Source organism: Carassius gibelio, chromosome A7 (assembly GCF_023724105.1).
Source record: "Carassius gibelio isolate Cgi1373 ecotype wild population from Czech Republic chromosome A7, carGib1.2-hapl.c, whole genome shotgun sequence".
Taxonomy (NCBI): domain Eukaryota; kingdom Metazoa; phylum Chordata; class Actinopteri; order Cypriniformes; family Cyprinidae; genus Carassius; species Carassius gibelio.
In genome coordinates this window covers 718,569-790,657 of record NC_068377.1, presented here as the reverse complement: position 1 = coordinate 790,657, position 72,089 = coordinate 718,569, and the positions used below count along the sequence as shown (strand labels likewise).

The 72,089-nt window shown below is 39.5% G+C and overlaps 3 long non-coding RNA genes across 5 annotated transcripts; 1 reads left to right on the top strand and 2 right to left on the bottom strand.

Annotated features, from left to right (window-relative positions):
* Nucleotides 1–13,267: 13,267 nt before the first annotated feature.
* On the bottom strand, nt 13,268–14,332 carry LOC128017670 (uncharacterized). The gene is made up of 2 exons (XR_008184485.1): nt 14,068–14,332; nt 13,268–13,591 (listed from the first exon to the last, which is right to left on the bottom strand). It is a non-coding gene; the product is annotated as an uncharacterized LOC128017670 (long non-coding RNA).
* A 29,608-nt stretch (nt 14,333–43,940) lies between these two features.
* Nucleotides 43,941–45,468, top strand: LOC128017671 (uncharacterized). The gene is made up of 2 exons (XR_008184486.1): nt 43,941–44,061; nt 44,180–45,468. It is a non-coding gene; the product is annotated as an uncharacterized LOC128017671 (long non-coding RNA).
* LOC128017677 (uncharacterized) lies at nt 44,391–45,094 on the bottom strand. 3 transcript variants are annotated; one of them, XR_008184496.1, is made up of 3 exons: nt 45,056–45,094; nt 44,603–44,754; nt 44,391–44,527 (listed from the first exon to the last, which is right to left on the bottom strand). It is a non-coding gene; the product is annotated as an uncharacterized LOC128017677 (long non-coding RNA). The 3 variants fall into 3 exon arrangements; XR_008184495.1 differs by lacking the exon at nt 45,056–45,094 and adding an exon at nt 44,854–44,966 and having other exon boundaries at nt 44,603–44,778; XR_008184494.1 differs by lacking the exon at nt 45,056–45,094 and adding an exon at nt 44,905–44,962.
* Nucleotides 45,469–72,089: the final 26,621 nt, after the last annotated feature.

Genomic DNA, 72,089 nt, shown 5'->3' with positions numbered 1-72,089 from the left:
GTAATTTATTTCTGTGATGCTCCGCTGTATTTTCAGCATCATTCCTCCAGTCTTCAGTGTCACATGATCTTCAGAAATCAGAATAATATGATGATTTACTGCTCAAGAAACATTTCTGATTATTATCAGTGTTGAACACCGTTGTGCTGCCTTGGTGAACAGAAGAGTCTTCTTTCAATAACATAAAAATAAAAAAAATAAACTAATTATTACAAACTTTTGACCAGAAGTCTATATCATTTTAATGTGTTTTTTGAATGTGGGCACAAAAAAGCATTTTAAAAGTACATTTGGGAGAATTAATTTTGCATTAGTAGCATGAAACGTTCATGTGGTGACGGTCACATATTTGTTGTTCATCAGTTGAACTGTGAACGTCTGACCACAATGATCCTGAACTGAACTGACTCACGCAGGGATCTGAAGGGTTTGAGACGGTGTCCAGTCACCCGTCCACTCGCTCGCCCTCTCATCTCTCTCCAGCGTCTCCAGCGCTCGGGGTCTACGGCCCTCAGACGCTCAGAGCCATTACGCCCCGCACAAGCTTTTAGCGCTTGACAACTGACATTAATTACAGCACTTAGTGCAGTTTTTAATTACACTCAAATATAGCTCAGGCGTAATAACTGATCGGTAGATTGATATTCTGATAGATCGGCCAGAACATCCTTCTGTGCACATTCCAAAGTTAACACCGTAATTACTGTGTTTCTGTAGATGAAGAAGGAAGAAGGAACGGGCCGAGGGAAGCAGGCCTGGTCAAGATCAGGTCAGACTCTTCAACTCGATCATTAACGAACATATGAACGGACGTCTATGTGCACAGCCTGCCTTGTTGGAAAAAACTATTCACATTAAACCCACCCATCAGTGTCTGAATTACAAAAGAAACCCATTTACTGAAGTAGATGCCTGTAACCTCTGACCCAAGGTCAAATCTGCCTTTTTCTGAACTTTTTTAAGTTTTTTGTCATTTTCCATTGCCTAAGTATAGAAGCTTGTTTCCACCACTGAATAAAAAAATAATAATAATAATAATAAAATAAATAAATAAATAAATAAAAAGTAATTTGCAACTTTTTCATCTCACAATTTACTTTTTTTCCTCTCAGAACTGCATGATAGAAAGTCATCATGAAGTCATAATTATGAGATATAAACTCGCAATCTTAAGAAAACATCAGAAATGTGAGCTCAAAGATTTTTGAGGTTGTAAAAATGTATATATTTTTTAATTCACTGTGGCATTAAGTGCACTTAAGTGGCCTTTTCATTAATGCTATAGTATCTGTTTTATAGTACAGTATTAGCACAAATAAAATACAGTTAAGCACACTTTTTTTCCCACAAGGACATTTACTACCATTTTTGGTATTACCATGGTTTCTTTGGACCTACATACCCTGGTATTGTTTGGAGTACTATAAAAATACCATGGTATGTTGAGATTTCTTACTTTACGGTAAAAAAAAAAAAAGGAAAATGAAAAACAGCTTTAATAAAACATAGAAACATAACATGCCGGTGACGTTCAGTTCAGATGTTCAGTATTTGGCTCTGTTGTTTCATATTAGCGCTGGACTGTTGTTTATGGATGTTGGTTCTGTGGTTTTAGGAGATGAATGTATTTTAAGCAGGTTCTCTTGAAGTGATCTCATTCTGAGCTGAGTTTATGTCGTGGCCAAGGAAGGTTTGTTTGCAAAGGAAACACAGCATGTCAAATAATGGTGAGAAATTGGATGCAATTTAGACATGGAATAACATAATTCAGGAGAACATGACTTCATATTTTCCCCGTGTGGAAACTCTGGCTGGGAGCGATCAGACCAGCAAGTTTGTGTGTGTTTCTGTTATTTCAGCACACACACGAGGTCTGGGACACCAGAGCTGGGTATTACACGGATAATCGACTTTCCTTCCTCTGCTTTCCTGCTTTAGAGTCCACAAATGCACAGATCTGTGTTAAAACACAATTAAGTGAATTCATTAAGTGACATCATTTCACTAGAAGATCCAGTCCTGACATTAAACACTTTAAGAGTACTTATTATAGAAATCATGATATAGTTTTAAAGAACATACCTAAGTGTGAACTGAATTTTATAGTTTCAGATACTTGTGTATAATAGTTAAAACTGATATGAAATGCAATCTGCAGTACTTTAGAGGTTTTGATAGGACTTAAGTATATCTTTATATTTAATTTCATCATTACTTCTACTGTCTTTGAGTTAAAGGGATGGTCATATGGCATTTGAATTGAATATTCATTTAATATTAGAGTCATTTGCCAATGATTTCGAAACGATTCGTTCAAAGCCAGTTTGGAGCAAACCCCTCCCTTCCGTAAGCCTACTCTGCTCTGATTGGTCAGCTGGCCAGGCCTGCTCTGATTGGTACAGAGAGAAGTCTATGAGCCAGTTAGCCAGAGCTACCATTGACAAAGCACCTTTACATAAAACAATAATATAGTGTTCCAGTCTGCTCTTATAATGACATAAAATACATAAACACTTATATAATAATAAAAAGATAAAGTTCAGCTTCTAAACTATGATCACATAAAACAATAATGGTGGGTACATTAGGCGAGTGCTAAGATGACTAACTGATGAACAATACAGTTTGTACACCAAAATATGTCTGTAATGTTTGTATAACGACAGACAAAAGATGCTCTGTCTTAACTTATAATCAGAACGCAGAACAGCTGTATCACACCTGATAACTCGCTCGTTAGGAAAGGGGAAATCAGATTAAATGGTAACTCTTTAGCTTTTTTTTGCATTTAGTTAGGTTTCTGGTGTTCTGTCAGCTCAGAAGAACTGAAAACACGTTTGTCATGGGTTTCAGCATAGACAACTTGCTATTTAACTAAGACCAGAGTTGACATCACACAGAAGAGAGGGGCGGGGTCAGCAGCAGCTCATTATCATTTTAACGGCTCACTGTGAATAGAGCTGAAACTGGGTATTGTTTTACATGACCACTGAGGAACTTCAACCAAAGTATGTTTCAAAGCATTTCATGAAGACCCTAAAGAATCATTCCAACTTGTGAAAAAATGGCCATCCAACATCCCTATTAATGACATTTGATTAAGTACTTAAGTACTTAAGTGTGTTTGGAAACATAGTGATGAAAGTGTTTCTAAATGCACTTTGACCAAGTGACCTTTGTAATAACATCAAAATAAAAGTTTTACTATAAAGTTCATACTTTAAAACATTATCTTTTAATCTGTTGTGGTGTAACTATATGGTTCACACTTAAGTATATTCTTTTGAAGTATATTATTTATGTAATAAGTACTCTTTTTAAAAGTATGCTGAAGTGAATTTATTTCGTAGCTATTGACACAATTTACTAATCTGTTAGTGAAGTTCCCTGTAGACCTAGGGTTACTGTAGTTGGTGGTTTAAGTGATTTCCAGCTATTGTCCTAACCGTGTGAATCCTGCAGATGAAGTATTGTGTTGGTGGAAATGATGCAGGATAACAGAAAGTTAAGATGATGCTACAGTGGTTTGTGTTTGACAGACACATGTCTCTGATCATCACTAATGTGCTGCATCATATTTCACAGAATCATATTCTGGACGGATCAACAGAAAACTGGCATTTTAGACGTAAGCATTTGCTACAGATGGTAACTATAGTAGAATATGATACACTCAAGGTCATTATGTGAAATCAAAGCCTTTAGCTTAAACTCTACCTGACTGCCATGGCTTCCAGGAAAACGCAGCGTTTGAGTGATGGGTTTGTTAGCAGATTATAAAGAGAGATTTAGATTGTCTGAGACTGTAGATGCTTGTGAATTTTTATGGATTTGCTATAAGAGCTGTTGGCAGTGCCACAAGGATCCGTCCTAGGTCCTCTGCTATTTTCAATATACATGTTGCCCCTTGGTAATATTATTAGAAAATACGGGATTAGTTTTCACTGTTATGCTGATGATACTCAACGAGACCAGATGAAACTTCCCAATTATCTAAGCTAACAGAGTGTGTTAAAAATGTAAAAGAATGGATGACAAATAATTTTCTCCAATTAAATTCGGATAAGAAAGAGATATTAATAATTGGACCAAAAAACACTACACAGAATCTTGTAGATTACAATCTGCAACTAGACGGATGTACTGTTACTTCCTCTACAGTCAGAAAACTGGGTGTTATATTAGACAGCAATTTGTCTTTTGAAAATCATATTTCCAATGTTACAAAAACTGCATTCTTCCATCTTAGAAACATTGCCAAGCTACGAAACATGTTATCTGTTTCTGATGCAGAAAAGCTAGTTCATGCATTCATGACCTCTAGACTGGACTATTGTAATGCACTTCTAGGTGGTTGTCCTGCTTCGTCAATAAACAAGCTACAGGTCGTCCAAAATGCAGCAGCTAGAGTCCTTACCAGGTCAAGAAAATATGATCATATTACCCCAATTTTACAGTCTCTGCACTGGCTACCTATTAAGTTCACTATCAGTTACAAAATAAGGCTTTAATGGTTTAGCTTCTGTGTAACTAACTAGTCTTATACCACACCACAATCCATCATGCTCCTTAAGGTCACAAAACACTGGACTTTTGGTAGATCCTAGGATACCTGTTCTGCACTTATCCCTCCCCTAGCGATAGCAAGCTATTCCGTGTTTGTTTTCAGTCTCATTTCAGATTATAGTTTTCATAGTTTAGTCTTTTTCCTGCCTTGCCCTGTTTCTTGTGTTCTGACCCTTTGCTCTGGATACTGGATTACCCCTCTTGCTTAGCCGTCTGGATATTGTTCATTCATTGAAGACCCACGCAACCCACAACCGTCTTTGTCTTGCGCTCTATATACCTGTTAGCCAGTGTTTGACCCATGCCTGTTACGACCACGTCTCAAGCTCGCACATGGATCCGCACGTCTCACGACTCCTCAGTCAATTTTTCAATGCATTTCTGCCATATGTACATAAACTAACAGTCACCATTGACAAAATGCTACTAAACATATTGTAGAAACTTAATTTTCTGTAAAGCTGCTTTGCAACGATTTTTATTGTGAATAGTGCTATACAAATAAACTTTTTTGTTGCTTTATAATGCAGATTTTCCAGCTCCCGTCTCTCATTCATACAATCACCAATCAGATGTCGGGACGCTGGTTTCAACGCCAAAGAGTCTTAATATATTCATGCATTATTTATTGTATGATTATTATTACAATTTATAATTATTCAAGTCAAAACTTTCATATATTTAGCATGGATGTTATTAAATGGGTTCACTACACGGTCATATGACTGAAAAACAGAGCTGTACCAGAACTGGATCTCATAGAAATGTCCATTTGATTGAATTTTGATGGACCTGATATGGTGTTCACACATCTCCTGTGAATCTTAGCCGCCTGTCAAAGGACAAATCGCTGTTTAAAACAATGATTCTCAGTGTTTTTTGGGGGTCAGTGCCCCTCACCCCCCATCCACAACCCAAGTCCTACACTATATGGATAAATTGAAAAGACAGGTATAATATCTATTGTATAAATAAATGGCCGCAGTTGACTTTCACAGTGTGGATTCAACAAGTTGATATATTCCCGTATATTTTAATTTTGTGAGTAGATCTGAATCTGAAGGCCACAGTGGCTCAAACCTGAGACCACCAACGCTGAGCTATCAACCAGACCAGGACTCTCCAGTGAGGCAGAAAGAGCTGTTCAAGCTAATAATTGTAGGCTTGCAGTGTAGATTGTATTGTATTGATGCTGCACTCACATACTCAGTTCCAGACCGGATTTTGTGTTTGTGTGTTTTATTTCTCGTGTGTGCTCTGGAAAATAAATCATTGTTTTCAGTGTGTTCTTGTGAAAAGGTAAGTGTGATTTCACACACACAGAGTTAATGGCTAGTTCCTGTCCTTCACTCTCGTCAGCTCTCATAATTATGTGTAATTGTCAGGTTGGTGTGAGCGAAAGAGCCGCATCTGGAATGACAGCTTGTCAGATGCGTATATCACATCACATCAATTCCTCACACTTTTGCTCATAATACACATATACCATGCAGTAGAATTAGAATTAAGGAAAAGGTGAAAAGGACATGAGTTTCTCATCTTTTCTCTGTTGTGATCTTTTCTCCTGGCAGAACTGTTTCTTCACATAAGACAGATGAGAGATTGGCTCTAGTTTTAGTCCGCTGAAATGATGCTTTATGATGGTTAGACTTGGGATTGGAGTCACGCCTAAAATCTCCAAAATGTTCCATGAAGAAGTTTTACTGAAACCGCCGACATTCACAAACACGTGTGAAGCTTATATTATTATATTATTATATTATTATATGGCTGAACATCTCAAAGCTTGGCTGTTGAAATACTATCAAACACACTGTGGTTTAATGATTTATTTTTATTCTTATTGTGAAAACTTTAATCTATAGTATATAAATAATTAACTAAGATAAAGTTTCTGTTTTAAACCCATCAAATGTCTGTTAAATTGATAAATCTCTGGTAAAAAATTAAAAAATAAAAATAAAAATCTTTGGATCTTTGGACACCACCATCTCTTTTAAGGTGTCCTTTTTACACATGACATGTACTTACTATTATAATAACAATTAATAAAGCATAATTGCAAGCAAGTAACCCTAACCATATAGTAAATACATGTAGTTAAATAATACTAATCTACACTGTAACAAAGACACCTTAAAATAAAGGCTAAACAATTGTTTTATTTGTTTTGTTGTTGGGGGGGGGGGGGGGCGCATAATAATAATAATTATATGTAATACTGTTAATTTACTGTTAGTTAATAAATGGTGTTGATATACAATGTATGCATTTAATATAATATGTATAATTTGGTGCACTTCTGAAGTTGAATGTTTATTGTTGGAAACTTGTGAATTTCAGACTCCTCTAATAAAATGCAGCACATACAGTATAATATCAGTATGATATCAGTATGATATTTAGTTTGTGTTGAGCACAAAGAGCAGAAAACAAAAGAGCAGAACGTCAGTGTCACGTCTGGTTTGGTGTGTTATATTGAGTCACAGCGCAGAAGCCCATTACATGCACGGTAATAAAGCAAGCAAATGATGAAGAGCGTAAACCAGAGAAACCCTGAGAACAGACGGCCAGCTCATCCTGTTAACAAACATCAATAATACAATGGAGGTGTAGTGGTTTCAGTCTGACGCATGTGGAGACGAGCGACCCCCCGCCGGCAGAAGACCATCATCTCATCGTTACCACCAGGTCTTAATAAAACTGACTTTATACAACAAAGTTGCAGATCGCAGGGGCATAAACATCTGTTCAGGCTCACGCCGCACATTACACGCCACGACAGCTCGATGGATATCAGGACTCTAACCAACCGTCTGAGGGTCAATCATTCATACACTTCTGTTTTAGGAAAGTGACATCATAAACCAGAGGATATGGATCATTTTCAAAGATGATCACTTCTTGCTTTCTCTGGGAATAGAACCCATGACCTTAGCGTTGCAAGGACAGCTCTCTACTGTTATACAGAGTAACACGGTTTGTGTGATGTGATCCTAACTCATTATCAGCTTGTGAAGTTCAGCTGAGCCTCCAATCTCAAATCTTTTGCCAAACATAACTAATGATAAAAAACAGGTTTCCTTATTATATTATATTATTACATTGTAATTTTCTTTTATTAAGAATTTATATTCCAACAATAAACATTGAAATTGAATATTAAATATTTGCATTAATGCTATTTTCTAACAATAAATGTTGAAGAAACATCACAATTAAATATTAGAGCATTAATTATACAATATATAATTAGCAGTTACTGATAAATACATTTCTCAAAAAGGAAGTTTTTTTATTCATTATTATTATTTTATTCATTTTGTGTTTGTTTTTACAATAACTGATAACAGGGTTGAATTATTGAGTTTGATGAATCGTCAACAGTTTATGAAAAAAATAAACAACTAACTAAATAAATAAATGCAATGATATCGTTTACTTTTTACCTAGTCATTATATTACTTTTTTATATTACTGTATTATTTATTTTTGTAAATCATGCAGGTACGAAAGTTGCCTGTTAAATGTAGGACGCAACAGAAAAAAACTGGGAAATGTAAAACAGTTATTTTTAATACAATGATTCCCCAAACTGTCAAACAATGTGTGAAGTGTCAAACCCTCCAGCTTTAATCTAGCGTTATAGAAATGAGAAAGAGATTGACTGTGTTGAATTCAGCTGATGTTCAAATCAATGCATCTTGATGTTAAATTCATGATTGTGGAGAAAGAGAAGGTGAATGCAGACTAACATCTGTCTCTGCTCTGATTCTGTTGTAATGTGAAGGAGAGCAGCGTTTGGCTTCACAGATAAATAATAATCAGCGCAGCTACTGAACACTAGATCAATCTGCAATTACCCAGCATTCAGTGCAGGTGTTCCTCTCGCTGCTCAGGTGTGTTTGAGCTTCTGAACTCTTGACTGGTCAGTCGGTCAGTCCGGGTTAACCCTAACACTGCTGGTCCTGGATCACGTGATGCTAGTCGCACTTGTTTACACAGCGAGGAACGACTTATGAAATCGGTTTTATTTTTTCACATAATCCATTTGATTTATTTTATTTTATTATTATTATTTTAAATTAAAATTTTATTTTAATGGTTAAATTAATTTTCAATGAAAAAGCCTGCATGATCAATTAACATCTGTAAATTTACACAATTAAAAGTTTATCCAATATTACATTTGAAATGTGTTTTATTTTATTTATTTATGTATTGCATATTACATTTTATTTATTGACTTTCTCCACATTCTGTTTTTTTTTTTTCATTGAAAATTTTCAGGATTTTGTTTTAATGCTTAAATTGAATGTTAGTAATTATAAATCATCTAATTATTTGAAATTATTAAACATATACAATTGAACAACTTATTCAACATTTACCAAACAACATATTATATTTTTACATTATTATTTTACAAAATTACATTCTGAAACAATAAAATTTTGATTAAATTAATTAAATGAAATCATGAAACATAAATTTATCAAGAATTTAACAACCATTTATATATATATATATATATATATATATATATATATATATATATATATATATATATATATATATATATATATATATATATATATTAATAATGAAATGAAATCACAATCCTGTGATCATCAGACGAGCGTCAGGCTTCCTGCAGTTCTCCTGAGTGAACGAGTGAACAGACAGACCACAGTCACTGCTCATCTGTTCCTGTAATCAGAGACAATATAAAATCCCAAACGGTGTGACTGGAAACACACACGACTGACTGCACTGGAGCGCCGTGACTCACGGACTGATGAAGAGCCAGCGGGAAAACTTTGGTTTCTAAACTCACTCTTAAAAAATCAATGGAATAATTCCAAAATCTCATAAACTTATATTTTATTCACAAACGAAAATAGAGACAGAAAGTGAGACATTTTAAAATGTCATGCTAAATATTGGTTAATTTTGGAATTCATGAGAGCTACACATTCCAAAAAAGTTGGGACAGGTAGCAATAAGAGGCCGGAAAGGTTAAATGTACTTATAAGGAACATCTGGAGGACCAATTTGCAACTTATTAGGTTAATTGGGAACATGATTGGGTATAAAAAGAGTCTCTCAGAGTGGCAGTGTCTCTCAGAAGTCAAGATGGGCAGAGGATCACCAATTCCCCCAATGCTGTGGCGAAACATAGTGGAGCAATATCAGAAAAGAGTTTCATCATAATATCATCAAAAGATTCAGAGAATCTGGAACAATCTCTGTGTGTATGGGTCAAGACCTGAAAACCTTACTGGATGCCCGTGATCTTCAGCCCTTAGACAGCACTGCATCACATACAGGAATGATACTGCAATGGAGATCACAACATGGGTCAGAAATACTTCCTAAAGAAGCCATATCTAAACCTGATCCAGAAGCGCAGGTGTTTTCTCTGGGCCAAGGCTCATTTAAAATGGACTGTGGCAAAGTGGAAAACTGTTCTGTGGTCAGACGAATCAAGATTTGAAGTTCTTTTTTGAAAACTGGGATGCCATGTCATCCGGACTAAAGAGGACAAGAACAACCCAAGTTGTTATCAGCGCTCAGTTCAGTAGTCTGCATCTCTGATGGTGTGGGGTTGCAGGAGTGTGTGTGGCATGAGCAGCTTACACATCTGGAAAGATGAGCTCCATCAATGCTGAAAGGTATATCCAAGTTCTAGAACAACATATGCTCACATCCAGACCTAGTCTCTTTCAGGGAAGACCTTGCATTTTCCATCATGACAATGCCAGACCACATACTGCATCAATTACAACATCATGGCTGTGTAGAAGAAGGATCCAGGTACTGAAATGACCAGCCTGCAGTCTAGATCTTTCAATCATAGAAAACATTTGGAGCATCATAAAGAGGAAGATGTGACAAAGAAGACCTAAGACTAGGAGCCTGTATTAGACAAGAATGGGACAACATCCATATTCCTGACCTTGAGACACTTGTCTCCTCAGTCTCCAGACGTTTGCAGACTGTTATAAAAAGAAGAGGGGATGCCACACAGTGGTAAACATGGCCTTGTCCCAACTTTTTTTAGATGTGTTGATGCCATGAAATTTAAAATCAACTTACTTTTTTTTCACTGTATAGTCTGTACAGTGTCCAACTTTTTTGGAATCGGGTTTGTCATTTTAAAAAGGAAATACATGTAGTAAGAAAAATACAGAAAAATGTCGATGAAATAATCTACTAGTGATCAAAAATACATTTATTGTCAGTTGATAATGTTAAATATATTTATAAATATATTTATATTTTGTATATATATATATATATATATATATATATATATATATATATATATATATATATATATATATATATATATATATATAATTTAAAAATACATTTTTCAGTATGGGTTAAGTTGCTACTAGTGTCCTGTATTTGCCAAAGCTGAATGTGTAAGGAAGGCATTGGTTCTTGTGTGTGCAGTAACTGAATGTGATCTACTGTTCTTGTGTTCTGATTGATATGAGGGTGAGTAAATGATGACCCAGTGTTAAACGCTGCTTTCATCACTGAGGAGAAGCGTCCTGCATGTCTGTGTGATTGTACACACCTCTGAAGGACAGAAACGCTGTCTAGGATTTCAGCGCACGACATGATGATTACTGAGGATAACTCTGATCCAAAATAATCAAATGACCCACATAAAAGAGACCAGCAGCAGCCGATAAGACCATCAAAACCTCATCATCTCCAGCCTCATGGTATAAAATACAGACTAAATAAGATCACAGATGACAAACATTATCTCACGTTTTGTTCTCCTTCTCATTTCTCATCAAAAAAGTAATCTCTGAAATTAAACGCCTTATCTCCGGAACAAAAAAAGAAAAAAATAGAGAGAAGTTCTTGCAAGCAGACGTCAGATAAAGAACAGGCCGATGCTATCTGTCTGAGCTCGGTAACGGGGAAATGGACTAATTAACACATTTTTGTATTTCCATATAAGTTGTCATGCTTTAGCTGGAAGCCATTAAAAACGCAAGAAATGATCATTTTTGTCAAACTCATCAGTGAAAGAGAGAGAGAGGCTTTCTGGGTCAGGCAGGATTTTCCCGGTTCATCCCATAAACACACGCTGGATTTCGGCTCGGACACAAAACTGCAATCATACACACATTTCAGGATTTGAAGCAGCTGTGAATCTGACGCACAAACCCACACAGGACCACGGGTCACCCTCACCAGTGCAAAGCAATGAAAACTGAAAACAGTGTGGTTTTACATTTACATGCAATCATTTAGCAGACACTTTTATCCAAAGCAACTTACAAATGAGAAAGTAATGTTAGTAATGTTTTTTTTTTTTTTTATATAAGAAAATAATAGATTAGAATAGAGAAGATACGTGCTAGTGTTAATTGGTGAATTGCTTTAGATGTTTTTTTGAAAATGAGTAAAGACTCAAAGAAATAAATGAACTTTCCAAGACATTCTAATTTAAGATGCACTTAGATATTAGTGCTATATAGCTATTATAGTGACATTTGTATCCAATCTCCATAAAATGTTGCATGCTTGTTAAGAATCATATGATGCATGAGTTGACTTGATGTTGTGAAGTTTTGAGTTTTCGTTTAGATGCAACAGTGAGAGAAAAGTTCAACCTTTTTTTTTATAATTATTGATATTAACTCTTCAGAGAATCGTTCTCCGCTGGTTTGGTTCTGATCGGGTGAAAAAAGAATGCTATTTATTTGTTCGTACATGACAAGTCCATGTAGAAACGATCCACTAAAAGCTCAGTAAAAGTTGGCAGAACAAACAGCGCTGATCTCAGACCAGCCGAGAGCCCTTTATGTCTTCTGTGCGTGTGTCTCTCGATTTATTTCTGGAGATGGACCCCAGTGAGACAGAAACACAAAGCACATGATGGAGCGCTTCACGGCCCCTTCATTCATGTCCTGCCCTCGCTCTGCTTCAGGCCTGCTCTCGTTCTTCCAGCCAATAGAACCGGCGAGGAATAATTGATGCCCCGAGACCCCAGACAGCACAATAGGTCACAACAGCAGTTATATCGAGCGGCTCGGGTGTAATTCAGCCTCAGGACGTGTTTGAGTCCAGAGTCGCGCTCGCTGCTGCTGGACAGACGACGAAACACGGCCTGCTTTCATCTGACACTCAAGCTGTTTTATTCAACATCTGTTGCATAATGGTTTTCCTGACCACTAAAAACAGTCCTCCCTCAAATGTTTAATGTTCACTTATTTAAAGCACACGGACGTTTGCTTTTTAAATTCCCATAATTCTCAGTAAAGGGTCTGCACTGTGCTACAGCAGTACATCTTATATTTAGATTTTCTTAGGTTTAGAAATACAAGTTTACTTCTTAATTTAACATTACAAAGAAACAAATTTCATCCAATTAGTTTTCATTTATTTACTGTAAAGCTTCCCAATGGTTATTGTGTTTCCTAATTCTCATTCACTGCTTTTTTCTTCATTCAAATGAACAAATTACAGTTTAACAATTACAACCAAGAATTTAAATGTGAAATAAAGTAAATAAACAAATTAATACTTTTTTTTTTTTTTTTTTTTGGTGACATTAATATAAAATATTATAATCAAATAAATAAATATCAAGTAAATGATCCTAAAAACAGGTGACTCTTCCTCACTGTGTGACTGACTTCATTAAAATAAGCACAACTGCATTCATTGGTCATTTTGTGGAAGGTTTATTCAGTAAGTTTAATCATTTCTTATATTGTTGTTCTGGTGTGTTTTAATCTATTCTGTTTCACACGAGAAATACAACAACAACAGTTAAAAGTCACACTGATTTAATTATTCAGGTTTTGATACATGCATCCAACACAGACTTCAATGGCAATGTATTGTTGGTCATATGTGGATGATATAAAGCCTGCAGACTGATGAAGATGCATCTTCTTGTGATGTGAGTGATTCGGGAACATCAAGGCACGGCTCCAGACTTCAGATTATTAAAAGCATTTCAGGCTGTGAGTAGAGCAGTGTTCAGGACCTGAGAAACCAACACACGAACAACATCAACAACAACATCCAGAAATAAATAAATGACACAAGCACACAAGATGCCCATAAAACAACAGCCAATTCAAAATACTAATAGATCTGCTGTTCATAAACAAGACTAAAATAGCACGGATCAAAAGTACATGTTATAGCACTAGACTGGAGAAGAAGAAAAACACAAAACAAAGAAAGAAGCAGTTTTGTTTCTATTTCTCTCATAAGTGTAACTTGTTATATACATCTGTTGCGCAAAATACTTTTAGATGTAATGCTATGTGTGCCTGTGATTATACAGACTGCGGGGAAATACAGCAGCATATGTTCGTCTTTTAAATACATCAGTGAAGCTCTGTTCATTCATTTATTTACATATTTACTATACGTGTTGTGTTGTCAAGAAAAGCTGTGCGTGTCCATGAGCCCGTGTGTCGTGGTCACGTGATGTCCGCGTGTGTCGTCACTCACCGCTCAGGGAATGACGAAGTAAATGATGAGGAAAAGAATGACATCGAACAGCAGAAACGTCCAGAAATCAAACCAGTACGAATGTTTGGGCAAAACTGGCACGACGCTCCGTGAGTCCGCCATGATCGCACACCCTTCCGGCTTCCGGGGTCAAGGGCGTCACGCGCGTTTCGTGCTTCCGGTGCATTACACAATAAAAGTCCCCTCAAACACCTTATTCAAGCGATATGATCATTCACAGAAATCCATTTGATTTTTTACAGCACTTTTCACAATAAACATTAGTCTCTTTCAAAGTAGCTTTACAGAGAATAGTGATGTGAATGTTTAGTGTCTTTATATCTTCATAGCTGTATTTGGCGGATAGAGCGGGGCAATACTACATGGTTCACTTAAAAACAGCAGGGTTAACATTTATACAAGAGCCAATAAACTTAATTTAAATCCCATCAGTAAGTGCAGTTATAGCTCTTGTACGAAGCATCTAAATGAATGTTTTAAGCTCCTAAGAATGCTATTAAATCAGTGTTAACAGCACTTACAAGTAACCATCACAACTGTGCATGTTTATAGCGTTTATATAAATGTTTGTATTTGTAATGTGAACTGCACTTATATGAACAGTGGTTGAATGAATTATCATCTTTAATGAACAATAATGGCATTTCAGCACATGCTTTTAGTGTTGAAATAACTTTATTAGCTCTTGAATGAACATTAATAAAATGAATCGTCACTAATGTAAGGTTTATTAACACTCACACACTCATAACAGAAGCTAGTATATATTTCCCTCAGTCCACAGTCAGTATAGAGACACACGGAGGGCTGCGGATGTGTCTACAGATGGCTAAGCACCTCTTAAACTGTGAACGGTTGGAGCTCAGATGTGTTTTAAAGGCCGTTTGTTTTAAACAGCAGCTCAGATCCGCGCCGGCTTCACCCTGAGGGATGGATCCCAACACCACACTAAACCAACGCTTCCTCACGGAGAGAACAGCAGCACAAAACAAGCTATGAATGTTTAACAGACTGAGCTAATATGTGCTGTAGACTTGAGTGTTTGAGAGCATAAACAGGGACTTTTCATTATTCCTCAGAAAACATTACAGAGCTTTAATTGATGGCTCCGTCCCGCTCCGTCTTTCATTTGAGCATCTGAATCATGTTTCTGATAGTTCATTATATTCCCTGATCTTAATCTCATTTCTCATGCGACAGAAATGTAACGAGGATTTCTGAGGGATAACGTTCAGTATCCGTCTGATCCTGACTGATTACCAAATTAACCACAAACAGACACGGGATGTTGATCTAGGTCTAAATGATTGGATTATGTGAGATGCAGCACAGCTAGATGGGAATGACATGCCTGCTGCTACATACACACAGCTTTGTGTGTGAGAATCACGAGGAAAACACACACTTCTGTTACTACAGAATAAGAAAAGGATACTTATGCATTTTTAATATTGATTAAAATAAACTGTAAATAGTTTTATGTAAAACTGAGTCCTGTGTAACACTTTCAAGGCAAATTCCTGTGAGTCCAGACCATTGAATTATTGAAAATGATGTTGTGGTTTCATTACATCCTCGGTGCATTAATTTTCAATAATCTGTCAATGCATTCTCCGTCTCTCTCTGTCCAGTGAAACCCATTTAAAGCTTAACATAAAGATGCAATCGTTCATGTGGATGGTCTTTAACATTGCTCTCATATTCCCATTGATCAGCCGGGGGTCTTTATGGATGACGCTAAACGCTGGCGTATCAATGTGTCATTGTTAAGGTTCATCTGATTTCTCTGGACCTCTGTACGGTTCGTCCAGCATCATGGCGTCTAGACAGACTCAGACTGCACTATAATTGAGCGTTTGATTGTGTGTGCATCCAGCGCCATGTTTCTGAGTTATGAGCATGATCTGTCAGAGCTCTGTGAGACATTAGATCTCTAGACTAATTGTTTTGTCAATGATTGCCTCGTCTCAATGTGTCTTGTGCTTTTAAAACAGAAGGGAACTGTCAAGCAATGAAATGAAGTGGAAAACATGTTGCATCTGAAACACCGAGCCAATGTTTTGAGTAAATCCTCCTCTGCATTTATTTAAATAAATGAGAAGCTATGGAACCATTTGCAGAAAGTCTAAACTATGAGACTTACAGTAAAAGGATCCGTTATGCTCTGATGGACATCTTTAGTCTTACTTCCTCCATCTGCTGAAAACCAAATCATTGGTGGACCTTTCAGATTTGACATTATGTGCTGCGGAGATGTGATTGACTGCTGTCATCCATGTTTGTTTATTTATCCATGCATTCGCCCCAAAGAAGATACACACCAATTATCAACTTTATTGATCATTCGGCTGCATAATGACATGTGTTTTTCTGTTGTATTGCCATCTACAGTATGAGCAGAATTGGGCACAAATTGGTGTGTGTCCTCAGAATGTCCCGTAGTCTTTCTGTTTTAAGTTTTGTTGAATTTAAGCTTTGCATTTGGCAGATAGAGGACAATTTATTAAAGAGAGCAATTTTATATATTAATATTACATTAACAATTGCAATCTTTATAAAGCCAAATTATAGTTGTAATGTTCTCATGACATCTTCAAATGAAATGTTCTGTTAATGTTCACACAACCTTTTAAAAATCTGGACTTTTTTAACGATCAGAAAATATTACGTTATCGGATCTGACACTTATCAAGAAGACAATCATTGACATCCTTCACAAGGAGGGTAACCCAGATAGCAAACTGACTCCGCAACGGATCCGCCCCAGAGGTATCACAAGCTCCAGAACGGATCCGCAAAACGGGTCCGGAACAGAGTCTACTTGCACAGCGCTGCGGATCCGGAACAGATAAGGATTGTGGATTCAGATCAGATAAGCTGATAAGGAAGTTCATCCGCGGCGGATCTGATCAGGAGCCTTTTATGAAGCACCCGCTTCATAATATGGACCCGCTTATTAAGTGGGTCATTTGGTCTGGATACCTTTCAGATCTCTCTCGAACTAGTATTCTGGCCACAACTCGCTACACAGAAATATTTAAAATCTAAATGGACCAACATCAGATAGACTGGATTGCTCTATAAAAGCTTTAATATTTTATGTCTCCCTTTATTAATAAAACATGAAATCATTCAGAACTTTAGCCAGTTACAATAAAACTATAAAATAGTCTGTAAATGTATTTACAATCTGTAATTACTTTTATTATTTTTAGTTTAATTATTTATGTACATTAATAGGTATTGAATAGAATTATTACAGAAAATCAAATTCAACCATAAATTGTACCATTTTTTTTTTATTTAATGAAAAATAAGACTTTACAACATTAAGAAGAGTAAATATTTGAGCAACATTTTTTTGTTAACAGTTGCACTGCTTATTTTCCTCTTTTTTTTAGAAACTGGATTTCATTTAATTTTCTTTTAATAGAAAAATAAAAACAAGTAGATTATTTGAATAAAAACAAAAACAATTAAAAAACATTTATCTAAAATAGTAACCTTGTACCTTTATTTTATTGTAACTGTTCAAAACACTGAAGGTAACAATGAAGCTCTGAAGAACTCTACTGCTGGGTGCTCACAGTGGGACGTTCCTTGAGCTTCCCCTATCCTGTAAAATCCCCCTGTAAAAAGTAGGTTTTTAAACAAAAACATCTCTGAAAATTCTTTGTATACTATGTACACTCCATCACTGCTTTCCACAGTGTTATATATAATGCAAATCTCATTTCCAATAACAAACACAACCTAAGAAACAGCCTAAACTTTTAACCTTGTATGAATCTTTTGAAATCAAATGGCACGTGTATTACATGTTAAAAGTTGTAGTGTGGACCATTATAAGTAGGGCTGGACAATTATGACCTAAAATCAAAACCTCAATTAATTAAACATTTTACCTCAATTATTGAGCATGAGCACCGAGCTCGATATAATACACATCGGATCATATAATCGTTTGAATGTCTAAACTGGCAAACCATAGGCTAATACACATAAACCATAAAACACATACAACTGACAGAGTTTAGTGAAGACGCGAGGCTCACTGCTCGTGCGCCGTCTCTGTGTTTTACATCAATTGCGTCGGTTAGAGGTTCTGAATTTCGGGTTTCAAGTACTTTGATTAATCGTCCAGCCCTTATTATCAGTATTTGACAAAATAGCTGGCTAAAGAAGTTTAAAACAGTTTTTAATCTTACTTTACTCAGATGTTCGTTTAAGAGGAAATCGAAAGATGCAATACTCCAAAAACACACTGGTGGCACTTGAATGAGCTGTAAGCTGCAACAGAACACAAACACAAACAGTAACTTATTAATTATGAACTAATATGGTAAGAAATGATGGTATGAATCTTTTGAAATGGCACATTTATTACACGTTAAAAGCTGTAGTTGAGGACCATTATCAGTATTTGACAAAATCAAGTTTAAAACAGTTTTTAATCTTACTTTCCTCAAATGAAAGATGAAATAGAAAGAAGAAATACTCCAAAAACACACTGGTGGCACTTGAATGAGTTGTAAGCTACAACAGAACACACACACACACACACACACTTACTCATTTTTACACACATGGTAACTTATTAATTATGAATTAATATGATATGAAATAATGATCTGAAACAACATTACATTAAGTGGAGTATAGTCATATCATATGTAAACAAAAAAATAGACTAAAACAACTAACGTTAGAAGTCCAGTGAAAAAAACAGATAACTTTAGGCCTAACATTAGCTTGCCTGCTATTTTACTTGAAAGGAGTGAAAATGTGCGTTTAGGTCACACTGGACTAAAACCTTATTTAAAAAGCTTATTAAATCGCCCCCTCCCAAAAAGATAAAAAAATTATGTCCAAATAGCATTTTACTCAAAAGGTTATTTGCCAAATTACTTTTTAATCAAATCTAAGTTAGCGCTAATGACTCTGAAGAGCTAACTTGGCCACAGTCATTTTTTAAAATTACAAACATTCAAAAAAATCAATTAACGGTAAAGTTACTGGATAAAACTGTTCAAATAAAGTATATTTTAACTATTCTTACCGTGTTCAGTCTTCACCGACCTGTCGGCTCCAGCTTTTCCACGGTGAGGAGAAGGATTCAGTCAGTGACGACGATAATTGAAAAAGGCGCGTCCGGTTAGTGAATCTGCCCAGCGTCTGTGATGAGTCCGCAAACTGACAGTGCGCTGAGCGGAGGCGGGGCATATTCTGTGCGCGTTGTCGAATTGAATCCGAGCGTAGAGCGGACCAGGCGACTTGAAAGCGGATTCGCCCCGGAGTCTGTTGCTATCTGGGAAGCCACAAACATTAATTGCCAAAAGAAGCTGTTCACAGAGTGCTGTATCCAAGCATGTTAACAGAAAGTTGAGTGGAAGGAAAAAGCACAACCAACCGAGAGAACCAAAGCCTTATGAGGATTGTCAAGCAAAATTCATTCAAAACTCACAGAAATCCAGTGTTAAGTTTCCACAGTCTGTGACGATTTGGGGTGCAAAGTGGGAACCAAAATTTCATTCACAAAGGCTGTAATTTACTTATTTTTCCTCTTGATGAATGCGTATGGTGTAAAGCCAGTTCCTCTAATTGAAGTAATCAGCTCTCTTACTTTAAAAATCCAGTCGACTACACAGTTCTTATGAGATAATGAACGCAGCCGGCGGCGGTCAGAGAGAGTCTCAGAGCATTAGCAGCAGCTGCAGGGGTCAAACCAACACCTGCAGAGAGTAAAACTCTTCATTTAGATCAATATTCACATCATTAACCTCTGCTGGCCCTACACTAATGGATCAATACAGCTATAGCAGAGAGAGAAAAGAGCAGCAGGAAGGGAGATGAGCGCGGGGTAAAGTTAACGTCATGAAGAGGCAGCTGTCTGCTGGAAGCACTCTGCCCTTTTCTGCAAAAACATTGACGATCTTTGACCTGTGACTCACTCTCAGACCGTTTGAGAAAAGGGAAAGTCCGGAGAGACTCACGTCTGACACCCTGTTGTGTATTTTGGGTCACAGTCTGTTCTGATGCGGTTCTCATACTCACACAAGCTGTTTAGATGATTATTTTAATACATTATTTACTGAATAACCTACATGACGAGGAATTTAGAAAAGAGAGATGAGTTACTGAAAATAATTCAGCAATTACATTAAACAGCATTTGTTTTCAAACAAAATAATAGTAGATCAACAAATAAAAGTTTAAAGATAACCTCACAATACATCAAACAGCTAAAAATAAAGACAAATCACAGACAACAATAAATAAATAGCAAACAGCAAAACAATAAGTAGTAAATATACATGTGTACATTTATACACAAAGACAGACTCGCATACATACACACATACAAACAAATATACACGCAGACGAGATGAAGGTGGACGCACAGCTTTCTCAGACGCGGTGGGCATGTGATCTGATTCTGAGAACAGAAGTGATTGTTTGGTCTCTCAGCTCTGATTCTCCTGGGAAACACAGTTTTAATGGCCTGTTTTATTGTTAATGATACAGGGGCTTCATCAGGCTCAGAATGAAATCATTCGTTCCAGGAATCAAAGACGGATGAATGCAGCACAACCCTCCTCCGCTGACGGTCGAGTCGAGCTGTTATAGCACACGCTTGGCAGCTGTTTTATATTTCACCCGTAATTCTGTGTAACACTTGACTGAGGAGGATGAAGTTTATTAAAACTGTGTTATAGCTTCATTCTGTTTCCCACACCTGAGTGAGTCACGTCTGATACGGGAGGCTTTATTTTGTCTTATTAGCTCTTTTGAAGAATGTTTGTGCAGTGATGGATGATGGATTTGATCAAGGTAGATAAATGTCTATTCTCTGATTATAATTTCAAATGTTCTCCTCATTGATATGCCTATTAATTTGCCCATTAATTTGAACTATGCAAAGATTATATCATTTGCATTTAGTAGTGTTTGTTCATTGCTGTCTGCGTGAAGATTCAGAAGTGTTAAAGAGTGTGAAATGTTTTCGTGCATGCCAGGAAATCTAGAAAAGTCCAGGACCATTTTTTAGTCCTAGTCCATCCCTGTATTTGCGTGTCAATGAGAAAAGACAATGGACCATAAACAGTGCCAGTGCATGAGTTCCCAAAACTGCTTTACATTTGTGTTTAATGAAGTGAAAGTAAATAAATCAAATAAATGTGAATGTTGCACCACAAGCAAGTGGAATACAGTTTCTCTTGCATGTCAGGCAACTAGAACATCAAATTGCAGAACACATTAGCATCAAAAGACCCTTCCTGTACCTCTCCGCTCGGCGCTGGCACCAGGGAGGGGTGTCAAAAACACAAAACACCTGTTGTGCAAAGCAGTGAAGCGTGCACTTTAATTTTATCAGGCTGCGAACAATCGCTCATTAGAGTCAAGAGGGGAGAAAGAGGAGGAGGAAAAGGAGATGAAATCATCGAAGCGAGCCGCATGACGGCAGATAGAGCCGTACAAAACACCCTCCGAGAACACAGCCGAGAGAAACCGGTTCAGCGACTGTGTCGACTCTAATGAAGAAGAAGTTGTGCGTGATTCCACGATCTTACATGTGGCCTTTTGAAAGACATCAGAAGTTTCTGGAACTCGAGAGTTTGGATTGAGAAGAGGATTGACGTTGACTCAAATACATGTTTACGGGCATAGATTATTTCAGAATGCTACAGCTTAAGCTGAACCAGCATCATTACAGTAAAAACATATAGAGGTCGAGTCAAAACTGTTTGCTGAGATGCTCACCATTACGCCTCGAATGCTATTGATTGAGCTTGACTTGTGTTGAACCCAGAGCATTTATTTAAATCAATCTGATTGCAGATGCTAAACACTCCTGGGAAAACATCAGTTTACATGGCATGTTTTGAACAGAATTTCACAATGCAAAAAACATTACGAAATCAGCAAGAAGCTGTTTGAGACCTGTGAGAGGCAGCCCAGCATGAGAGCAGTGTGTAATTGCCGTGTATAACGCATAGCAACATGCCATTGGAGGTTTTCTTCTCAACGTTAACATAAAGCTGAGAATTAGCTTCCTGAAATCTTGAGTAAAAATAACAGCCTCCAACATATATCTCACCAACTGCACTCTGAAAAATAAAAGTTCTTTACTAGAACTTTTAACATCTTTACAGTGGAAAATCTTACATTTGCTAAAATGTTCTTCACACTAAGAAAAAAAAAATACTTTTAAGAACTGATCACTGAAAGGTTCTTTAGGGAACCCAAAATGGCAGTGAAAACACACAGTGAAAACAGTTTTGGATCCTTTATTTTAAGAATGTACACATTTATATTGCACTGTACATGGTTTACATGTAAGTTCCCACATGGAAAAAAACCTATATAAACATATATGTTTCAATATAGGTTTTGATATAGATTTTTAACATACAAGCTATAGAAATTTATTATGTACATTATGTATTTACAAGAACAATCAAATAGTACAAGAACAAAAATAAGACAAAAAACTGAACAGAAAAAAAAAATTATCTTTATTATTCTTTGAAGGTCTGTCATGACGCGCCGCCTCCTCCTCCTCCTCCTCTTCCTTCCTGCACTATCCAATGACGTTTGATAGGGTGTCTGAGATTTTTATTTTTGTTCTTTTTATTTTCTCGGCGTACAATTTTTTTAGCGGATAGGCCTTTTCGTCCACACGGATCTGGCATTTTGGAAGAGTGAAACCGATGTTTTGAAACCGGGTCCCAGAGTGGATATATTTGAAAACGCCGCCTTTGCAGTTCATCTGGACGTGAATCCGTACATTTTCTGAAAATATGGCGTCATCAGCCCATGTCTCACCCCTAGTCACATAGTTACATGGCCTCCCGATGGACGTGGTCTCTGACAGGGGATCCCAATTTGTCTCCAAATTTTGGCAAGAATTTTGTAAATTACTTGGGGCCACTGTCAGTCTATCTTCCAGAGCAACGGGCAGACCGAGAGAGCCAGCCAAGATTTGGAGAGAATGTTGCAATGTATTGCCATCATGAATCCTTCCTCTTGGTGTCAACAACTCTCAATGGTGGAGTACGCCCACGACTCGCTACCTGTGTCATCCACGGGCCTATTTCCGTTTGAGAGTAGCTTACGGTACCAGCCACCTATTTTTCCTAGTCTGGAATCCGAATTCGCGGTCCCCTCCGCCCACGCTTTTGTTCAGAGGTGTCACCGTACATGGACCAGAGCCCGTGAGACTTTGCTCCAAATAAGGGCGCGCACCAAGGTTAAGGCCAATCGCCACCGGTCAAGACCTCCCGTGTATGTCGTCGCTTCCAAAGTGTGGCTTTCTACTAAGAACATTCCACTCCGTTCCGTTTCTAATAAGCTAGCTCCCAAATTCATTGGCCCATTTCCTGTTAGCAAAATCATAAGTCCGGTGACAGTTCACCTTAAACTTCCTGCGTACAGAAGAATTCATCCCGTGTTCCATGTTTCCAAATTGAAACCCGTATTTTATTCACCCATTTATCCGCCAGCCCCGGTTCCCCCACCGCAGCGACTCATAAATGGGGAACCCACTTATTCAGTAAATCAAATTCTGGACTCAAGACGGAGGGGACACGGATTTCAGTATCTGGTGGACTGGGGGGTTACGGTCCAGAGGAGAGAAGTTGGGTTCCTGCTAGGGACATTCTGGATTAGTCCCTTATTGATGATTACTATCAACAGGTAGGTTCCTCTGGGAGCTCCAGGAGGTGCTCCTAGAGGGAGAGGTACTGTCACGGTTGAGGAATTCATTGACGATCCCTTGCACTGTGTATGTGTTTTTTTTTTATGAATGAATGTGTGTGTGTGTTTGTGTGTGTGTGTGTGTGTGTGTGTGTGTGTGTGTGTGTGTGTGTGTGTGGGCATGGTCGCTTATGATCCTCCAGGAAATCAGCGACAGGTGTTGGTCATTACCACTGTCTACTTTTAGTCAACGCACTCAATTGTCAACAGTTACCCACTGTATCTCACACTACCAGTCTGCACAACTCCTTATTAAAGCTCTTATTGCAATGGCCTCTTGGCAGGTCTTCCAGCCAATTCTATCAAACTTTTACAATTAATTCAGAACGCGGCAGCAAGATAAATTTTTAATGAGCCAAAAAGAATACATGTCACACCTCTGTTTATCAATATGCACTGGCTTCCAATAGCTGCTCGCATAAAATTCAAGGCATTGATGTTTGCCTACAAAACTACCACTGGCTCTGCACCCATTTACCTACATTTGTTACTTCAGACTTATGTGTCTCTAGAAGCTTGCGTTCTGCAAGTGAACGTTGCTTGACTGTGCCATCCCAAAGAAGCACAAAGTCACTTTTACGGACTTTTAAATTAAATGTTCCTCCTGGTGGAATGACCTCCCCAACTCAATCCCAGCAGCTGAGTCCTTAGCCATCTTCAAGAATCGAATAAAATTCCGCTGGTATCACCAATTTTATGATGCCTTCAACTTTTGCTCTTTCTGTCATATGATGCATTTCTTGGAAGGCATGGTGGGTAACACTGTCACGTCCCAGCAAAAAGAGCCCTGGTTCGAGTCCTGGCTGAACCATGTGGAGTTTGCATATTCTCTCCATCATGACTTGGGTCAGTCCAAAGATAATCAGCTTAATTTAAATTCAACCATAAGTCTGTACTCTTTAAAAAAATGAAGCATTACAGTAGGTTTGCACCAACAATCAGTAGATTATTGAAAAGTAGACTTTGCTGCATGTCTTGAGACTCGAACTGTGCGTGATGTGTGGATATGAGCTGATTTCAAAGTAACCTCCATTTGGTGATGATGGGAGTTTTACAGTTAATTTGTCAGTGTCATGGGTTTGACGGAGTGCATGAGCACTGGCTGAAGATGAGGAAGAAGCCACTGTAATGACTCTGAGGAATTAATGGCCAGAGATAAAAGCTAGCAGAGATCTCATGAGTTCAACACGAGTCCATTTCCATATCTCAGGCTTTACAGGGGACACAAAGAGGCAGTTCCAGCACAGTGGAATAAATTCCTTCCATGAACGATTCATCTCCATAATTAACCAGATTGAGGTGGAACTACATTTACTATCCAGACAGATTCTCTCCGACCGAAGCGACTTTGGAGAAAGTGCATGTGTTCCTGCCCCGCTCAACACGATTGGAATGGAATCACATGGAAAAGATCAGCAGGGAGCCGGCAGATGAACGTCAAGGTCGTTTGTAACGGTTACAGTCTGGGTTTGGCCTTTCTACACCATCAAGAAATAAACAGAGAGAAATCTGTGCATCAAATCTGATGACACCAATCCCTCAGCCTTCCCCCAGAATCCATTGTGTTTTCAATTGTCTCGTCTAGCAGCCATAAAGAGAGATGGGGTGCCTGCTGGGCGGGAGCAGTGCGGCAAATTGAAAGTGTAATTTCTAACAATATGAGACCCAGCAGTTGGGAAAGCGATTGCCTCAACAATTCACCATGTGTGTGTGTGTGTGTGTGTGTGTGCATGTCTCTTGACAATGAATGCAAAGCAAAGAGGGAAATGGAAGTTTGGTTCCAAATAAATAAGATGGCTCTAATGGACGGGTAAATGACTTTGGCCCGGGGTTACTGTGGCTTCGCTGCATAAAGCCCATTTGGACCCGTGGCACTGAGCGTCCGTTTGCTCATCTGCAAGCTCCCGCTGCGCTGCATCACCCTCCAGAAATTAATTGGAAAATAAAGTGGCAAAAAGAAATTTTCGCTTTACTGACGGCACTGATTGACATTCTGTGTATCTCTTCCAGATCTCTGTGATTTTTTACAGCATTTGACGTGACAGTAACCAGACTTCTATGTTCAGTAAACTTGTTTTTCCATTCAATATGAGATGTGTGGCCTAAGTGAGCTTTATGGTGTTTCCATTCACCATCCCACTTTATGCACAAACATTCTCCCAACAACCCCAAAATATGTTCCCAGCACTGATCATTCCCACAAACAACATGTCTCAGCCTTCAAGCACCCTTATTATGACTTTCCATCTCATTCTAAGACAGCTTCCACCATTCAGATTCGAAACACACCAGCGTTAAACCACTCTGCACTGCAGTCTCACAATACTAACCTCTGACTCACTAGTCCAAACACTGTCGGTACAAATCCTGAGGCAACGACTTCAACATGGCAAACACACACCCCAGCGCGACATAAGACTATTTCTCTGTCTTTCTCACTCTCTCTCTTGGCATACATGTAAACGGATGATAGCACATTGATTTGATCCTTTCTGACAGTGGGCCAAAAGCCTATGGGTTCCCCGCTGCTCTGCCAGCCTCGGATTCCTCTGCCTCCTTTTTCATATGGACGATTGCACATCTCCGTTCTTTCCAGTGCACTGTCAGAACCCACAACCAGAGCAGGCCTAATATGTCTGGATAACACACAGCCCCACCACAGCAATGCATGTGATCTCACACACTAAATGCTTCCATCCTGCCGTGGTTGAACTGTGTGTCCAATCGTCTCTTTCTGACTGTTTATGTCAAAGGAAGGCGTGAAGTGAAAAGTCATGATTTGCTCAGACATATTTTTTTATTTTTAGGATTCATGTCTGTGAATTAATTACTACTGCATATGTAAACTGTAATGTGTATGGTATTTTGTACACTGCCGACAGTAACTGACCTAACACAAAATATAGTCCTGTATGTAATTATGTGGTAAAATATATGTGATCTGGGATTATTAGAAGAAACTTACCATTCGTCATCTTGCTTGAAGGGACAGAGTAAATGATTGGAAATATTTCAAGTCTTTAAGTCCATTTATTATTTGTAGTGTGCCTGCCATCCAATAATCGCAATAACTTTTGTGCTTTCTCACTTTTAATCAGAAATAATGTATCAGCTTTCAAATTCTTTGGATTTTATCACAAAATACATCTATAAATGTGGTTTTGATGCTTCTTAATGTAGCGTTCACTGTTGAAAGTAACAGAACTACGTACTGAAATGAATGGCGTTTCATATAATCACTCAATCTGATTTCCAACTCCACGTGAATAATGGAAAGACATTCATTGTACATGAACTCAATGATCAGCAAGAAAAAAAGAAAGAAAAAACCTCTAAAAAAGTTGTTGTATTACATTCATTTTATTGTACTTATATTGTACCTTTCGCCTTCATTTTTAATCTTTGTTTGAAGAAGTATGTCATGAGAATGTGCAGGGTTACTTCAGACAGAAAGACGCAGACTTGTTAGGAAATGTTTACTCACTGAAATCATTGGTGCCTTCACTTGTTGTGACATGTCAAGCAATTAATTTCTTTATTAATACTATTTGTAGTCATTGCTGTGTATATGTTGTCTCCAATATCACTGCAGGAGAATGTGTTGGTCGTAGTTGTAAATATTTATCATAAAGCTGGACGTTGTAAAGCCCGGAGTAGGTCTAACACCCAACTGTGTTACGTCTAGCTGGTGCAACCGGCTCCTGGTCTCTACTGATGAGTCCAAAACAATCCTGTCAGTCTACCTAATATATGCTGATTGGTCAAGAATGTCCCTAAAGTATGTTCATGTCCTAAAATAATCCTGTTTAATATTCCTAGTCTATTTTGATTGTTCACCAATGTCCCTGGTCTTTGATGTTCGGTCCAGAATGAATCAGTAGTATTGTCTTAGTCTCAGCTGATTGGTGAAGAATGTCCTTATGAAATGTCCCAAATATCTGCTGGTTGTTCCAAAAACATCCTTTTTAATATAATCTCCCGACTCTATGGTATCTCCCTGGTGTGTGCCGATCGATGCAGAAAGATCTTACAGGGTCTCCAGGGTCTCTGCATATAAATGACTGCTGTTTTGGACAGTGGTTTGGACTCTTGTTACTGTTACAGCACAAATGTTTGGCAGAACTCATGTCTGCTTTAATGAAGTGCTGGTTTGGCTCAGCATCAATCCTCCAGCAGTTTATTTGGTGAAATATATCTGACATAATAGTTGTCTTCCTGAACTCTCAATCGCTGAGGTTCAGTGCATTCCTCCCAGTTATGGTCAGGTTTACAAGAAAACCCCAAAACTGAGCAAGGTCAGAGAGAGAGTGAACCCAGCATCTTTAAGATATGTGGAAGCCCAAAACTATTGGATGTTGTGTCAAGGGATCGTAACCTATCATAGAGAGGAGGTCAGGTTAAAAACGCGTAGCTGGCCACTGTCCACATGAGACGTCAGAGGTCAGAGCTGTTCTAAAACAGATCTATCTGACCACCTTCAGGACACAAATTCGATTAAACAAACAAGAAGCAAAACAAACTATTATATAAAACAGCTCCAAGAGCTTCCGTGTGTCTCTTGACCCTGATTGGTCGAGTGTGGATGAAGTCTGAATCAGATGGACATTTTCAGAAAACGCTTTTAAACCCACAGCCCGCGGTGGGCTCTGTATCCCTCTCCTCCTTTATCTAGTCTGTGTGGCGCTCTCCGTCCTCTTTGTCTGCTGTGAATAGTGTTTCTTTGGTAAGGAGGACACAGAAATGTTCAATTGTAGAAGAGGAAGACAAGGTCATGGCTGCCTGTGGCCAGAATCACAGCACAAATCTCACACCGAATGATAGAAAATTGACCTGAAAATAATTCTGCATCATCGAATTTGACTCTTTCTATTGATGTCTACTTGAGTTAGGATGATAAAAAGTAGATTACTCACTTTATTTTAATAAGAATAATCCCGCTATGCTGATTAATCTGCAGTGATGTGAAAACAATCCTTTAAATCATTGAAAGTAATCAGTATATGATTCATATTGTTGATGGTCATGGATGGATGTTTGTGTGTCGTCTCTGTGATATTTTGAATGAAATGCGATGACATTTTAACAATTTCAAGTGTGACTTAATATTCCTCAGTGTCAAAATGCGTTTTGGGAACAATGCATATCTGAATGCATAATAATCAGTTCTGTGCGAGGACTATAAAGCTAAAAAGCTAAACAGTGGAGCACATTCTGCAGCATTAGAGATCCCTGAAAGAAAATCTAGAGAGAGATGGAAGCTCATAATGCACTGAATAATGACTCTATTTATACATCAAATAAATATGTCTTTCTAAAGATGGATGCATCCACTGATCTGTTTAAGGCCACGGCGGTTCGCTGCTGTAATCACACATCTCCATCTACTGAGCTTTATCTATTTATCACTTGCAGCTCCTGAATGCTGAAACCACATTTTCACAAAATGTGAGTCACAAGGACGTCAATGAAGCAGGAGTCATTCTCATCACGAAAAGGTGAATGTTGAAGTGGATTTCTGAACGATTGCGAGTATTCTTTCACGCAAAAATGTCTTTAAGGGCTAATAAATTGCATTGGGATGTCTGAAGCTGAAGTTAAAATGTAAATAGACTATATAAGTGCGCTCATGTTTATGACTCTGCAAGATGTTTATTTAGTCCACTACAGTTTGCACACACATTCAGCCTGTCTCTGGGTGATTTATAATGCATACTTGTATGATTCTGTATATATTACTTTAACCATTACCGCTGTACACTTGTGCATAATATTTCACCATCAGTAACTAGAGAACCAGAGCATTTATGAAAGACTCTGGATGAAATGAGCCGTCCAATGTCTTTCCACATCTAAGAGCTTAATTAATTCATCCATTAATCAGATCATACTCTCGTTAGAGAGCGGTAACAGTTAAAACCGATGTTCATCTGGATTTTCAAGCTAATTAAGGGTGAGAGATGAGCTCAGAGACCTGAAATCATTATATATGTTTAATTTAGAGTTCCTCTGCAGTCTGATATTACACCGCCAGCCTTTCTGAGCCAATGACTTCAACAAGACACACACACAAACACACACACACGCAGGCACACACACACACACACACACACACACACAGTGAAGTTTAACGCTCATGGGTTTTGACCCGAATGACCTTTAGGGTTACCGAGACTGACACTGGCCTTCACTTCAGATGAGAAAATGTGCTACACGAGAGCATACGACAACAGAAAGAAAAGCTCCTAACAAACAGATAGAGCCTTTACAGATCATGCATGAATAAATACAAGTTTCATAAGCAAATTTCTAATAAATTTAAATAAATCATCAAATGAATGCAGCCTTGTGTGGCTGAATTTAATCAAAAAAGCTCAACAATGACTCCAATTGGCTCAAGCCATCCACAGACAGAAGATCATACCCATTACCTTCATTTTGAGGTTCATTTCTAATGCATTCTTTCAGGGATTATATTAAAATGACACTCTTAAATCATTTCTGCATCTGAAGATACATTTACATCTTAGATGCTGTCAACGTGCTGATATCGTACATTTCAATGTCTTTCTAAATGTACTGAAATGCACATGTGCTAGAATCACACGTTTTGCGTACAGATGTGTCTGAATACTAATGCGATCAGGCTGTGATATGAACATTAGTGACAGATAAAGCCTGTTGATTTCTGTGTGATGAGATTGAGTGACACAGCTGTCTGATTGCAATCTCACGAAGACTCGGAGGAATCACGTAAAAATACTTCAGAGCAATGATTTATTTCAAATGCAGAGTTTCGCCCTTAAATAAGAAAGTTTGTGGCAGTTCATGGACAACGAAGTCAGCGGAAAAGTGCAGCGAGCAATCAGTCCCATTCAAGCCCCATTAAACCCCATTGACTTCATGTAATCAGACCGCTTGTGCTGGGAACTTGGCAGTTCAATGTGTTTTTGCATTTGTGCGTTCAACAAGGACAAACACAGCTCGCATCCTCACAGCCTGATGAGATGCTAATGTTTGGAAGAGCTTCCTAAATATATGTGTTTCCACTGCTCTAGGAAGTTTTCCTTCACATTTATCAGAGAATTTGGGTCTTCTGTCATTAAAAGTTGTCCTGTAGAACCTGCTGTACTTCAGCTTGATGATGAATTTTAAACAATTAGTAATACTTCTCTAATCTGATTGGTGATATTCAGTCCAACAATATCACAATAACACCCTTAACCATTTTATGAATCAGTAATTTATTAGGGATGGCACAGTTCAACTTTTTCACAGTTCGGTTTGTTTCACGGTTTTGGACTTATGGTTTCGGTACAGACCTGTATGTTTATGTAAAAACTATACTTTCAAAAAAAAAAAAAGAATATTCTATCCAACGACAAACAACAGCACAACTAAATACAATAAAGAAAAGATACAAACAATAAACAGTGATTTTCAGGATTTTTTTTTTTTTTTAGGGAGGTCTAGCATTAGTTTTTAGGTACAGAAATTGAAATGTAAAACATCATTGCATACTGGACTGTATAAATTAAAAATTGTTCTTTATCCAGCATAAGGCATTCACATTGATCAAGAGTGTATGGTTTGCCCAAGGTTTGTCTTTTTTTTTTTTTTTTCTCATCGCTGTTGTTGTGATGTCTGGGAAGCCAGAATGCCACCTACTGTATGTCTGATAAATAACCTGACCGCTTTGCTCATAAGTGAAAATATCCATTAGACATTAGACCCACAAGACAAAATTGGCCTTTGTGAAGTAAGATTGTGCATAGTTGTAACTCTTGAATATTTTAAACATCTCGAGTATTCTCACTTATCTTACTTAACTTATAGCTTATAGCAGTCCTCCTTCCCCAGGGATACAAAATAAGACTTTAAAGCTGGCCAACACTCTGAAAATCCTCTGTATCGCTGGGAGCAAAGACAGCCAGCGTGTGGGACATGCCTCAGAATCTCCCTGTATTTGTTTTAGTAAATTCACAGAAGTCCTTAAGCAATTCCACTTTTTTAGCAGAGCACCTGAATTCACTGTACACCGTCAGCACCAAGGCCTCCACGTCACACCCTCCAGCTAAAGACACGATTAGCTGCTGTTTATGATGTGACAGTTTGTGGGTTAGCTTCTCTGCGTTTCTGAAAAACTGAGTTGTGCCGACCATTAACTGATGCGTTATCTGCACCATATGCACTGATCTGGCTGACTGAAAGTCATTATTTGTTTGAATATGGTTTCATTAGATTCGTTGGAGTCGTCGTTAAAGTCTGACAATCCAAACTTCACAGCCTCAGATGCACAGAAATACTGGACTGTGTAGGGAAACAATATTGTGTGCCCAGAATTGGATGCATCAGAACATACTGCAAAATAGTGCGCTTTCTGCAACTCTGCTGCTAATCTTTGCTGAATAAATGGTGCCAACACATTTTCCACTAAGGCCTCACTTTTAGTTCTGCAACAAGACATTTTAGTTGCAATATCAGAGTCACTGAATATTTCTGCACTGACCTTGTTCCCACAGTCATTTGACAGGTGGCTATGGCCATGTAGCTGTTAATTCGGCGACAGTAATTTTGTCCTCTGAGTTTTTTGTAATCATGAATGATGAAATTGCCTTTGTTTGTCTGGTTACTTCATCCAAAGCAGTTTTGCCTTCATGTTTAACCAGAATTTTAACTGAGCATTCAGAGTTTTTCACTTATATTTTCAAGTATTATTTCATCTGATGTATTTTTGTTTGCTAAGCTGGAATATAAATTAATTAAAATAAAAGTAAATGTTAATTTTTTTTACTAAAATTATATATTTTATATAATTACATATTTTCAAATATAAAATAATATTTTAATATGCTTCTGTCCATTTTAATGCATTTTTAAATTAATTAAATGAAATGAAAGTGAGAAATTATGCCTTAGGCTGACCTAAAATAAATAATAATAATAAAAAAAACACATAACATTTTAATGTTTTACTTGCCATTTCTTTTTAATTATTCGTATATATATATATATATATATATATATATATGCAATTTTTGAGTTTCAATACTGTTTCAACAACTTTTTATTTTGTAGAGTTATACATTAATATATCTATTATATAAACAATAACAAAAAAAAAATATATATAGAATAAGCTTTAAGTTTTAATTTATGTTCAATATATATACATACATATATATACATGTACATACATACATACATACACACATATATATATATATATATATATATATATATATATATATATATATATATATATATATATATATATATATATATATATATATATATATAGTTGCATTGTGCTTTGTTACACCTTCATCCCTCCATCAGAGCACCTTCGTTGTGACAGATCCCCCACACTTAATTGATTAATTAATAATTACTTGTGTTTTATCTGCAAACTGATATTTGTCTTGCGGTGGCTCTTTTTGTTTTAAAATAGAGAATTAAACGTTTGATCTACTTTAATGATGACTGGATGACAAATGACAATTACTCCAAATGGCTAAAGCAAACACCAGGCGATCCACTATATGCTACTTGCTATGAATGAATTTTCTATTTTACTGGCCTGTAAATGGTTGTTGACGCGGTTGTCATCTTCGTGCTCCGTCTCGCCACACGTTCACACTAACAACAAACGATGTTGATGATGTACAATCTTCTTCACTGCTTCAGTTTTCCGCCTGTATAGCTGGCTAGCTCATGCGCTAGATGACGTAGCCACATGACACACCCGTCCCAGAGCCAATGATAGCGCCTTCTACACACAAGACACACCCTATGAGAGACACCGACCACTCTGTGCACAATGCATAGGCTATTTCAAGTGAGAAAATAGTCAATTGAACATACATATTCACGTAGCCCTTCGAAATCTGGGACATTCAGTGTCCCGGGAGAGTGGATAAATTTCCTGGGACAGGTTATTAAAAAGAAGGACAATCCCGGTAAAAAAAAGGACAGGTGGCAACCCTAATGCGCATTCATCAACAGAAACATATATTAGCTGAACCCTTTTTGTTTTATGTGCTATTTATAGCAAACCATATTACAGATGCTTTGTCAGACTTAAGTTGAACCGCGGTCCCAGCGCGTGCCGAACCGTGTGTGGAAAACCGAGCGAACCGTCCCACCCCTATAATTTATAGATCTTAGAGCTCTTAGCTTTTTTGAAAATTACATCTTTTTTTTTACATGCTTGTTTACATTTGTTTATCTATCTATTTATTTAATGATTTAATTGTTTCACATTTATATGATGTATCCCATTTTGTTTAAGCAGGTGTATAATTCCACTGGCATATAAATGATTCAAAGTGATTATTTAAAATTAGCCACATTTACCTTGTAGCTATTTGTGGGTCTAGAAACTTATTTTAGCCTTAACTGAACACATTTCTCTTCTGTAGAGTAGCTGGTAGCTTAGCCAGATATTTTTGGGAGTAACTCGCCCAACACTGCATATGCTAATGTGCAATATTCATAATAATGAGACATCCCCGGAACACACAGGCACCAGTATTACAGACACAACGCCCATTCACTCTCTCTCTCTGTCTGTCTTTGCTTCTCCACCGCAGTCTTATCAGTTCTGCATGTGCACTAGTCTGATAGAGCCGCGAGCCATGCAGCAAGATAACACAAAATAATTAGTTAACATTCAGCTTACAGAGGGAGAGAGGAGGTTAAGACTTGGATAAGCACCCACAATGTCTGCAGCTAAATTATTTATACATTTTATCCAAATGCATACATGAGATGAAGCTGTGTGGGAGAGAGCTGGCTAGTGCCAGTGTGTGTGTGTGTGTGTGTGTGTGTGTGTGTGTGTGTGTGTGTGTGTGTGTGTGTACAGACGCAGGCTTTGAGATAAGTGCAGTGAATAATGAAATCCTGACTTCCTACTTCTGCCTTTAGAAGAAAATTGCACAGAGCCGTCTGCCGTCTGCTAATGCAGATACACCTTCCCCTGCCAAACTCCCTCGCTCTCAGTAACCGTCTAAAACACTGTCTGCACATAAATAATGGTTTATTTAAACTTCCCCACAAATGTCCGCTGTAAGATTTGACAACCCGCTCGATCTTTCCTGAAATGTCCAGCATCTCACTTATAAAGGTTCGTTTCTGTAGGGCAGTCACATGTTCATAGTTGGATAAACATAAACATCATTCTCCTGCTAAATATAAACAAACATTATATCTTGCTTTAAAAATATGTGAAATAAGGTAGAACAGTGCATATGTGTCATGATCCCAGTCTATGTTCCCCTCTCCTTGTTTTGTGGACTCTTATTTTGAAGTGTTCATGCTCCCCATTGTTTCTGTTTTCCCTTGTTCCTTTGCCCATCTTGTTAGTTTCCTTGGTAATTGATTAGCTCCACCCCCTTGTTTCCAGTCAGTCCCTGTCCAAACTGCTGAGTATTGGTTGTGTTTATTGCTGTTTAGTTGATAGTGATATTATGCAGCCAGTTCCTGGTCTAGTCTTATTTTATTTTCTGGTTTCTGATTCTTGCCTGTTTTTCCTGGATGTACCCATTTGCCTTGCCATTTCGGACTGTGTTTACTCCTTGCTTGGACTACTGCTCATGTTCACAGATTAACCCTTTCGTCAAGCCCCCTAGATGTTCTTCGCCGATCGAAGACCCATGCTTGCCCTAGGACTACTCTTTTCTTTTGCCACTGTATTGCCCCTGCCTGTGTTTAGACCTTGTTTATTAATAAAAGCTTGCAGATGGATCAGTTCACCTCCACGTTTCTGTCACTCTGTTATAATATTGAGAAAATAAAGGGGCCCATTACCGAGCCCTGCAGAACCTCTTTAAGAGGCCGAAATGGTTTCTCTTTATAAATCACACATACTCTTATCAGCTGCCAGACTTCCCATTTCCTCTATTCCCATAATTCCTAGTGAATTCCCTCAACACCTGCGCACTGATAACAGGTTCAATTCTGCAATCGGCAGCCAGAAGCGTGTTATAATGGAACACGTGGATCTGAGGTATATACTCCTCGAAATGAAGGTTTTAGCTAGACACACATGAACCTATTATCTTTGTTGGCACAATCATCCTATAAATGCAAGACAAACTCTATAGTTAACTGTGTCATTCTTCTTAATGTAAGATAATATATGTAGTATAAAATGTGCAGCAAAGAAACAGAATTCAACTGTGCTGCAGTAGATGCACTGTAAAAAATAAAAAATAAAAATGATTTGTGAAATTTACTAGAAATCTCTGAGTGAAAACATGGTGGGCATGATTAATTTACGTTAATATTATTAATGATTGATTATTGACTTTATGGCACATTTGATACCATCTCTATAACTGACCATCAGCACGTGATAATTAACTTTATGAGCAGAAATTATTGTAAATGCTGCATTTCTAGCAATCTCAGGATGTACTTTAACTGGCATACAAAGTTAATTTGTATTTTTTATTTTTCTTATTTATTTTTATTACTCAAATTATTCTTATTGTATTTTTCTAGTGCTCAAATAAATCACTTACATGATGTCTAAGTTTCTGTCTATTGTTTTATTGTTATGTTTAATGACAAATAGTTTGTAAAAAAAACACTATTCTGTTTTTATTTTTGGAAAAATTATCTTCTGCTCACTAATTTAATGTCCTTAATTAGTTTTTTTTATTAGTTTTTCAAAAATTCGTACTGCTAACTTTTTAACATTAGTGTATATTAGATAAATAGTTTTCTATTAACCTAGCATAACATGCTTTCAACAACATGGTGGGATAGCAATAATTAATTAATGGGATAGCAATAATTAATAAATAAGCAAGAAAAAAATATAAAACAAATGAACAGAGCTAAAACATTTTTAAAGAGGATCGTTCTCTGTTGCTTGGATGTAGGCCAGTGGCGCTGCTGTCTGCTGCGTTCATTGAGTGCTGTCAGTCAAATGGGAAACAGTTGATCTGCTGCCCTTCCTCACGAGAGAGATGAGCCCCAAATGCCTCTTTTGTGATCCTAGCTTGGATTTCTGGACACTAGAAAGTGCCATGTCGGCAGAACCCAAGGGCAGTGTGTGTTCACTGGAATGCGTTTCCTCTTCTCCATCTGCCGTCACTCATGGTCAGTCTCTGTCACATTTCTTCCTGCTCTCCTGCTCTTCTGTGGTTTTAAGACTACAGTAGACTGACAGTGCTGATGGTGCACAGTGACTCTGCCAAGCCCTCACACACACACACACACACACACACACAGGAATGTGTTTTCTTTTTTTTCTTTTTTAAGGATAAGTATTCACAAGGACTCTATATTTTACAATACAAACATTTTTGCTGGAAATTCAATTACAATTTATGAAAAAATCATGTTAATGATGCTTTTGAAAAAGGAGTATGCTTTAGCATGTTTTTAAAAACTTAAAAATAAATAAATAATACATATAATAATGATACACTTTCTAAGAATATACTCCAGTGTGAACCAAATGTAATGTTACAATTAAATGACCATTTATAGTTTACATTTATTTTAAATGTAATTAGTGGAACGTAATCTAATTAGTGTTTTTGAAGCTGCGGTAGGGAACTTTTGACGCTCTAGCGGTTAATAAACAGAACTGCTTGCGTCTTGCGGAAGAACATCGTAGCCGGAACTACTTCTCTCTGTTTATGTCTATGAAGAATCACAAAGGTACTGGGTTACTCCGCCGCGGTATCCCCGAAGCAATCTAAAATAGTCCGAATATAAACACTTATTATAGGTGCACCCTAGTGATTCAGGACAAGCTAAAAACACGGTCTGGAAAATGGATTCATGGTGTACTCGCTTATTATAAACATTTTTCTACATTTTGAACACAAACAAAGTTACGGACCGCAGCTCTGATTGGTTGTTTCTTACCGGGAGCGCATGACTTTCTGCAAATGGCAATAGGACACTGGGAGGAGCCAGAGGAGCTTGATTTTTACACAGATTATCTGTCTCATATTCTACTGTCAGGACATAATGACAGGTTTAATAAATATGTAAAAAATATATTTTTACATCTGCAGCTTTAACAAGGACTTAAGTATGCCTTTATATGCAATTACATAATTAAAAATACACTTTATCAACATTTCTACTGAAACTTGGTAACTATAAATTATTATTATTATTATCATTTTAAATAGGGAAGCTACAATTTGAAATATTAACTTTAAATGTAATATTAAATATTAAACTAATAATATTAATAGTGCTTTAGTAATATAGTAATATTTAATATTAAGTGCTTTAGTATGATAGTCAACACATCAAAACAAGTGCACTTCTTTAAAACACCACAAAATATTATTAAACACAGTAAACGTAAGCAAGCTTCTAGAGGCACATAGGTCTGAAGTAATGAATTTAGGTAAAGGGGTGCAGAGCCAGTATGAAAAGTGAAATTCAATGTACAAAAGTTAAATTCGATGAAAAGAAAATGGCAGCCGCAGTCATCAGCGCCTACAGATCTTGTTGCCAATCTACTAAAATGCCTTTTTCAAGGTGCTCTTTTGCAGACAAAAGAGAATAACTGAATAAGACATTACTCAGTAATATTTTATTACAGTGATTACACAGAAACAGCGTGCTGATTTGAACTCAGACAGATGGTAATCATGCAGATACAGCCACATTCCCCATAAAACACACTCCCACATGTATGAAAAAATACAGAAAGAGCAATTGCTAAGTTACGCCTCCATCAGATTACAGGTGCGTCACAGCACACGTCACGAATCTTCACCAGAGAACGCCAGAATTCAAATAAACAATCTTACACCTATCTTTCACTTTTTTGTGGATCGTCTCAGTGACGCTGTACGCTGCAAAAACCATGTTGTTATTTTACCACCAAGACGCAGTTTTCTGAGCGCAAGTTATTCCACAACGGACACAAACAGTCCCTATAGAACTGAAATGTAAACAAAAGTATTATGATCCATATTACAACGTTATTGCTTCGTCGGACTAAACGTGCTTCATGAGATGTCGTTCAGTGGACCCTCACCTTCCTAACTAAACCGGGATTTACAGCTGTGGATGTGATAATGACTCGTTATTACGATGGATCTGGTTTGTACAGCGTTTTCATTCTTCATGTTTTGATGTGTACTGCTTACACAAATGTAGCTAATACATTCTTTATAAGCTTTCCATTGAAAAACACCGATCTGTCGTCGATGCTTGAGGCTTTATTATAGTTTATTATTATTAAGATTAATTTAGTCCCGTTTTATTTAATCTATTATTAAACATTTACGCACAAACAGAGAGTTCAGTACGCCCGTGTCCAGGTGCAGGTTAACAGGTTAAAAGACAAATGAATGCGACAGCCAAATGTGCTGTATTTATGCAAAGTGCCTTGATCAAAGCTTTTGTTGTAATTTTCATAAAGTGGATGACCTTTGACCTCTTGTAAGGACACAGTTGCTTGGTTTCCCATCAGGACACACAGGTATTAACGCAACACCAGCACTAATCCACAGGATTCTGAACACATTTCACAAGAATAATCCTTGCTTCACAAATCCTCCTTATAAAACATCTCACAATCAAGCACAGATGGCCTGAACTGAACCGCGAGGACAATCTCACAACATTCCTCATACGAGAGCTAACATTAAGCTGATATTCCCTAGACTTCATCCATGATTATACAACAACATGAACATGTGTGACGCTTAAATGGGATTTTTTTGTAAAACCCCTTCAATAAAACCATCGTTCGGTAAGAATGAACATGAGAGAGACATGACACAGTAATGAACAGACAACTGAGATTAACCACAACACATATCAAATAAATAAATAACATTGAAAACATTCCTATTCAGAGGGAAGAGATGAAAATGCATTTCAAAAATGATAACTGAAAAGTGTGGGTGCGGTTTACTTTGGTGTAACATTTTAACCAAACACCTTGTGAAACAGAAGGCACTTACACAGTAAAGTGACCCTTAATGAATTGACAGATTAATGTCAGATAGTTCAGCTCATTGACATAGACAAGGGAAAGCCAATCTTTTTAAATGCACATTAGCATGCAGTATGTAATAGGTGTACACTTTACTCCCATATCCATGCAGTTCATTCAGTTTCCAGGTTTGTGCACAACTAAATTTCTACATAATGATGCTGCACACAGTTTTGCATGACTTTTTTTTTTTCTCCTGGGCTAGGCTTGCTTATTTGCTTTGAAATAATGTCACTCATGTTTGTAAAGGTAATGCATTACCTTACTGCAACACTGCTGCTCTATGGAACATGGGATCTGATTGCCACAGTACTTCACTGTTTTTGTTCCCTGTTGTTTTGCTTTATCTGATGCTTTATTCATTGTAGGTGTGCTCTTATGTCATACTCTGGGGTTTCCTCATGCATTTCCCGCAGATGCACTCTTCAGAAATGGTGAAATTGTTGATACACTAATGGAACGAAAGGGCTGAGCCCAATCACTGGAGAACAGGGTTTCCTCACTCCAGAGAAGAGGTTTCTTCTGCTCCACCATCCAGTATCAGTGTGCTTCACAATGCACCATTTGATGCTTGGCATTGAATCTGAGGCTCGGCCATGGAAACCTGTTCCATGAAGCTCAGCTGCACAGTTTTTGTGCTGATATTAATGCCAGTGGAAGTTGGATTCAGCATGAGCCTCAGCACTCGCTGACCCGCTCTGTGACTTTATGTGATCTTCAGCCTCATAGCTGAGATCTTGCTGTTTCTAAACACTTCCACTTTACAGCCGAGCGTGGAATATCTACTGACTTATTGCAAAGGTGGCATCTTATCACAGTACCACACATGAATTCACTGATGAGCTCCTCAGAACGACCCATTTATTTTTCACAAATATAAGTAAATGCAGACTGCATGGCAGTTGGTCTGATTGAAACACCTGAACTCACTAATTAAGAGGTGCATCCCAATACTTTTGTCCATGTATCTACCAGAATAATAAACTTATTTCAAGGAGATTTTTTTTTCCCAGTTTTAAGCAAAAACTTAATTTTGATACTTTCCCCCTCCAGAAAACAAGACACATCTCGAGTTTTGCTTCTCAGATTGTAGTGTAACCCTAGGTATGAATAATGGTAATATCAAACACATGTGATAATTATGGGAACATTTATTCTGATCCACACCGATGGTCCAGAGTGAAGAAGAAGCATCCCTTGAAAGTCTCTAGTGAGATGATGGAAAGAGGTCGTCTGATCCTCGACTCACAGTGAGGTCAGAGAGGATGTCCCACATTAACTCCAGCCCAGCGAAGATCTGTGCTCTCAAATCACATCCCATTACAGGCCTGCCAGATTTCAGAGAGGCCAAAGCCATCATCACACCTTCAGAGAGAGAGAGAGAGAGAGAGAGAGAGAGAGAGAGAGGGGGTGGGGGGGTTTAATAACCTAGTGTACGATATGATCTGAAGAGGGCTGTTTTCCATCTCCTGTATGAAAATAGCCTCTTCTTTGCCGCTCTTCATTTCCTGGAGAGATGCTTGATGTCGGCCTCTCAGCATTCTGCTCTCGTCGACCGAGACCGTGCCATTTATTCGGCTCTTGTGCAGAAGATGAAGAGGGGGCGGGGCTTTCTCCTCAATAACCTGCTGTAATTGGACACAGCTGCAGGTCAAAGCTCTGTGATTGGATAATCAGACCTCTGGGTAATAACAGACTCCTGACATTAACATTAGGGAGCAAGATAAAGAAGCGAGGGTTGATCCTGTGTTTACAGACCACAGATATTCAGAATGGTGAAGGGATTTCTCTTGGTTTCAGTGTTATCAACAAACAGGACATGTGCCTGTCCTTATTATCATCAATAACATACAGCACATTTCCCTGTGGACGTCCACCTGATAGACAGCCAGATTGTGCAGAACATTAGAAAACAAATTCAGCCCAACATCTGGCAGCCGTTAACCTGGATGAGAGTTTCTAATGATGAAATCTGACCTCTGGTCTGGAGAGACGGTTCTTCCCGTCGTTTCCTTCACAAGCAGCAGAGTCCCAGAAAAAAAAATAAAAATAAAAAAAAATAATTCACAGACAAACACAAATTCTCTCAAGGTAAATTTTGGGCTGTTCTTGTGCCTTTTCATATATATATATATATATATATAAAAAAAAAAAGACAGATTGCATTCAGTTCACACTAACGTGGCTTATTTTTCACAATGTTCTGTTTGGAGAGACTGTGTAATTACTTCTGAATATTGAATAATGACAGATAAAGTTTTCCCAGAACCCCTAAAACCAAACCAGCACCTCTTCCAGTGTCACTTTGAGAGAGTTCATCTGAGACCGTCTGTCATGAAGGGCAGCTTCTTCCTACAGCGAGATCAATGAGCATCACAGGACAGAGACGGTGATTCATCCTTCACCGGAGCCCCGCGGTGCTTTCCTCACAGAAAGGTTCATAAAGGGATACTGAAAGCTCTGGGCAAGAAGTCTGGTACAAACACCTCTGACCAAACACAGTCCTGGAAGGTGGCAGAGGGAACTCATCCAGGATTAAGGATGTTCTCCAGGTGTTTCCTGACACCTGCCTCTCAAAGCCGGATCAGGTCTGGATTAAAGTGTCTCAGAACAATTGCTCCTATGCATGTCTAGGAATGAAGGCTTTCAAGAGAACAGTTTCTCCAATCTCTGCAAGAGAGCGCTGGCCTGAAGTACACATCTTGTGGGATCTCCATAAAGCAGTTTGGCACAAATTTGTAGAAATTAGCTGATTGATTGTACTTTCTTAACTGTAACATCTCTTTTTAGACTTTGGAAGAAGTGTTTTCCCAATCATCAAGTTTATTATGCCATATACTCCAGTAAGTTTATGTTTAAGTAAATACAAGTGCATCTTATTTCAATTTATTTCAGTAAATCAACTCAATTTGTGAAACTCGTGTATTAAATAAATTCAAAGCACACAGACTGAAGTGGTTTAAGTCTTCTGAAGTGGTTCTTTTAATTATGATGATTTTGGCTTGCATTTAACAAAACCCCACCGATTTACCAATTCAATCTCAAAAAGTTAGAATATGGTTACATGCCAATCGGCTAATCAACTCAAAACACCTGCAAAGGTTTCATGAGCCTTCAGAATGGTCTCTCAGTTTGGTTCACTAGGCTACATGATCATTTGGAAGACAGTTGTCCAGAAGAAAATGTCACTGGGTGACTAATCCGGGCGGAACTGTAGTGTGGAAAATATTTCCGCCCGGACCAATTTAAGTGAAACATAAGTTCTGTTCCGGTTGGCCCAAGGTGGGGAAATTATCCAAAATACATGTCAGGTGTGGGAAGAGGACGTGTTGGATACCGATTGGAGGATCGGGAAGGATGCAGTGATATAAAAGGGGCTGGTTTATGAACAGGAGTAGGTTTTTTTTGTTCTGCTGTTGTTCCACGGGATACGGAAGTGGCTGGTGTGGCGTGGATGTTGCGATTTACGGGCTGCAACGGAGAATCCAAGGAAAATGGATATTGGAAGTGCGGAGGAAGTTAAGTGATCGACCTTTTGTATGTTGTGTTTACCTCTTATTGTGGATTGAGTTGAAGGAGCGATCCTACGTTTGGAAGGCCCCTGAGTGAAGGAGATCATTGAATTCGTGTTGGGAGAGGACAACACTGTGCACTGGTGGGTGAAGACTTTACGAACATTTCTTGTATATTGTGGAGAGTGAATGACGGATGTGGAGGGAGACTAACCGCCTTTGAGAAAGGATTCCGACTGCATATCTCTCCGTAGCAGTGGAAAATCCCCCTCCCTCTTGTGTTGATCTGATAATCCTCAGTGCTTGTGTGTTTACTCAGTGTTGATAGTAGTGCCTTGCGTTGGAGATCGCTGGGAAAGACGGAGAGACTCCGGTGTACGATATATCTGCCTGCTGTGGTCTGCCCTCCTGCCTTTGTCCATCTGACCCGCCCTGTCAGGACTCTGAGCCCGAAACGGGAATACACCACCGATCTTCTTTCACTGAGTGTGTGGAGTGTGGTGAGTGCTGCTATATTGAAGTGTACACACGAGAAGAATTGTAGTGCCTTTGTGGTGTGTGGTGTTTGTCCGTGGTTGTGTCCCTGGTCGTAGGAAGAGGCCTGACGGAGAGGAGTAGTGTATTGGTGGCAACCACAGTCTTTACCTTAAGTAAGCTGGAGCTCGGACGTGTTGGAGGCGCCTCTGGAGGAGGTTGGATGTCGTTGCCCACGCAGCAATCCCTGTAAGCTTTTAAATCAAAGCCTTATCCTTTTTTTATCCATGTGACGTTGTGTCCTTGGCCCTGTCGGCAACCACCGGCCTTGTGCGTGTCGTCTGTGCTGTTTATTTGACAAGGGAAGCGAAGGACAACAGCCGATCCTCCCCCGTGTGCCCACTTGTCAAGCTGGGCGGGAAGCCCAGTATTGTTTGCAGTTTCATCTGTAAGGCCCACCAGCCGTCAGTCATCGACTAAACCCGTATCTGCTTGGAATACAGACCTCTGAATATCTTCAGTGGTGAGTAGCGCATTAACAGCCCAGCCCCGTGAATACTCACCTGTGTATGGAACACTGTACTTACATTGAGAGCTAGAACCCCTGCACGCTAACAGCTCAGCCCTGTGAATACTTACCTGTGTATGGAACACTGTACTTACATTGAGAGCTAGAACCCCTGCACGCTAACAGCTCAGCCCTGTGAATACTTACCTGTGTATCGAACACTGTACTTACCTGAGAGCTAGAACCCCTGCACGCTAACAGCTCAGCCCTGTGAATACCCACCTGTGTATGGAACACTGTACTTACATTGAGAGCTAGAACCCCTGCACGCTAACAGCTCAGCCCTGTGAATACTTACCTGTGTATGGAACACTGTACTTACATTGAGAGCTAGAACCCCTGCACGCTAACAGCTCAGCCCTGTGAATACTTACCTGTGTATCGAACACTGTACTTACCTGAGAGCTAGAACCCCTGCACGCTAACAGCCCAGCCCTGTGAATACCCACCTGTGTATCGAACACTGCATTTACCTGAGAGCTAGAACCCCTGCACGCTAACAGCCCAGCCCTGTGAATACTTACCTGTGTATGGAACACTGTACTTACATTGAGAGCTAGAACCTCTGCACATTAACAGCCCAGCCCTGTGAATATCCACCTGTGTATCGAACACTGTACTTCCCTGAGAGCTAGAACCTCTGCACGCCAACAGCCCAGCCCTGTGAATACTTACCTGTGTATGGAACACTGTACTTACATTGAGAGCTAGAACCTCTGCACATTAACAGCCCAGCCCTGTGAATATCCACCTGTGTATCGAACACTGTACTTCCCTGAGAGCTAGAACCCCTGCACGCTAACAGCTTAGCCCTGTGAATACTCACCTGTGTATTGAACTCTGTATTTACCTGAGAGTTAGAACCCCTGCACGGTAACTGCCTAGCTCTTGCTTTAAACTTACCTGGAGTGGAGTCGGCGGGAAATTAAGGGCTGAAGTGGAGTGTGGTCGAGGAAGGGCTGAAGAGGAGTGTTCTTGAGACTGGAATCCGTATTTGTGGATAAAGAATAGTTCGAGTCATCATTAGTTTTAAAGTTTCCTTACCCCTTTCCCCAAACTTTTAAATAAATAGAATTGTTACATTTTAATCTTGGTTGTCCGTCCATTCATTGGGGTGTTGTGGGACCTCCTCGAGGTGGAAGTTAGAGGGAGGAGCGAGACCCGTTGAATTGGTGGTCCGCTCCGGCCTGTGACAAAATCATTGACACCCTTCACAAGGAGGGTAAGATACAAACATTAATTGTCAAAGAAGCTGGCTGTTCACAGAGTGCTGTATCCAAGCATGTTAACAGAAAGTTGAGTGGAAGGAAAAAGAGTGGAAGAAAAAGTGTAACGGACCACTGGACTACAGGATCAGCCCCAAATAAAGAGAGACTCCAGCGAAGCCTTTTCACTTTTGCGTGATTACTGCAAGCATAAAATGGGACAGTGTTACAATCATCTTTTCTTGGTTAACAATCTCTCTTCAGAGTGCTTCCCGCAAACTCACATATTACAAGTTGTGTTATCTTGGCAGTATTTTAAGTTGTTCCGTTTAATAAAGTGCATAACACCAAAAGCATATTGTCTTATGTAGAATTAGTAAGATTTACGAACTCTGAAAATTAATAAAACATTAATTCAACTTATTGAATACAACAACTCTTACCTGCATGCATAAAATGAGACAATGTTACAGTCATCTTTTCTGGTTCACCAATCTGCAAATACATCATTCAGTTATTTAAATTGTCCCATATTTCTAATATGCAGGTGAATTACAACATCAAAGTAACAATTCAGTTTCAGTTTCTTCTCCTTAACATACATAACGTGCTTTAAGTCATGAACTAAATTACCCAAAATGCACCACTGATTATGGGCGGCATTTCACTCGGTGCATTAAAGATTAACCACTAGTGTCATCAAAACAGATTTATGTGAAACTCAGATTAACATTAACAGGCGTCCTCATACTTATGAAAATTAACATTGGACATTAACTGTTACTTCAGATGTTATACTGCACATAGAAATATGATGCAATCATGTCTAAAGCAACACAGTTTATATACTATATTAAACATAAAGAACCATCTATTCAACACATTACAGGGTCATCAACAGTATTACCAGTATATTTTGTTTTAACCTCTATTTAATATGCTCTAAGACTTGAGTTTTCCATTAACAGAGACACATACCTCTCTTCAGAGTGCTTCCTTCAAACTGAAGAGTGCAACACGCGAGGATTGGGGACGAGGGGGTTTGGGGGGGGTGGGGGTGGGGGTGGGGTTGTTATACCAAATTGGTAACACAAAAGAACACAATACATCTTTCTAGTCAAACTCATACAGTACAGGGCAGTAGTGCAGTTATAATGTTCAATAAGCACATAGACTAAATGTTTGGTAAAACAATTACAATTTCCATTCTGAGTCAATTTAATATTCCAACCTTCCCCACCCTAATGAAATATGGATCATCTCTCATTATCATGCTCAGTCTCTCTCTGCACCTGATTATGAAGCAACTGGTGACTATTTGTTGACAATATTTAACAAGTTTGATGGATTATCAATTGTCCACACTATTACACTAGCCGCACAACCAACCGTGAGAACCGCAGCCTTATGAGGATTGTCAAGTAAAATTGATTCAAGAATTTGAGTGAACTTCACAAGGAATGGACTGAGACTGGGGTCAAGGCATCAAGAGCACCACGCACAGACGTGTCAAGGAATTTGCTGTACCACAGACAACATCAGAGGAGTCTTACCTGAGCTAAGAAGAAGAAGAACTGGACTGTTGCCCAGTAGTTGAAAGTCCTCTTTTCAGATGAGAGCAAATTTTTTATTTCATTTGGAATCCAAGGTCCTAGAGTCTGGAGGAAGGGTGGAGAAGCTCATAGCCCAAGTTGCTTGAAGTCCAGTGTTATGTGATGATACATGGGGTAGGGTTAGGTCTAGGGGTAGGTTCAGGGTTAGTACTTAGTTATAACATAGTTATTGTAATTACTATAATAAGTACCTAGTATGTACACGAGGAACAGGACTGTAAAATAAAGTGCTACCGAAACCTGGGCTTCCAGACCACCTCAGCAGTGCCACAAACTGATCACCTCCATGTCACGCTGAATTGCGCCAGTAATTAAAGTAAAAGGAGTCCCTACCAAGTATTGAGTACATGTACAGTAGATTAACATACTTTGTAGAAGGCCAACCGTTCACTAAAAAAAAAAAAATATTTTCATTTTCTTTCATTGGTCTTATGAAGTATTCTAATATGTTGAGAATTGGTGGGTTTTTGTTAAATGCGAGCCAAAATTATCACAATTAAAATAACCAAAGAACTACTTCAGTCTGTGTGCATTAAATATATTTAATACATGAGTGCCACAATTTGAACTTTTCCAAGATATTCTAATTTATTGAGATGCACCTGTAGATAACCTCAACCTTTGGTTCCAGAATCCTTCTGGGTAAGTATCTACAGTAACTATAAATATATAATACAGTGTTCTAATCATTGATTATTTTATATTATTATTATAATATTATAATATATTATTTATACCTTACCATGTAGCTTACCATTTCAGCTATAATTTTCAGACCTAATTTGTCGGACCTGAGGCTTGAACCCACAAACTTTGAGTTACCAAATCTCTAACCATTTGCCCCCAGACTGCTTCTAATGATCAGATGCACCATTTCTTTAAAGACACTCTGATTTGTCCTCAGAATTTCTCTTCTGCATCTCAGTTGAGGTGACAGATGAGTTGAATGATGCTTTATTTTTTCTTCTACAAACTACCATTTTCACCTGTATGTCTTTCTGTAGTGCCTTATGGGGAGTAGGAGCATTCTGTGTGAGCGAGAAATCACCAAGGGCCAAATAAAATGAAGTCATAAATCTGATGAAAGTCCTTTGATAGCTGAGATGTGTGTGTTTGGGACAGTATGCTACATGAACAGCTCTGTTTTATGTCTTCTCGATGGTCAAGACGTGGTGAAAAACTTCCATTAGACGCTTCCCTCAGGGTTGGACTGCTGTCATGAGATGATCGACTGTGGAACACACACATATCGCAGGAGGCTGTGAATGAAACTTCTCACAAATACTAAACTACTAAAGCCCCTTTCACACTGCCATTCCGGCAAATACAGGGGTAAAGTGTTCCTGTAATTGTTCCCTGGTCGCTAGATTTGGCACTTTCACACTGCCAGTGATGACCCGGTATATGTGCGTGCTTTCACACACAACCCTTGAAGATCCCGTAACGACACGTGACATCAGCGCGTGACGTGTAATGTACGAGTCGACAAAGCTTGGCACGTTATACTTTAACTGAAGCAAGCAAACGATCTCAGTGTCAGCGCGGAAAGTGAGGAACTAACTGATCTCTGCTTCATTACAGTTTGCACATATGTTTTCGTCGCGAATGTTGATCTTCCTTCAAAACAGCCGGTAAAAGAGTCGCGTGATAACGCGCGTCATCACTTCGATACCGAATTAGATCTGGCTTTTGTTCACACAGCGCTCGTTCCGGATCGATTACCGCAATGTTACTATGTCCCCGACCCGGGTTCGATTCGGTAATCATTTCCGGGACGTGGTTGCTTTCACACAGAAGGCGACCAGGCAATGTTACGGGAATATTGCGGGTCCGACGTGCAGTGTGAAAGGGGCTTAACTAACAGATATCACCATACTTTCCAGTTTGAATGGTTTACATTTTCTAAAATGTTTTCCAAATCTGACAAAATAAACATTAATTCGCACACATTGCCAGGTAATAAATCTGAACATTGGATAAAGCCACATTCAAAATTATTGTATAAAGATTAAACAGAGGGGATTTTGGATTTCTCTATTTATCACTCCAAAAATCATAAAAAAACTGTCAAAAGAAAGAAAAAACATTATTTTTTTTTTGTCATGTTTTAAATAATAAAATGTTGTATAAATCAGTGTGAATAATATATTTTTTGAATTAGTCCTTCTGTCTGCCGTCTCATCAGTGGGCATCACAGGGATTCCACTTCGCTGGTTTGAATCCTACAGTATCTCACTGATAGGTCTTTCAGGGTCGCTTGGGGAGGGGAGGTTTCCAAAGCACAGCAACTGGTTCATGCTTTTAACGTGAAACTAGCCATAGCTAGACAGAATTTATTCTCAGACCTTATAAACAGTAACTTAAGCAACACTCAAACTCTTTTTGCCACTGTTGAGTGACTGACAAACCCCCCCAAGTCAGATTCCCAGTGAAATGCTCTCAGACAGCAAATGCAATGAGTTTGCATCCTTCTTTTCTGAGAAGATCATCAATATCAGGAAGGCAATTAGCACATGCTCAAGTAATGAAGAGGTCAGACAGATTTGGCCACAATATCAAAAAGATGCTATGGGCCCGATTTTAACGATCTGAAACACAAGTGTCAAAGCGCGAAGCACAAGTAACTTTGTGGGCGGGTCTCGGCCACTCCAACTCTAAAGTATGATTTCAACATCCAGCTGGGTTATTCTACAATTACCCCATAAACTTCAGTCAGAAATCTTGGTGTAACCTTGATGACCAGCTGAACTTCAAAGACCACATTGAAAAGACTGCTCGATCTTGCAGGTTTGCATTGCACAACATCAGAAAGATCAGGTCCTTTCTAACGGAGCATGCTGCACAACTTCTTGTTCAAGCCCTTGTCATTTCTAGGCTGGACTTCTGTAATGTTTTTCTGGCTGGACTTCCATCAAGCACAATCAAACCTCTACAAATGATTCAGAATGCAGAGGCACAATTGGTCTTCAACGAACCCAAAAGAGCCCATGTTACACCTCTCTTTATCTCCTTGCACTGGATACCAGCTGCGGCTCACATCAAGTTTAAGACATTGATTCTTGCATATAGAAAAGCCACAGGCTCAGCACCGACTTACTTCCACTCACTATTACAAATATACATCCCCTCCAGAAGTCTGAGATCTGCTAGTGAGCGACACCTCATGGTACCATCACAGAGAGGCTCAAAATCACTTTCCAGAACATTCTCGTTCACTATTCCTGGCTGGTGGAATGATCTTCCCACCCCTATCCGGAATACTGAATCCCTGACAATTTTCAAGTGACAGCTGAAAACTCATCTCTTTCGCAACTACTTGGCTTCATTGTAAAAAAATAATAATAATAATAATAATAATAAAATAAATATTTATCTTTATTTATTCCTTCACTTTCTAGCTTGTACTTATTTGAACAATGTCTAAAACTTGGTATTTCAAGCACTTCCTGTGTCTGTTTGCCTCTTTAAGAAGAATCGCTTTATGTATCCCCCAACTGTAAATTGATTTGGATTAAAAAGCATCTGCAAAATGACTAAATGTAAATGTTAATGTAAATGTTTATGTATATGAACAAACCCCTCATTTAAATCCTTCAGAATATAGAGAGGAATAAAATCTCAATTTCGGGGAAAAACTGACACTTAAGTTTTGTGGTCACATATGTACAAACCCCTTAGTAAAATCTTTCAGAATATTGAGAGGAACAAAATTGTAAATTCTGTGTATAAGTGCTGCTGAAGTGGAGAAACAAGCTAAAACATATGAAACAAACAACAAACAAAAGATATGGATTTGAAATTTGAAATCTACCGACACAAATAAAGTGCTATAAAATAAACACAAAAGTGTATTTGTATATTTTCCTTCCACTTATTTGAAACAACACATTATAAAAAGCCAAATAGCAATAAAAACACAATGGTTATGACTGTGGTTTTGCCTTTCCTTAATCGATTTATTTATTTATTCCACAGTTCTGACCTTAATAGTCCCACTGCCCCCGCATCAACCTGACTCTTTAAAAAGACTCTTTAAAAGCAGAAGTGTGTTCTCTCAGATGGGCCTCATTAATATTAATATTGCACCGACTGTTCTTTGTTAATGCAGACAGTTCTAGAATTAAACCTGTAATGAAAAACAAAGAGCAGATGAGTCATTCTGGCCTGAGAAAGACTGTCAGCTCTGATTCTTTCTGTCCGGCTGAGCACGAGTGCATAAGGTGAACCGGCTCTCAGAACTGCACAGATACAGCCACATAACAGTGACAGCCTTCCATGGAAAAGGACACATTTCCTACATGCTCTTTTGTACACAGAGATAATGTTTAGAGGTGTGAAGTAGCTTTGCACAGATGTTTCACTGCAAGCTATGAATGCACAGGACTGAATGTGGATCATCTGCTGCGCTTCACACAGAAAGTTAATCGAAAAAAGTTGAGAAAAAGTATTAAATCCTTAAATACAACTGCTTGCGTATTTATGGCTGATTTGACTCTCCCATCAACAGCATGTTATTTCATAATTTATCATGTTCAGGAACTCACATGCTCCGATATCACAGGATTAGGATAAACTTTTCTATGTAAATTAGCTACATTAATTGGACATCACATATTATACATTGCCTGGCCAAAAAGATGGATCACCTTTTAGCTTTGATTATACACTCTGCACAACATTGATTTGGAAACATTAGGCACCATCACAGCATTTATTTCCATCATGACTTGCATTAAGTTTTGGCTGTATGGACATTGGGAGAGTCGAACCAGCCATATATTATTTCCTAACAGCCAAGAAACTGTTTTTGCAGCTGCAATCAATTACAATCATATATATCAAATGTGTTACATTGTTAATTTGGGAGAAAAATACAACTACTATAGATGAGATTGTTATGGAAAAGATGCCACAGACTTAAAAGCTGTGCCAAAGCAGAAGCTTTTGTGTGTGTGTGTGTGTGTGTGTGTGTGTGAAGAATGTTCTTATAATGTAAAGAACCCTTTTTTTCTTACTAAAAAGTTTGGTATTTCTTAATGCCAAAATAATAACTTTGATTAACAGTAGAGCAAATGAATGCTATTGATTTAATTCACTCATGTAATTTATTTCGGACAGCGATATTAAAGGTCCAATTGTTGTAATTTAAATATCTTGCAATTCCTATTCAATTTACCAGCCAAATGGCTGAGAGAAATAATCTTTGACATGAATTAATAATAGCCTTTAATAATAATTAGTAAGAAGGAGATGCATGAAACCAATAGAACCAAATCACGAACCAATGGTGCATTCAAGTCCTCAGAGGAAGCATTGTATTTATGAGCTAAGAAGTTGGAATTATGACAGCAGTCCACTTTGGTCAGGGAAAAGTTGGTGATGGATCTTTCATACAAAAAAAATCAGCAAGATTTATTAACTCTACATCTTCAAAAAGATTGAATAAATAATGCACATTAGGTGAAATCATTATACTTTCTATTGTACAGTGCCATCGCATTTTGTAAATATAACTTAGCTAGATTTCAACCTTTTTTTAATGCAAATAGTGTGATTTTGTACACTTAAGAAGAGTATACCGGTGATTAATTGTGGTTAGTTGCTGTTTTTTTTTTTGCCAGTTTGAGTAGCTCAGGTGATTTTTAGAATATTGTTTTATTATATGGAATGGGAAGCCTGTTTATACTTAGTTAAATGTTTATGAAGGAAATAAGTGATTTACCTTTTTTTCTATCCGTGGAATAAACAGCATTGATATTTTGAAAATAAAAATTTGTAGCAGCTAGTTGGAGTTCACAGAATCAGAGAAAAGCATATACAACAGATTGTTTGCAGTGAATATACTGGCCTGTCAAGTTTTCAGTGTTTTATCATTCTGATATCTGTCTGTTGAATTCCTGCAGGCATCTGAGCGCTCAGGTTCTGTGGTGTGATGACGGCAGTAAGTCAGACATTAATCTGGAGCGAGAGCGAGGCCACTGAATCTGATTGGCTCGTCCTCATTTCCATGATTTCCATGTCTGTTTGGTCTCAAAGGTAAACATGGGAATGGCACGCTTGTCTCTCAATAACTAGAGCACTTAAACCATTAGTGACTGAAATGAGTTTATGTCACTGTGTGTCAATGTGCATTTCTGGAGGACACGGTGACCTGTGCATCAAACCTAGTAAGCTACTACACAGACAGAAATCCTGTGTGCCATTGAAATATTGCTCCTTACTTGTAAAAATGAAATAGTGTATTTTGTTAAGTCAAGTCAAGTCAACTTGATTTACATAGCACTGAACAGCATTAAATAGGAAAATAGTGTGTCAGTAATGCAAAAAGGCAGTTAATCATTGAATTCAATTATGTCATCATCCAGCTAAGTTCAGTTTAAATAGTATCTGTGCAATCAAGTGTCCTCAACTAAGCAAGCCAGAGGTGCCAGCGGCAAGGAACCGAAACTCCATCGGTGACAGAATGGAGAAAAAAACCTTGGGAGAAACCAGGCTCAGTTGGGGTCAGTTCTCCTCTGTACTAGTAAAAGTACTAGTCTGAATAGTTACTTGAGTGAGAGTAAAAAAAGTATTGGATGAAAAAATCTACTCAAGTAGTTGGTTACTAGTTACTTTGGGTCATATATACTGAGACTATTTTTTATTTAGATATATAGATAAAATGTATGTAATGTATGTGTGTGTGTGTGTGTGTGTGTGTGTAAATAAATATATATTTCATCAGCATTTACTCCAGTCCTAAATGATACATAATTTTTCAGAAATCATTCCATTGTGTTGATTTCCTATCAATGATGTTCTTTTAATCATGATCCTAAACAAAATGTCACAGGTTCCAAAAAAATAAAAATATTAAGCAGTATTATTATAAATATTAAAACTGTTTCCAGCACTGGTAATAAATCAATATATTATAATTATATTTTTAAGGATCATGACTCTGAAAACTGGAGTAACAGCTCATGAAAATTCTGATTTGCATCACAAAATAAACTATATTTTAAAGTATGTATTATATATGTATAAATAACCTCTGACACAGAGAAGAGAGAAAACTCACATGACCGTTAAGTTACAGAACATCTGTCTGTTTACTTTACATATATAAGTGTCATGCCATAACATATTTTTAAGACGACTGACTTTATATTACATGTGAATTTCACATTGAAAGTTAATGTGATATAAAAACTGCTAGTAATCTTTCATTGTTCATAAAGAGAGCAAATAACATTTATATTATCAAAAAAAATTTTCACTGAAAGTATAGAGTTCAGTCACTCTCAAAAACTCCCATTAAAATCACTGAAACTGTTAACACTGTGAAAGCAATATCTTATTTACTGATTCGTACACACATCTGCACTTTGTTGTTTCTGATGACAGAATTTGCCAGAAAGAGGTCTCCAGGTCAGCGAGAGTGAAGGAAGCACCGGCATTTTAGCGATGACTCATCTGAACACCTCTGATTGGCCATTGCATTCATAAGCTCAACAGAACCGTGTGTGATTGGCTATAATTCGCAGCGCTGTAAAAACGCGTCCGTCTCTGGCTCAACGCCAGCCAGCGAACACAGATCTGAATCTAGAAGCTGATGATATGACTCACTGAACGTTCTCACGCCGGTGTGAATGTACTGATATTAATAAAATATTAATCTGCTATTTTTTGTCTTTTGGAAGCTGCATTCAACTTGGTTCCCTTCTGTTATAAGTCAAGACAAACTAATATCACAGGTATCGTGTACTGCAATCGATTGTAGCCCAAGTTGTTACCTGTTAAACAGTAGACAGCACACGCGTTCATCTAATAAAGGTCTTCATCGCTAGCAAATAGCCTTTGCAGATTTGCTTTCAATTCAATGCAGTTCCATAGCCACGTTTTCAACGCTGCTGATGTTAAACGTTACAACTCTGAGTGAACCGCTTCAGATGCTCAGCGCGTGCGGCAGGGAACTGAACGAATCATTCAGACTGATTCATGAACCAATTCACTCGTTTGCCAATTGGTTTGATCAAGCCTTTGAACTTAGTTGACTCAAAAAAATGAATCATCACTCATCTCCCAGAGAAAAGTAAATGGCGCGTTTGGAATAAACTGAAGCAGTTATAACATTTATTGCATTAAGATTAAGTAACGAGAGGAGCGTCGCCCACAGTAACGAAGTAAAAGTTCAGATTTTTTTCAAAAACATTTACTCAAGTAAGAGTAAAGGTACCCATCTTTAAATATACTCAAAAAAAAAAAAAATATTAGTTACCCCAAACATTTACTCAAGTAAATGTAATGAAGTAAATGTAACTCGTTACTACCCACTTCTGCTTTCAGGGCAGTAGAGGTCCTTTCTAGGTGCTGATCCACCATCTGGTCTGGATACGTACTGGATCCGGGTGACTGCAGTGACCCTCTGATCTGGACACAGACTGGATCTGGTGGCTACGGTGACCTCGGGAATAAGAGAGAAACAGACTAATATTAGCGTAGATGCCATTCTTCTAATGATGTAGCAAGTACATAGGGTGTTATGGGAAGTGTTCCCGGTTCCGGTTTACCTAATTAATGCAGCCTAAAAATCCTTTAAAGGATATTAGAAGCCTATTAGTGTGTTATGTGTAAGACAGGTTAAAGAGATGGGTCTTTAATCTAAATTTAAACTGCAAGAGTGTGTCTGCCTCCCGAACAATGTTAGGTAGGTTATTCCAGAGTTTAGGCGACAAATAGGAAAAGGATCCGCCACCCGCAGTTGATTTTGATGTTCTAGGTATTATCAAATTGCCAGAGTTTTGAGAACGCAGTCGATGTGGAGGATTATAATCTGACAAGAGCTCATTCAATACTGAGGTGCTAAACCATTCAGGGAATAAGCAAGATATTACAATCTATACGATGTTTGATAGAGATCCAGTGCAGTGTTGACAGGACCGGGCTAATATGGTCATACTTCCTGGTTCTAGTAAGTTAGTAGTAGTAGTTAGTAGTAGTAGTTTGTTTACTAAGCGTGCAGAACAACCACCCAATAAAGCATTACAATAATCTAACCTTGAGGTCATAAATGCATGAATTAACATTTCTGCATTTGACATTGAGAGCATAGGCCGTAATTTAGATATATTTTTGAGATGGAAAGATGCTGTTTTACAAATGCTAGAAACTTTCTGCTTCACAAGCAGAGTTTTTAGGTCCTATAAGTAAGAAATTACTCATCATCCAGTTTTTTATATCGACTATACTTTCTGCTGTTTTTCAAATTGGTATGTTTCACCGGGCTGCAAAGAAATATAGAGCTGAGTATCATCAGCATAACAGTGAAAGCTAACACCGTGTTCCCTGATGATATCTCCCAAGTGTAACATGTAAAGTGTGAAAAGTAATGGTCATAGTACTGAGCCTTGAGGTACTCCATACTGCACTTGTGAACGATATGATACATCTTCCTTCACTGCAGTGAATTGATGGTGGTCACAGAAGTATGATTTGAACCATGATAATGCACTTCCATTAATGCCAGCAAAGTTTTTTAGTCTATTCCAGAGGAATATTTGTTACTACGTTGTGATTACTATCACAACATAAGAGCTGCATATTTCCACAAATTCCAACAAATTAAACCAAATTTTATGGCATTACCAAATACAGGAAAATTAAGTCACATTTTAGGGGAGAATTCCAAAATGATCACAACAGCAGCAAAATACCAAAATATCAGCCTGTCACAAACTAAGACTGTCAGCCAGTGGACCAAACTGAAGCAAGAGCATTACTTACATCTACTGTTGTGCAAAGTTATTATTATTATTATTATTATTATTATTATTTTACTATTATATGTTGTCCTGTCCTGTCTTGTCTTGAATATTTTTCTTGTTTCTTGTTTAGAAAAAAAATGAAGTATACATATACTAAATTATTTTACAAATCTGTTTTTGTTTTATGTATTATATAATTGTTATTCCTTGTTCATGTAATGTACAATGATTTGGCAATACTATGCCAGTCATGCCAATAAAGCTAATTTGAATTGAGAGACAGACAAACAGACAGACAGAGAGAGAGAGAGAGAGAGAGAGAGAGAGAGAGAGAATGACTGTGGTTCTGCTCGGAGGGTCAGTTGGGCAGCAGCTACTCCATGTCCATCATCAGTTCTGGCAGCCAAACGCTGGCACCATTTTCCAATCGCATGGCCACTTTGGGTTCTGGACGCCTCCGGCACTGCAACTGCCAGAACCTATATTAGAGACAGACAGGCAGCTGAACATTCGCTTCAAACGTACAGCCCCACATACAGAACAACATTTGTCATGCACTTACCAGACTATGCAATTTGTGTAAAGCACTATAATCAGTATCAGGGAGACTCAGATAACCCACTCTGGCAGGGACTATGCCTGCTGAGAGATGAAAACACATATCAAAGTGCACATCTCTTCTAACTATTAGGATTTGCACGACTGCTCGTTTTCACCATTTGATGACTCGCACCGAAAAGCAGACAAAAAGTCGACACAGCAGTGCAAAGTAAAAAAAAATGGTCACATCCTATTTGCCCATTTTGCTCAGAGTAAACACTACAACCAAGACTACATTAAACTTTTGCCAGATTTGCCAAACTGTGCAAAAAGTTATGAGCTGACATAAGTTGTGGCCATTTGAAAATGCGTGCAAATTCAGCCTGTGCTCATATATATATATATATATATATATATATAACAGCCAAAAATATTTTGTCAGACAGAATAAAATTTCTATTCATTTTGCATTGATTTCTGCGATCTGATGAGCTCAAACAGCTAACAGAGCTAACTATTACTCTCCTCTTATTGATTCGCGTCAGCTATGACATCAGTGCGATATCATAAGCAAGCCATCACCTCAAGTGGACAAAGAGGCACTCTGGGCATTGTTGTGATATTAATTTGGTTTTATTGTTTTTTAGTTTAGCAAAATCGTCTCTTAATGTCGGCAGCCATTACACTTTTGGAAACTACAGTGCAACTGTATATATAATATTGTCTTTCTTCTGTTAATTACAGAAACTGAGCTTTCTTTCAATTAAAATATGTGGCACCAGATTCATCCTTCTGTCGTTAATCTACACCTGCTAGAGTAGCAATTTGAAAAAACTGTTATCGACAACTATTTTGATAATCGATTAGTCGGTTTGAGTCATTTTTTTAGACAAAAGTAAAAAATAATTTGATTCCAGCTTGTTAAATGTGAATATGTTCTAGTGTTTTCTCTCCTCTGTGACAGTAAACTGAATATCTTTGAGTTGTGGACAAAACGAGACATTTTGAGGAGTCAGTGGCCCAACTCACTGTGACCACAATGTGGTAACCCAGAATTTATAGTTTACCCACCTCTGATTACGACGTTGTGTGCGATGTGTCACTGTATAAAAAGATGTTCCCTTTCAAGGGAACTTTGAACTGCATCCTCTAGGGGTCACTATGGGGAACACCTCATTATGACCTGTGTCTGAAGCATAGATTGAAAAAATACCAACAAGTTGGCCGGCAACAGCCCCTGACGCCACAACCGGTGCGACTATAAAACAAATAGGCACCGGGAGAACACGTCAGTCTCTTCTACGTCTTAACTGACTTCTGTTTGAAGCGTTTATTTAAATGTGGTAAAAGTTTCCTGTGGTCTTGTCCCGGTTGGGTGGTGTTGGGTGGCAGATTCTTAATTTTATGAAAGAACATCTCACACACACACACACACATTTTTATATATATATATATATATATATATATATATATATATATATATATATATATATATATATATATATAATATACTTTTTTTTCAAATAGTGTTTTTCATACAAATGTTTCAAATGCCCCATATTGAAAAAAAAAAAAGAGGAAAAAAAATCATATTGCCCATAATTCAGTTCTTGCCAGATATTCTTGACAAACTATTAAATAAGGATGAATACATAGGCACAGATTTTCCCTCTGTATAAAGAAATAAAAAAAAAAAAAAACATTATGTTAGTGATTTATCTGGAATCTCTAGAAAAATGGTTTCTATCGGCCTGCACTGACTGTCAGATGATGATGATGATGGTGATGATGTTTTCTTTAGCTGAGGAAGCAGCAATTTGATGAAGAAACAGTGGCTGCAGTATGTTAGTTTCATAAGAGACTGTAGTTAAACTGTGAGTTAGGCAAAGGTCAGGGACGGCATGAGTTTTCCTGATGAAGGTGGGTGTTTCTCATCCTCTCAGGAGTCCACACAGAGCTGCAGTCTGTTCCACGCTCATTTATAACAGAGACAGAGCAGCGTCATGGGCTTCCAGTTCCACACGAGGCCAAGGTGACCTTTCTCTGGACCGAAACAGAGCTGCCCTCCTGCTGCGTGTTGGTACATTCCCAAATTAAGAGAGACCCTGAAAATCTCAGGAAGGTCAGGCCACATTATTGCCTTCAACAGCCTGTAAACCAGGATAGGCCATCCGTTAATGATCCAGAGAGACCGGCCGCTCTCAATGGACAATATCCGAAATTATTCGATATATCAATTTACCTACCCTAACACGCCAGTCATTGGGTTGCAGATATTCAGAACAACAGCAAGGATGTGTTTATTTATTTTTTTTTTTTTTTACAACAATATTGAGAAACACAATCTGGACAGTTTGTATGTGGGTTTCTGTATAAACCGGAACGGTTTCAAAAGAAAGCAAATCATCAACCTTTGCATGCCACCATCAACTGACATTTCACAAATAAAATTATATATATATATAATTTTTATTACATTTTATTAAACAGTGCTTTACATACAACAGTTTAAAATTCCCCATAATTCTGTTATTGCCAGATGTGGCAACTGTAAATTTGTTAAATAATGGTGAATAAATAGCAACAGATTTTCCCTCTGCATATAAAAAAGAAGAGAGAAAAAAAATACAAATTATTTTAGAGATAAAGAGAGTTGTAACATGGGCTCTTTTGGGTCCATTGAAGACCAGTCATGAGAAGAGCATTGCAGTAGTGCCGCCTAGACATGAAAAATGTCTGTAAATGAAGTTGTGCAGCATGCTCCGTTAGAAAGCCTGATCTTTCTGATGTTGTGTAATGTAAAGGGAGAAGTCGTGGCCTAGTGGTTAGAGAGTTTGACTCCTAACCCTAAGGTTGTGGGTTTGATTCTTGGGACAGCAAAACCAAGACTGAGGTGCCCTTGAGCAAGACACCAAAATGTGTATGCGTGTACACTTTGGATGGGTTAAATGCAGAGCATGAATTCTGACTATGGGTCACCATACTTAGCTGTAGGTCACGTCACTTTTACTTTCAAACCTGCAAGATCAAAATCAAGATCAAGATCTTGGTCTTTGAAGTTCAGCTGGTCATACTGAAGAAATCATGCTGTAAAACTGGAGTGGCAGGGAAGACAAGAAACTTTGCCAGGTTGAGCTGTAGGAGATGTTCTTTCATTCATGCCAATGTAACCCCTCTCTCCCGAGGCCTCTCCGACGCTCCGAGCTGGGCTCCGGCATGGGAGGCAGACGCACTAACAAGGAGGCTAAATGGCTACAGCCACTAGCGTCTGTCGCCAGTGTGTCTCTTGAGATTGGGGAGTGAGGTTTACCTGAACAGCACTACTCGCTGGCCTCCGTTACACTCACCCCCTAAACCTCACTCCCATACGGGTCATGGCACCAATGTAACCCCTCTCTTCTGGGTCCTCGCCGATGCTCCGAGAGGGGCTCAAACCTGGGTCTCCTGCATGGGAGGAAGACGCACTAACAAGAAGGCTAAATGGCTACAGCCAGTAGCGTCTGTCGCCAGTGCGTCTCTTGAGATCGGGGAGTAAGGTTTACCTGCATAGCACTACTCGCTGGCCTCAGTTACACCAAGATGGCCGAGATCCGTGCAGGTACCGTTGGATCATCTGGTTGGAATGAAAGATAGAGCTGAGTGTCATCAGCATAGCAATGGTAGGAGAAGTCATGTGCCTGTACGATGGGATCCAGTGATGATGTGTATATGGAAAAGAGGAGGGTCCAAGGACTGATCCCTCAGGAACCCCAGTGACAAATTAATGTGCTTTGGATACCTGCCCTCCCCAAACCACCCTGAAAGATCTACTAGTAAGATAGGATTCAAACCAGTGAAGTGGAATCCCTGTGATGCCCAGTGATGAGAGGGCAGACAGAAAGATCTGATGACTGACAGTGTCAACAGCAGCAGATAGATCCAACAGAATAAGAATTGATGATTTGGAAACAGCTTTAGCAATCCACAGGGCTTCCATGACAGTAGTGTAGTCTCAATTGAATGGCAACTCCTGAAACCTGACTGGTTGTTTGTTGTTCTGTGAAAGAAACAATAATATCTGTTTAAAAACAACTTGTTTGAGGGTTTTCGCTATGAATGGAAGGAGAGAGACAGGTCTGTATCTATCTGTAAGTAAAGTGTTTAATGTAACTTCTGCCTCAGTGAGGGGACAGAGGGATAAGATGTGAGTTTTAGCAGTCCTGTGTGTGGGGGGCTACGAATTGACTACTGATTGTTCTGGTTTTGTCTGTGAAGAATCATCAGCTGTTATAGAAGTGGTGGGAGGTGGACAGAGGAGAGAATTGACTGTTTTAAAGAGACTGAATTTGACTGTAGTGCTGTTGATCTTGTTGTGGAGGTATGAAGACTTGCTAGTATGGACTTCAGCAGAGAAAGATGAAAGAAAATACTGATAAATTATCAGGTCTGATGGATCAATTGCTTTGCACCGTTTTCTCTTTGCTGCCCTGAGTTTAGTCTGATGCTCATTAAGAAAATTGGATAATCATGGGTTAGAAGGGGCCGTCTGTGCTGACCTGGAGGAGAGAGGACAAATATCATAAAGGTTAAAGTAGAGCATAAAGTGTCAGTTGCTGCATTCACATCCAGAGATGAGAAATGAGTAAGGTGAGGGAAGAGAGGAGGATACTACGGAGGAAAGGTGAGAAGGGGAAAGTGAGTGAAGGTAATCTAAAAGTATATGGGTTGGTGGCACACATGAAGCAAATGTAGTTTAAATTTAAGGAAGAAATGGTCAGAAATGTGTAGGGGTTTTACCAGAATGTTGTCTGCATTACAATTGCGTGTGTAAATTAGGTCAAGTTGGTTGCCTGATTTGTGCGTGCTTTTAGTGGTAAGTCATTAGAGATCAAATGAAGCAAGGAGTGAACAGAAGTCTGTAGCATAAGGCTTGTCCAGATGAATGTTGAAGTCACCAAAGACTAAAAGTGGACTGCCATCCTCCGGGAATGAGGACAGCAGGCCATCAAACTCCTCTAGGAAGGAGGATAAAATTTGCACATGAGGGTGGTAAATTACCACAACCTGGAGTTTTATAGGAGCTATTACAGAGATCACGTGAGATTTAAATTAGTTAGAATTAAATAGGCGGGAGTTGGTTAAGTATTTACAATTGTTAGTTATTAGCAGACCAGTTCCCCCACCCCAGCCAACCTGACAGGGGCTGTGAGAGAAAGAAAAATTGTTAGAGAGATCATTCTGGGTTGCTGAGTCTTTTGGACAAATCCAGGTCTCAGTCAAGCTCAAGATGCTGAATGTGGAGTTTAAAGAAAAAGCAGAAATTAAGTCTGCCTTGTTGACAGCTGACTGACAATTCCAGAAACCCACAGAGAAAGAAAGAGGTACAGTAGGGAATGTAGAAATAGGATGCAGGTTAGCAACAATGCGTTGCCGTCTTCATGTGAAGTTAGAGCCTTGTTGAGAGACAACCAGACTGTTTTCGAAACACGTGACAGAGGTGGAAAAGAAAGGAAAGAAAAATAAATTGTGTAAAGGGTAGGTAAAAATAGTACATATGTAGGCCATTTCTTTGCCACTGTAGGTAAAGTCGCAGGTCTTTACACTCATCGTTCTTTACATAAGGAGGCTGAACGCTTATGCTTACTCTGATGCTTCTGCGTCAGCACACAGACATCAGATAAATACACAGTCTAAGACACTAAAGTAAAAACAGCTGTGGCCACCTTCTAGTTAGCACAGCCAATAGCCTATTGCAGGGAAATTCCCTCAAATCAAAACCACAGTTCGCATTTTAATGCCGGAAGGGAGCAATGCCAATTATAGGCTCCTTCTTAGCAGAGGGCAATTATTATAATCACCAGTAAGTGCAATCAAAAATACAAAGTAGAAATAGGCAGAAAACACTAATATATATATATATATATATATATATATATATATATATATATATATATATATATATATATATATAATATATAGGTAATATAATCTCTTCTCAGGCACTTGCAACACAATTTCTTTGCCATTAGAGGCAATAGTTCAGATCATATCTGATACCTGATCTGGCGGTTATCAAGCCTCTTATTAAGAAACCAAAACTAGATCCTAGTGTACTGGCAAATTATAGGCCTATTTCAAATCTTCCATTTATGTCTAAAATTTTAGAAAAAGCTGTCCCAGACAGCAACATAGTGTTGGCCCAGATCCGGCCCACATCTGGCCCACATGAAATCCATAAGGGCCAGAGGTGGGCTGGATCTGGGCCGAAACTGCTTGCTGTCAGGGCGTGTCTGCTCAATTGAGCACCTTCCTGCATAAAAATGATCTGTATGAAGAATTTCAGTCAGGTTTTAGGCCCCACCATAGCACAGAAACTGAACTAAAATTACATCAACACTGCATCTCATTTCTAGTCTTACTTGATCTTAGTGCTGCGTTCGACACCATAGATCATGTCATACTCATAGATCGATTACAAAACTATACAGGTATTCAAGGGCAGGCTCTGAGATGGTTTTGATCCTACCTGTCCGATTGCTACCATTTTGTTTATTTAAATGGGGAGTCATTTCATTTATCATCAGTAAAATATGGAGTGCCACAAGGATCCGTCCTAGGTCCCCTTCTATTTTCAATATACATGTAGCCCCTTGGTAATATTATTAGAAAATACGGAATTAGCTTCCACTGTTATGCGGATGATACTCAGCTATATATCTCAACAAGACCAGATGAAGCTTACCAATTATCTAAGCTAACAGAGTGTGTTAAAAATGTAAAAGATTGGATGACAAATAATTTTCTCCAATTAAATTCAGATAAGACAGAGGTACTAATTATTGGACCAAAAAACACTACACAGAATCTTGTAGATTACAATCTGCCACTAGACGGATGTACTGTTACTTCCTCTACAGTCAGAAATCTGGGTGTTATATTAGACAGCAACTTGTCTTTTGAAAATCATATTTCCAATGTTACAAAAACTGCATTCTTCCATCTTAGAAACATTGCCAAGCTACGAAACATGTTATCTGTTTCTGATGCAGAAAAGCTAGTTCATGCATTCATGACCTCTAGACTGGACTATTGTAATGCACTTCTAGGTGGTTGTCCTGCTTCGTCAATAAACAAGCTACAGGTAGTCCAAAATGCAGCAGCTAGAGTCCTTACGAGATCAAGAAAATATGATCATATTACCCCAATTTTACAGTCTCTGCACTGGCTATTAATTTCCGTATCAGTTACAAATTATCATTACTTATCTATAAGGCCCTAAATGGTTTAGCTCCTGCGTACCTAACTAGCCTTCTACCACGCTACAACCCATCACGCACCCTAAGGTCTCAAAATGCTGGACTTTTGGTAGTTCCTAGGATAGCAAAGTCCACTAAATGAGGTAGAGCTTTCTCACATTTGGCTCCCAAACTCTGGAATAGCCTTCCTGATAATGTTCGGGGTTCACACACTCTCTCTGTTTAAATCTAGATTAAAAACACATCTCTTTCGTCAAGCATTCGAATAATGTATCTTTTAAATTGTGAGTGTAGTTGCATCTGATCAAATGTGCATTTTTATTCATTAGCTTGGGTTAAACTAATTTTACTTTGTTGGATCAGCAGCTATGCTAATGATGTCTGTATTTTGTTTCTATGTTAGGATTTACTCAAGCTCCAGTCTGGATCCAGAACACCTGAGAAGAGATGATGCTGTGTCACGCTGCCAGTCTTTGTTTTCCTGGGTGTTCCCTAGTGAGCTCACTTCCCCTTAGGCACTTCACCATAGGCACTTTAATTCCGCTAGTCTGGTTGTGTCTTCACAGTAATTGCACTCCAATTAGAATCGCACAGGTGTTGACAATACTCTGTCATTAGTTTCCCTATATAGAGCTGTCTTTCTCTGTTGTCATCATGGAGTCCTTACCCTATGTGTTTCATGCTCTCGTTCCCCCGAGACTTCCTCTACCTTCTCATTCTTCCGAGTTCCCCGTTTCATCCGGTTCCCTCTTTTGGTTACGTTTGTCTCTCATGACTGTTTATTTTTGTAGTTACCCCTCTGTTTAAATAAAAACCCTTACCTGCATTTGGATCTACCCTCTCTTTGTGTTTTCCCAAACCCAACCGTGACAGAAGGACTCCATCATGCCTAGATCCAGCGGTGTGAGATTTCGAATCGGTTCCCCAGCCACCATGGAGGAACGGAGGGGGAGATTCCGGAACTTAACCACCCTTCATCAAGAGGGAAGGGAGGTGGGTGGCCTGGCGCAATTGTTTTGGACTTTGGCAGTCGGGTTAGGTTACAATGATGCAGCACTAAAGGATTGGTTTAATAATTGCCTGGATGATCCTTTACCTCAATGGGAGATGAAGGGGTTAGAGATCCTGGACTTTTGGGGGTTTACCAATTACCTGCACCATCGTGCTCAGTGGAATGCAACAACCACACCAGAGTTTCCAGACAAGGCTGCCAGCTCAGCCCCACAACCCAAGATGGCCACCAGCCCAGCCCCACAGCCCAAGATGGCCGCCAGCCTAGCGCCACAGCTCAAGATGGCCGCCAGCCCAGCACCACAGCACAAGATGGCCGACTCAACGCCACCGACTCTCCATCGTAGAGGGCGGAGGAGGAGACAGGCAGCTACTGTTCCTCAGGACCCGGAGAACGTTCCCGAGCGGGCGGCTGCCGTCCATGAGGCCATTCCCGATGCGGTGCCCGCTGCTGTTCCGGAGGCGGTGGCCGAGGCTGTTCCCGATGCGGTGCCCGCTGCTGTTCCGGAGGCCGAGGCGGTGGCTGAGACCGTTCCCGATGCGGTGCCCGCTAATGTTCCGGAGGCCGAGGCGGTGCCCGATGCAGTCTCCGAGGCGGTGCCCGATGCAGTCTCCGAGGCGGTGCCCGATGCAGTTCCCGAGGCGGTGCCCGATGCTGTTTCCGAGGCCGAGGCTGTTCCCGAGAAGGTGCTCGATGCTGTTCGAGAGGCCGAGGCAATGCCCGATGCTGTTCCGGAGGCCGAGGCGGTGGCCGAGGCCGTTCCCGATGCGGTTCCCGTTGCTGTTCTGGAGGCCGAGGCGGTGCCCGCTGCTGTTCCGGAGGCCGAGGCGGTGACCGAGGTCGTTCCCGATGCGGTGCCCGCTGCTGCTCCGGAGGCCGAGGCTGTTCCCGAGGCGGTGCCTGATGCAGTTCCCGAGGCGGTGCCCGATGCAGTTCCCGAGGCGGTGCCCGATGCTGTTCCCGAGGCGGTGCCCGATGCAGTTTCCGAGGCGGTGCCCGAGGCAGTTCCCGAGGCGGTGCCCGAGGCAGTTCCCGAGGCGGTGCCCGAGGCAGTTCCCGAGGCGGTGCCCGATGCTGTTCCCGAGGCGGTGCCCGATGCTGTTCCCGAGGCGGTGCCCGATGCAGTTCCCGAGGCGGTGCCCGATGCAGTTCCCGAGGCGGTGGCCGATGCTGTTCCCGAGGCGGTGCCCGATGCGGTTCCCGAGGCGGTGCCCGAGGCGGTGCCCGAGGCTGTTCCCGAGGCGGTGCCCGAGGCTGTTCCCGAGGCGGTGCCCGATGCTGTTCCCGATGCTGTTCCCGAGGCGGTGCCCGATTGCTGTTCCCGAGGCGGTGCCCGATGCAGTTCCCGATGCTGTTCCCGAGGCGGTGCCCGATGCGGTTCCCGAGGCGGTGCTCGATGCTGTTCCCGAGGCGGTGCCCGATGCAGTTCCCGAGGCGGTGCCCGATGCAGTTCCCGAGGCGGTGCCCGATGCTGTTCCCGAGGCTGTTCCCGATGCTGTTCCCGAGGCGGTGCCCGATGCTGTTCCCGAGGCGGTGCCCGATGCTGTTCCCGAGGCGGTGCCCGATGCGGTTCCCGATGCAGTTCCCGAGGCGGTGCCCGATGCAGTTCCCGAGGCGGTGCCCGATGCTGTTCCCGAGGCGGTGCCCGATGCTGTTCCCGAGGCGGTGCCCGATGCAGTTCCCGAGGCGGTGCCCGATGCAGTTCCCGAGGCGGTGCCCGATGCTGTTCCCGAGGCGGTGCCCGATGCTGTTCCCGAGGCGGTGCCCGAGGCGGTTCCCGATGCAGTTCCCGAGGCGGTGCCCGATGCAGTTCCCGAGGCGGTGCCCGATGCTGTTCCCGAGGCGGTGCCCGATGCAGTTCCCGAGGCGGTGCCCGATGCAGTTCCCGAGGCGGTGCCCGATGCAGTTCCCGAGGCGGTGCCCGATGCTGTTCCCGAGGCGGTGCCCGATGCAGTTCCCGAGGCGGTGCCCGATGCTGTTCCCGAGGCGGTGCCCGAGGCTGTTCCAGAGGCGGTGCCCGATACAGTTCCCGAGGCGGTGACCACAAGGCCGTGGTGGTCTTCTACTCCGCCCTGGGGGACTCTGGCGGTGACCACGAGGACGTGGTGGTCGTCCGCTCCACCCTGGGGGACTCGGGCGGTGACCACGAGGACGTGGTGGTCGTCCGCTCCGCTCTGGGGGACTCAGGCGGTGACCATGAGGACATGGTGGTCTTCTGCTCCGCCCTGGTGGACTCCGGCCTCGACCACAAAGACGTGGTGGTCTTCCGCTCCGCCCTGGAGGGCTTTGACTTTGACCACAAGGCCGTGGTGGTCTTCCGCTCCGCCCTGGTGGACTCCGGCCTCGACCACAAAGATGTGGTGGTCATCTGCTCCGTCCTGGTGGACGCCTCAACATGCCCTTCATGGACTTATGTTTTGTGTTTTTTGAGTTCTGTTTCTGTCTGTTCCTTTTAGTTTAGTCTGGCCCTCCTTCCCTCCCCCTGAGCCTCCACCTGTCCGCCTCCCTCCTGGACTCCTTGTTTTGTGTTGCACCTTTCCATTCCTCCTGGTTGCTCCTGTCCCTGTTTTCTGTCCCTCCGTCCCTCCCCCTGGTCCGCCGCCGTTCCACCTCCCTCCTGCCTCTTTTTCTGTTGGGGTTTTCCTGGGTTTAGGTGGAGCATCTGGTAGCTGCTCCGTAGGGAGGGGGTAATGTCACGCTGCCAGTCTTTGTTTTCCTGGGTGTTCCCTAGTGAGCTCACTTCCCCTTAGGCACTTCACCATAGGCACTTTAATTCCGCTAGTCTGGTTGTGTCTTCACAGTAATTGCACTCCAATTAGAATCGCACAGGTGTTGACAATACTCTGTCATTAGTTTCCCTATATAGAGCTGTCTTTCTCTGTTGTCATCATGGAGTCCTTACCCTATGTGTTTCATGCTCTCGTTCCCCCGAGACTTCCTCTACCTTCTCATTCTTCCGAGTTCCCCGTTTCATCCGGTTCCCTCTTTTGGTTACGTTTGTCTCTCATGACTGTTTATTTTTGTAGTTACCCCTCTGTTTAAATAAAAACCCTTACCTGCATTTGGATCTACCCTCTCTTTGTGTTTTCCCAAACCCAACCGTGACATGCTGACCCTCAGAGGACCTCAGATGATGCTGACCCTGAATCAACAAACAGAACTAACAATTATTGCTACATGTGTGACTGCATCATATAATAACTTAATTAATAATATTGATAGTTCATCGTCTAGCTGACTACGTCTTGGTTTATTATTATTATTTTTATTTTTTATAAAATCCTGTCAAATGTGCACAAACTGCTAGCTACTACTAAATATTGTAGAAACATAATTTTCTGTAAAGTTGCTTTGTAACGATTTGTTTTGTAAAAAGCGCTATACAAATAAACTTGAATTGAAAAAGAATAATAAAAAATTTAATACCAGAGGTTAAACCAAACAGAACCAAATGAGACATCTCCAAGTGGAAGAACAGGAATGACACAACTGAAAATATCCAGTGTACTCCAATATACACCAAAGGTCAATAAACCAGTTACACATCATAATTCTTCATTAAGATGGTTCTAAAAGAACATGAAGTGTCAAAAAATAGCAATTGGGTCTATTGTATTCATAAAGCAATATACTGTGCTGCCCCTATAGAGACACAATGATTATAAAAAGGGTGAAAGGTCAAAATCTTAATTGAGACCTGGATGACTAGTGGCCTTCAATGAATAAATCCAATATGTCTCCCTCTGTTTAAGGCATTTGATTATATCCCCACCCCTGGCATCAAGACAAATAGCCTCAATGCCCACTACTCTTAAGTCAAGTCAAGTCAAGTCACCTTTATATATATATCGCTTTAAACAAAATACATTGCGTCAAAGCAACTGAACAACATTCATTAGGAAAACAATGTGTCAATATGCAAAAATAAAAGTTAAAGGCAGTTCATCATTGAATTCAGTGATGTCATCTCAGTTCTGTTTAAATAGTTTCTGTGCAATCATTTGCAATCAAGTAAACGGTATCGCTGTAGATGAAGTGACCCCAACTAAGCAAGCCAGAGGCGACAGCGGCAAGGAACCGAATATCCATCGCATGAAAGAATAGAGAAAAAAACCTTGGGAGAAACCAGGCTCAGTTGGGGGTCAGTTCTCCTCTGACCAGACGAAACCAGTAGTTCAATTCCAGACTGCAGCAAAGTCAGATTGTGCAGAAGAATCATCTGTTTCCTGTGGTCTTGTCCTGGTGCTCCTCTGAGACAAGGTCTTTACAGGGGATCTGTATCTGGGCTCTAGTTGTCCTGGTCTCCGCTGTCTTTCAGGGATGTAGAGGTCCTTTCTAGGTGCTGATCCACCATCTGGTCTGGATACGTACTGGATCCGGGTGACTGCAGTGACCCTCTGATCTGGACACAGACTGGATCTGGTGGCTACGGTGACCTCAGAATAAGAGAGAAACAGACAAATATTAGCGTAGATGCCATTCTTCTAATGATGTAGTACATAGGGTGTTATGAGAAGTGTTCCTGGTTCAGGTTTACCTAATTAATGCAGCCTAAAAATCCTTTAACGGATTTGGATATTAAAAGCATATTAGTATGTTATGTGCAAGCCAGGTTAAAGAGATGGGTCTTTAATCTAGATTTAAGCTGCAAGAGTGTGTCTGCCTCCCGAACAAGGTTAGGTAGATTATTCCAGAGTTTAGGTATCAAATAGGAAAAGGATTGAATCCCTCCCATGTTTTGCGTCTATATAATGTTTGGCCATTGGATAATTCATATTTCCAGTCCGGATGGCATACCTAAGCTCAGCTACCCTGTTCCTCAGTCTCCTTTTAGTAAGGCCTACATAAAAACAGCCACATGTACACTCTAATCGATAGACAACATGGGTAGTACTGAACCTAGTACCTCCCCACTCCTAAACGTGAAACTTGGCTTCGTCAACCTAAGGGAACCTTTCCTTGTGGTAATTGTAATTATTGTGAGAATATGGCTAAAACTGCTACATTTATGGATGTTTTGTTAATTGTAATACTACCCATGTTGTCTATCGATTAGAGTGTACATGTGGCTGTTTTTATGTAGGCCTTACTAAAAGGAGACTGAGGGACAGGGTAGCTGAGCATAGGTATGCCATCTGGACTGGAAATATGAATTATCCAATGGCCAAACATTATATAGACGCAAAACATGGGAGGGATTCGACCTTATGAGTAGTGGGCATTGAGGCTATTCGCCTTGATGCCAGGGGTGGGGATATAATCAAACGCGTTAAACAAAAGGAGACATTTTGGATTTATTCCAGGTCTCAATGAAGATTTTGACCTTTCAACCTTTTTATAATTTTATGATTCTTTTTGTTTGTTACCAACACCCTGATGAAGGCCAGTGGGCTGATATGCGTTTATATATATATATATATATATATATATATATATATATATATATATATGTATGTTTCAATATTTTTGTGTCTTCTGTAATTGTATTGCGTTTCCCCTGAAAACCTTTGTTGTTTGCTCATGAATTTATTGACATAACATAGTTTGTGTTATTTTCATAGCCATTTTGTGAGACAATGCAAATATTTGAAATATGAAAAACTGACTGCTGGAGTATGTTCTGCAAGAAAATACTTTTTTTTTTTTTTTCTTACTTCAACATTTGACTCTTCACATTTTATACTTGTTGAGCTTTGAAGGTTCTTCAGTTAATCCATATGTGCAGTGCAAAAGATTGTTTTATTATTCCAACATGGATTTCTCATAAGGATTAGGCTCATTAGTTCAGTGCTCCATAAACAATGAATTCACCCTGCTGTTCTAGGTTAAGAGAGATTGAAAGCAAAGATAACGGAGGAGGTGTTTATATAATACATGTGTTTAATTCACGTCTACGGGTGAAAATCTCCCCAGGGCTCGACTATGTGTGTGTGTGTGTGTGTGTGTCCTGCTCTCTGTCCACCTGCTTGCGGTCTCTCCATCCACACAGACTCTCAAAGGATCAAAGATGATGACAAGTTGTTTTTCATCTTATTTGCTTTGCCGAGCTAGAGAGGCATTTAATAATTCATTTGCTTGTATGAATGATGAACTATTTGCTAGAGGCCTTTTTCGAGAGTGACTCATAATAAAGAGAGAGAGTGCAAGTCTCTCTCTCTCTCTCTGTGTGTGTGTGTGTGTGTGTGTGTGTGTGTGTGTGTGTGTGTGTGTGTTTTGTCTCTGGGTCTGTCTTTTTTGGGATGGAATTCTATCAGGATCAGATGATGTGCTATGAGATATGAAATTAACATCAGTATCTCCGGGCCGCTGAGGGGGAACGCGTCTAATCCCGGCCGACTTATTTATTTCTTCATCAGAT